Raw genomic sequence first — 72089 nt, 5'->3', positions numbered from 1 at the left:
AAGTTCACCAGGCTTTGCCACTCAGGAAAGTTCTGTAGGGTTTGCAGAGAGAGGTTTGTTGTTCCAGGATTTTCACAACTGCCATTGTTCCAGGATTTCCACCATTAGTCAGCTCAATGTGTCGCTGATAAAACTTGACCCATCAGGGTTCTCCAGATGATAACTTCTTTCTTTCAGGCTAGCACTGTGGTCCTTCCTGTTTCATTTATTCCGAGAGTAACATCAGGCAGCTAGCACTTCCAGCGAGCACCTAGGATTAGCTGGAGGTTAAACATGTGGCTCAAGGGGTGGAGTCAGAGTCTGGGTTTCAATTCTTGGACAACTGGGACCTATACCATAATGATGGGTGACATCTTAATCCCAGAGGGACCAGTCTCCTGGCGGGGGCATTTGCTAGGGCTGTCAGGAGGGGTTTAAACTACTATGGTTGGGGACAGGATTTCAAGTTAGGCAGGACGGTAGGGTGAGGGTTAGTAGGATAAGGAAAGAGACAAGTTTAAATAATTTGAGGGAGGAAAAGCAGGAAGTAGTAAACAGATGTTGCAGTGAAAATTGTGAGAATGGTTGAGAGGAGGATATGCAGAAGGTAAGATGTTGGAGATCCCTGAGTTGTATTTATTTTAATGCCAGGAGCGTAGTAAGGAAGCTGGATGAGCTAAAGGTGTGGATTGACATGTGGCATTATGATGTGTGGCCATTAGCGAGACATGGTTGAAAGAAGGTTGTGACTGGCAGTTGAATGTTCCACGATTTTGCTGCTTCAGATGTGACAGAGTTGGTGGATTAAGAGGGGGAGGTGTGGCATTACATGTCAGGGAGGATATTACAGCAGTGCTGAGGCAAGATAGACTGGAGGGCTCATCAAGAGAGGCAGTGTGGGTAGAGGTGAAAAATAAGATGGGTGAAGTTACTATTATGGGGTATATTATAGGTCTCCAAATGGGGAAAGGGAACTAGGAGAGCAAATGTGCAAATAGGTGAGGTATGCAGGTAAAATAGGGTGGTGTTGGTTGGGGATTTCAATTTTCCAAACATCGATTGGGAAACACAGTCAGTAAAAGGGCAGGATGGCTTAGTATTTATGCATTGTGTTCAGGATTGCTTTTTGCAGCAATATGTTGAGACGCCAACTAGAGTGGGAGCAGTGTTCGATCTGTTGTTTGGGAATGCAGATTTAGATCTAATTAACTGGTTTTCAATCGAAAATGTAAGTAACAAATTATATTCCATCTGCAGTTCAATTCTTTGTTTGTAAAGTTCTTCAGTAGGATCAGTCACATATTTCTTATCAATGTCTTTAATCTTCTCAACCAATAGATGAATCTTGTTTTTGATGCATTTCTTCAAAGCTACTGAGTAAGAAATAATTTGACCACGAATATAAGCCTTGAATGTATCCCACAATATTCCATAAGAAATTTCCGTAGTGTAATTTGTTGAAAAGAAAAAGTTAATTTGTTCTTTCATAAATTTAACAAAGTCTAAATCTTGCAATAATGTAACATCAAAACGCCAGTGCTTAATAGTACAAAACAGAGTCTTTGAATTTAAGAGAGAGTTGTAATGGAGAGTGATCCGAAATGGCTATAATGTCATACTTACAAGCAGTTACAAGTGGAATAAAACGTGAATCAATAAAAAAGTGATCAATTCTCAAGTATGAATGGTATACATGAGAAAAAAAGGAAAACTCTTTATCTGTCGGGTGAAGAAATCTCCAAATATCAACAGCTCCAGAGTTAGTAAGGAAAGAGTTAATATATGTAGCCGATTTATTCGGTAGGAGCTGTGAAGGTTTCGTCCTATCTAGCAGGGGATTCAGACAACAGTTAGAATCCCCACCCATTATTAAATGATATTCATTTAGATTGGGTAAAATAGTAAACAAAGATCTAAAAAACTCAGGGTGATCTACATTCGGGGCATAAACATTAACCATGACAACCTTAATATTGAATAATAACCCAGTAACTAATAAGAATCTGCCGTTAGGGTCCACAGTGATGTCATGTTGAACAAATGTAATAGAGGGATCAATAAAAATAGATACACCTCGAGTCTTAGAGCATGAGTTGGCATGAAATTGTGGGCCTTTCCAACATTTAAAAAAACGCAGATTATCCTCCTTCCTCACATGAGTCTCCTGTAAAAAAATAATCTGTGCTTTCTGTCTCTGGAATACTTTAAAGACCTTCCTCCTTTTAAACATGTTGTTTAGACCATTAGCATTCCAAGAGACAAAATTAATGTTTTGATCCATTACTTAGGTCAACCCTCCAGTATATAAAGGGTTAACCAAAGCAGGGACCCATGCGCCCGGAAGAAGAATTAAGATATAAGGAAGGACCGGAAATGACGACGTGTCAGCCATATCTGTAGTTCTAAAAGAAAAATCAAGAAAAAACGAAAGAAAATGAAACATAAAAACCCCTGAAAGAAAAACAAAACCCACCCCCCACCCACAAAGCCCCCCATCTGACCAGAGAGTGATCAGAGAAAAAAGAAGAGATAATACTAAACCTACCCCCATGTCTTCAGACGGCAGCTCCTAATATTAAGATAAGATCTAAATCTGATTTTTATGTGCATAGTGAGAAATCAGGTAAACTGTTGGCTAATCATCTGAAGAATATTTCAGTTAGACGCCAAATTGTGGAGATTCGCAAACAGAATGGAGAACTGACTGTTAACCAGGAAGAGATAAATCAATCTTTCCAAAATTTTTATACATCCTTATATAGTACAGAATCCCCTCAAGACCTTAGTAATATGTTTAATTTTTTTAGAACATTTGAAACTCCCAAAAGTATTACCTCAAGATAACTTAGAATTAAGTAAACCCATTACAGATTCAGAGATCAATAATACTATTTTCTCACTGAATTCAGGGAAAGCACCAGGTCCTGATGGATATTCTGTCGAATTTTATAAAGCTTTTTCTTCTACTCTCTCTCCCTGGCTGATTAAGATGTTTGATGAATCTATCACATTGGGTAAACTACCACAATCATTTTACAGAGCTACGATTTCTCTAATCTTGAAAAAAAATAAAGACCCGACCGAATGTTCTTCTTATAGACCTATTTCTTTGTTGAATGTTGATTCTAAGATCTTCTCTAAAATTTTAGCGACAAGGCTAGAGAAGATATTACCATATATTATCTCTGAAGACCAGACTGGATTCATTAAAAATCATTATTCTTCCTTTAATATTAGAAGATTGATGAATATTATTTACACTCCTACACATAAGTCTTCAGAATGTGTTATTTCACTAGATGCTGAGAAGGCTTTCGATAGAGTAGAATGGCCTTATTTATTTACAGTTCTTGAAAAATTTAATTTTAGTCCGATATTTATATCTTGGATTAAACTTCTTTATAATTCCCCAGTTGCCTCGGTTTTTACTAATACCCAAAGATCACCATATTTTCGATTATTTCGGGGCTCCAGGCAAGGGTGCCCCCTTAGCCCTTTATTATTTAACTTAGCTTTAGAACCTTTGGCAATTGCTATCAGAGAAGCACCCAATATTACTGTTATTATTCGTTGCAGGGATATTCATAAAGTATCACTATATGAAGATGATTTATTGTTATATATTTCCAATCCTGAAAATTCTATTCCTGCAGTTTTATCTTTATTAGCCAAATTTAGTAATTTTTCGGGATATAAACTGAACTTAAATAAAAGCGAATTATTCCCTTTTAATGGATGGGTTCCTATTTATGATAGTTTGCCTTTTAAAATAGCTAGAGACCATTTTATATATTTAGGGATTAAGATTACTAAAAAACATAAAGATTTGTTTAGGACTAATTTTTTCCCTCTATTGGACCTGATCGGCAGTTTACTTACTAATTGGTCACCATTATCCCTATCCATGATAGGCCGAATTAATGCTATTAAGATGATGATTTTACCTAAATTTTTATATATATTCCAAGCTATACCTATTTTTGTTCCTAAATCTTTTTTTGATAAGGTCGTTTCTAAATTGTCCTCATATATCTGGCAAAACAAGAATCCTAGATTGGGGAAAAAATATTTACAGAAATCTAAACTAGAGGGAGGGTTGGCATTACCCAACTTTAGAATTTATTACTGGGCAATTAATATTAGTTACTTAAGGTATTGGTTGAATTATTCAGAATTATCTCTAAATCCCCATTGGGTAAATTTAGAAATTAAACCGATACAAAATTTTTCAATTAGCTCTATTTTGGGAGCTGCTCTCCCTTTTACTCTTACTAAATTATATAAACAAATTGATAATCCAATGGCTAAACATACACTACGTATATGGTTTCAATTCCGGAGATTTTTTGGCCTAAGTCATTTTATCTTGGAAACTCCTATTGTACTAAATTTCCTTTTTCATCCCTCTCTAATTGATCAAGCTTATTTACTCTGGAAAGTTAAAGGTATAACATGCTTTTCGGATTTATTCTTGGATAACTCTTTCATGTCATTTGAACAATTATCCATGAAATATGATTTACCTCGATCTCATTTCTTTCGATATTTGCAGATTAGGAGTTTCTTAGTTTCGACTTTACCCTCTTTTCCCAATCGGGAGACTACGACTGTTTTAGAGGATATACTATATTCAAAATTCCCTCCAAAAGGTGTGATATCTAAATTATATAATATAATTACAAAAATAAATTCTGGGACTTTTGAAAAGTTTAAAAATGATTGGGAAAGAGAACTCAATCTTCATATTTCCAATGAAAATTGGAATAAAATTCTGCGACTGGTAAACTCTTCTTCTCTATGTGCAAAAAATTCACTAATACAGTTTAAAGTTGTTCATAGAGCTCATATGTCTAAAGATAAACTCCATCGCTTTTATTCTCATATCGATCCTATATGTGATAAATGTCAATTGGAAATAGCTTCCCTTACACATATGTTTTGGTCCTGTCCCTCTTTACAGAATTATTGGAAGGAAATTTTTTCCATTATATCTACAGTTTTGAATATTGATTTACAACCACATACCATTACTGCAATTTTTGGATTACCTATGATAAAGAGGTTAATCCTCCCACTGTTTTCCAATGGTTTACCCAAACTATACTATGTTTAAATTTAGAGAAAATTAGAAACTCTGTCTATGAATCCCCTTCTAAGTTTGAGTTAACCTGGCGACCATTTATTCAATATTTTCATTTGTGGTGAGTTGATCTGGCTCTGTTTTCTTTCTATGATTATGTATGATAATTAGGCTGTAAGATGAGATCGGAGTGATTGGCGTGGTTTAGCTATATCTGTAGGTTTTTTTTTAAAGTTTTTTTTAAAGTTTTTTTAATTCAGATTTGTTTTTTCTTCTTTTTTGGGTTTTTTTTTCTCTTTTTTCCTATATTGTTATTAATTATATCTTTTTTTTAGAGATAGTTCACACCCTAAACTGATCTAAAAATTTTTTTTAATGATATATTTTTATTCTGTAATATTATTGTTTAATATCTCTGTATTAATTCATTACTTACCATGTATTTTTTATATCTCTTTGAACTGTATGTGTTTATAAATTATAATAATAATAAAAAGATTGAAAAAGAAAGAAAAGGAATGCAATGGGGCAGGTGACGGAGGTGAGCGTAACGGAGAACTTCGGATCCAGTGATCATTTTGACATACTCTTAAGAACCTGAAGAGGGAAATTAGAAAGACAAAAAGAAGGGATGAGGTGTCCATAGCTAATAAGGCAAAGGTGAATCCTCAGGGTTTTTTCAGATATGTGAACAGTTAAAGGAAGGTTAAACATAGAATAGGTCGACTGGATGATGGGACCAGTGAACTATGTCAGGAATCGTATGAGATGGAGAAATATTGAACAATTTGTTCTCATCTGTATTCACGAGGGAAAGGGACATTGGGCTATATGAAATGAGAGAGGCAAAGGGCTTAGTTATGGAAAAGATAAGGATTAGTAAAGTGAGAGGTTTGGAGCTTCTTGTGTCAATTAAAGTGAATAAGTCTCCTGGTCCTGATTTGATTTTTCGCAGGACTTTAAGGGAGGTCAGGGAACAAATAGCGGGGGCACTGACAGTGATTTATCAAAGATCACTGGAGGAGGGTGTGGTGCCGTGGGATTGGACGGTTGCAAATGTAGTTCTGTTGTTCAAAAAAGGCAATAGGTGTAGGCCAAGTAATTATCAGCCAGTATTTTGACTTCCGAGTGGGGAAGATTATGGATGGTTTACTTCGAGATAGTATGTACAAATATCTGGATAGGCAGAGATAGATAAGGGCACCCAGCATGGTTAGTGAAGGGAAAGTCATGTTTGACGAATCTTGTTGATTTTTTTGAAGAGGTGACAAGAAAAGTGGATGAAGGTCGGGTGGGTGATGAGATCTATTGAATTTTAGTCAGGCTTTTGATAAGGTTCTGCTTGTAAGGTTATTTAGGAAGGTTCAGTCATTAGGGATTAATAGATAGTGAGATGGGTTCAGAAGTGGCTGGGAGATAGACAGCAGAGAGTCATGGTGGACAACTGTATGTCATGTTGGAAGCCTGTGACAAGTGGAGTGCCTCAGGGATCGATGCTGGGTCCCTTGTTGTTTATCATTAATATTAATGATTTAGAGGAGGGTGTGGTTAACTGGGTAAGCAAATATGCAGACGATATGAAAATAGGGGGAGTGGTGGATAGTGAGGTAGATTTTCTTGGAATAAAGGATTTGGTTTGTTTGGAAAAGATGGCAGATGGAATTTAATGTTGACAAGTGTGAGGTGCTGCATTCTGGAAAAAATAATATAAATAGAACATATGCAGTTAAGGGGAGGGGATCGAGGAATGAAGAGGAACAGAGGGATCTTGGGGTTATGGTACAGAGTTCACTGAAGGTGGGTTCCCAGGTAGACAGGGTAGTTAAGAAGGCATATGACATGCTGGCCTTCATAAATCATAGCATAGGCTAGAGTGCAGCTTTTTAAAGCATTGTGTTCCGTTCTGGTCTCCAAATTATAGGAAGAATATAGATAAGGTGGAGAAGGTGCAGAGAAGATTTATAAGAATGTTGCCTGGCTTACAGCATCTAGATTACAGGGAGAGATTAAGGAGACTGGGACTTTATTCATTGGGACATAGACGAATGAGAGAGGACAATACAGGTATTTAAAATTATGAAAGGAATAGATAGACGATACAGGGACAGACACTTTCCCGTGAGGGAAGGGAAGGTTGGAACAAGAGGCCATGAGTTAATGGTAAGGAGGAAAAACTTCTGGAGAAATTTTAGAGGATGCTTCTTCACTCAGAGAGTGGAGGCAGAATGGAATGATCTTCCAAATGAGCTAGTTGCGGCAGGGTCCCTCCTGTCATTTACGAGAAGGTTGGTTGTGTGCATGGAGGTGAGGGGGTTGGAGGGATATTGGCGGAAATCGGGAGGATTGAGCTAGTGGTCCCTCCTGTCATTTACGAGAAGGTTGGATGTGTACATGGAGGTGAGGGGGTTGGAGGGATATTGGCGGAAATCGGGAGGATTGAGCTAGTGGTCTCAAAAGGCCGACATGGCCTGTTTCCACTCTGTAAATGGTTATATGGTTACATGGTGACACAGTTTTAATTTCAATGTCCCATCTCTCGTTAAACAACTCTCTGCTCTCCACATTCATGCTGCACATTTCTTCACTGCTGTTATGGCTGGACTTAGAAAGTGTGTTTGATATTTATTCAACTTCAGTTTTGTATCTGCTTCATATCTCTGACCAAGCAGAAATATTCTCACATCCTTTTGTATTTTAATCTTCATAATTTGTCCTAATAATATACTGAAATTCTTCCACTTTTACACAGGTCCAAACCGAATGGAAAGAAAAGTCTCAATCACCTGATTACATTGAAAACATTTCTCGGAATAATTGGAGATAAGTCCATTTAATTTATATGTAGTATAGCAGAATTGATGTGGAGATTTTAATTTTTATATCTGGCATTAATCATATTTGTAACACTCTTGACACAATCCTGACCCTATTTCTTATTGAATTTGTATATTTCAATCTTCACACCACTCTGAACAGCTTCTTTCTGAAATCGTCACATCCAAGCCCGACTCCCATCTTTCTCCTGATCTCTGCTATCCTGGTTTTGGATTTTCTCTCTGGAGAGCATCGTACATTTCATTGATAACTTTGGGTGTATTTCCCATCCAACTCTTTGTTCCATTTCACTAATTTTAGGTGCAGTCAATGTTGGTCCCTATCTTTCTCTTAAGAATGATCTAAGCAGGAGAAAACAGAAGAAGGTCCCACTTGCCTCTCTGTATTTGTGTTTAATTGTTTGAAGAATTTCTTCCATGTAGCGACTTCAAAATACCTTATATTCTGTATAACATAAATGTAATATTTTATTGCCTCTGTTCATCGGCAATAACACATTTTGACATACTTTGCTTTCCCTCCTCCATTGTTGTCAGATTCGTGTGGGTCCCACAGATTAAGAACCAGACCAAAGTGGAGGTACAAAGCACACATTTATTTCGGGGATGGAAACAGGACAACAGGGTTGATATGTTAGGCAAGCCTCTACACTTCTAATTAGGAGGGAGAAACCGACAGAGACGGGGAAATTACATGAACATACACATTCAACATTCAGGATCAAGGTGATAAAAGGTGAGGAGGAATGCAGTGGTCATTGGGGAGTCCATTGTCAGAGGTACAGACAAGAGATTCTGTGAGCCAGATAAGTATACCCGCATGGCATGCTGCCTCCCTGGTGCAAGGGTACGGGACATCTCAAATCGGGTCCAGAGTATTCTGAAAGGAGAGGGTAAGCAGCCTGATGTCTTGGTACATGCCTCATTGGGTACCAATGACATAGATAAAAAGAGGGAGGAGGTACTAAAAAAGGATTACAGCAAGCTGGGACGGAACCTAAGAAAAAGGACCGCCAGGGTGGTGATCTCTGGATTGCTACCTGTGTCAAGTGCAACTGAGGACAAAAATGGAAGGTTAAGATAAATGAATGTGTGGCTGAGGGGCTGGTGTAAAAGACAGGGTTTTGGCTTCTTGGATCATTGGGATCTCTTTTGGGGAAGGCATGACCTTTACAAGAAGGATGGGCTACACCTAAACCCAAAAGGGGTCAATATATTGGCAGCTAGGTTTGGTACAGCCATCGGATGTGGTTTAAACTAATTTGGCAGGGGGATGGGAACCTGTATGATAGGGCAAAGGACAGGAACGATAAAATAGGAAAAGTTAGGTTGGGCAGTGAAAGTAAAAATATCAGAAAGAGCAGGGAAGGTAAAAAAAGTAAATTTGAAGGCTTTATTTCTTAATTCAAGAAGCATTCGGAACAAGGTAGATGAATTGGCTGTGGAAATTGAGACAAACAAATACGATTTGATTGGGATTACAGAAACATGGCTGCAAGGTGGGCAAGCCTGGGAACTTAACATCCCGGGGTATACAATATTTAGGAGGGATCGGCAAGAAAGAAAAGGGAGTGGGGTAGCATTGATGGTGAGAGAAGGGACCGACACGATTGACAGAAAGGATATTAACTCGGAAGATACCGAATCTATATGGGTAGAACTGAGGAATAGCAAGGGGCGGAAAACGTTGGTGAGGGTGGTATATAGGCCTCCAAATAGTAATGTAGAGGTGAGGGAAGGCATAAAAAGAGAAATTAGATAAGGGAACAGCTGTCGGAGACTTTAATTTACATATTGATTGGACTAGCCAAATTTGTAAAAATACTGAGGAGGAGGAGTTCCTTGAATGTTTACGGGACGGTTATCTAGACCAATATGTCAAGGAACCAACTCGGGAGCAGGCCATTTTAGACTGGGTATTATGCAATGAAAAGGGGCTAATCAGCAATCTTGTTGTACGAGGTCCTTTGGGTAGGAGCGATCACAATATGATCGAATTCACACTCGACATGGAGAGTGAAGAAATTAAAACCGAGACTAAGGTCCTGAATTGAAATAAAGGGGATTATGATGGTATGTGATGGGAGTTGAGTAAGATTGATTGGGTGGTGTTTATGGGGGGGGGTGGGGGTTGACGGTGGATAGACAATGGAAAGCATTCACAGATCTAATGGAAGAATTGCAGAAATCGTTTATACCAGTTTGGCATAAAAATATACCAAAAAAGGTGACTCAACCGTGTATAACAAGGGAAATTAGAGACAGCATTAGGTCCAAAGAGAGAGCATATCAATTGGCCAAAAAAGTACCAAATCCGAAGACTGGGAACAGTTCAAGATGCAGCAAAGGGGGACAAAGGGATTAATCAAGAGGGCAAAAATAAATTACGAGAGTAAGCTTGCGGCAAACATAAAAACCAACTGCAAAAGCTTTTATAGATATGTCAAGAGGAAAAGATTGGTGAAATCCAGAGTAGGTCCCTTGCAATCAGAATCAGGGGAATATATAATGGGGAATAAGGAAATGGCAGACCAATTAAATTCTTACTTTAGTTCTGTTTTCACAAGAGAGGATACAAATAACCTCCCAAGGATGTTGGGAAACATAGAGCTGAAGGAAGGGAGGAGCTGAAAGAAATCAGTATCTCTAAGGACATGTTCTTGGGGAAATTGAAGGGATTGAAGGCCGATAAATTCCAAGGGCCTGATAATCTACATCCTAGGGTTCTTAAGGAAGTGGACATTCAGATAGCAGATGCTTTAAGAATTATTTTACAGAACTCAGAAGACTCAGGATCAGTACCCATGGATTGGAGGGTAGCTAATGTTACCCCACTATTTAAAAAGAGGGGTAGAGAAAAAGCAGGGAATTATAGGCCGGTGAGGCTTACATCAGTAGTGGGCAAAATGATGGAATCCATTATTGAGGATGTAATAGCGGAGCATATGACTAGCAGAGAAGGGATCGGACAGAATCAACATGGATTTACAAAAGGTAAATCGCGCTTGACAAATCTATTGGAATTCTTTGAGATGGTGACAGGTAATATAGATGGGGGAGAGCCAGTGGATGTGGTGTACCTGGACTTCCAAAAGGCCTTCGATAAGGTCCCACATAAATGTCTGGCATGCAATATCAAGCCTCATGGGATTAGGGGAAAGGTATTGATGTGGAGTGAGAACTGGCTGGCAGATAGAAGACAGAGAGTTGGGATAAATGGCTCATTTTCTGAGTGGCAGGTGGTGACCAGTGGGGTGCCACAGGGATCTGTATTGGGACCCCAACTGTTCACAATTTACATTAATGATCTAGATGAGGGGATTGGATGTAATATCTCCAAATTTGCAGACGACTCCAAGCTAGTGTGCACTGAAGAGGGGGTCAGGAAGCTCCAGTGTGATTTGGATTAATTGGGGACTGGGCAGTTACATGGGAAATGCACTACAATGTGGATAAATGTGAGGTTATCCACTTTGGTAATACAAACCGGAGGGCAGATTACTATTTGAATGGCAATAGATTGGGAGATGGGGAAGTGCAGAGAGACCTAGGGGTTCTTGTGCACCAGTCACTGAAGGTGAGCATGCAGGTACAGCAGGTGGTTAAAAAGGCAAATGGTATGTTGGCCTTCCTATCAAGAGGGTTTGAGTATAGGAATAAGGATACCATACTGCAGCTGTACAGAGCCTTGGTGAGACAGCACCTGGAGTATTGTGTGCAGTTTTGGTCACCTTATCTAAGGAAGGATGTTCTTGCAATGGAGGGAGTGCAGAGGCGATTCACCAGGCTGATACCTGGAATGGCAGGAATAACTTATGAGGAAAGATTGCGCAATTTGGGATTGTACTCGCTGGAGTTTAGAAGATTGAGAGGGGATCTCATAGAGACATATAAAATTCTGGCAGGACTGGACAGAATGGATGCGGAAGGGATGTTTCAAATGGTGGGGGAGCCCAGAACCCGGGGCCATGGTTCGAGGATAATAGGCAAACCATTTATGACCGAGATGAGAAGGAATTTATTTACCAAGAGGGTGGTGAATCTGTGGAATTCATTGCCACAGAGGGCAGTAGAGGCAGGTTCATTGAATATATTTAAGAGGGAATTAGATATATTTCTTCAGTATAAGGGTATTAAAGGTTTCGGAGAGAATGCAGGGACGGGGTACTGAACTTTAAGATCAGCCATGATCTCGTTGAATGGCGGAGCAGGCTCGAAGGGCTGAATGACCCACTCCTGCTCCTATCTTCTATGTATCTATGTAAGCTATATGGGGAAAACACCACTGTCAACTCTTCCGCCTTAAAGGAGTAATTATATTCAAATGGGCAGTAGATCAAGAGATGGAAACAGTGAAATCAGACAGAGGTGAGTGGCTGCTTAAAATTAGAAACATTCGTGTTCATGCTATAGAGTTTAAGGCTGCCCAGGAGGAATATAATGTGTTTTCTATAAGTTTGTTTGCCCTCACCCTGGCGAAGGATGGGGCCAACAGACATGTTGCTGGAAGGGTTCGAGAATTGATATGGTAGGTCACAGGATGCTCAAGTTTAGATCCACAGAGCACATGTATTTAGCAAAATGGCCACCCAGTCTGTATTTGGTCTTGCTGATATTGAGGTCAACTGAGTCTACTAAATGTATTAGATTAGGTTGGATGGGGTGCACGTGAAGCTCTGCCTCACCTGGAAGGCCTGATTGTGGCCTTGGATGGAAGTGAGAGGAGATGTAGGAACAAGTTTGGCAATTTCTGCAGTTCCAATGGGGAGTGCGTTAGGTGGTGGTGGGTGGAGAGGGAAGTGCCGTTGAGGGAGTCACAGAAAGACGTGCACCTATGAAAAAAGGATATGAGTGGAGCGGGTTAGATGTAGCAGGTTAGAGGATGGTGCTGAAGTTGGAAGTGTCCAAGGATAACGTGTCAGATGTGGCAGCTGATGGGTGGTAAGTGAGAAACCTGAGGGATTCTGTCCGTGTTCTGCCGGAAAGGAGGTGGGTTAAAGGCAGAAAGAGAATTGGAGATATGGGTGCAGGTTTTATCAATGACAGTATGGGTGAATCAGCAATTATTGAAGAAATAAGACATTTTGGGTATCCTCGTATGAGGACCTAAACTTGGGGTTGTTACAGGCCCAGAGGACCCCAAAACCTAGCAGCAATAGAAAATCACCAAGACAAATGGATACTTCAACAAATGTCTTTTTAATTTCCTTGAAACAAAAAAACAGGATCAAACTTTAAACTATCACTATTAATGTAACTGCCTAACATTAACCCTTTCTAATTCTAAGCACAGGTGTATTTAATGTGTATAAAGTTCTTTGACACTCCTACAAGTTTACCGGTATCTATCAATTCTTATACTTTGCACAGAATTCAACATTTATGACTTTTCACCAAGCTCTGGTGCTTAAAAGTAAATGGTTACCCTCCAGGAAGGCTCTTGTTGGTTTCAGAGAGGGATTTCTTGCTCATTGGACAAGTAAAAACTGATTCCCTCTGATCAGCCACTTTGGTGTCTTGCCAAAGAAACTTTCACCATCAGAGTTTTCCAAATGATAACCTCTTCTGCAGGTCACCATTGAGTTCCTTTTGTTTCCCTTATTTCAGGTGAAACACCATTTCTAGCCAGCCATTTCCTCTTGTATGTAGAACAAGGTTTTTCAACAGGCTGAACTGAGAACTCACAACCCGTCTTCAAAATGGGGTTTCAACAAGATGCCAGCTTGCCATCTCTCTCTCTCTCTCTTTTAGCAAAAAGCCTATTTGGTGTCTCCTCTCTGCCTGCAAAAGCAGATGACCTTCTTAGAACAGTAAACTTCTGAGTACAATAATATGTTGTTTTAAAAACAATATTCCATTTTGCACCTGCTTTTGAAATTATTTAGCAAAACAGACTTTGCAAAGGCTCTCGACGGCTCTCGGCGCCTGCATGACTCACTCTTGGCAAAGCTCTTGCATTTTAAGTAAGAGCTGTTTTGCAAAGTGTTTGTATTTGTTTCTGACCTACACGACTCCTACAATCTATCCTTCAAAAACATATCTACATACAATATAACATATAGATAATCTGTCACAGGACAGATGCAGCAGAGGAGTTGTGATAAAATCAATGGTGTCCTTGCAAAAAAATAAGTGGGAAGCGGTATAATCCAGGTAGAACTGGTGAGTGGAGTTTGTAATAGTTAGAAACTTGAACCTCTCTCTCTATTTCAGGAGACAATTTACTGTCATGTATTTAAAATGAGTCAATTAAAAAATTGCTTTTTTCTTGCTGAAAGACAGACAGATTCGCCATTGGCAGAAATTGCCTGAAATGCCTCTTGCAGTCAGAGAAGGAAGGAAAAGAGAGTCACTCTCCCCCACCCCCACCATCCCGAATCCTGGGCCAAGTCACTGAGGGTCTGTGGATTCTCTTTCAATGCTCACAGACCAATCCAAGCCATTGGTAATGCGAGCTCCAGTTTTGAAACTCTGACACGATTAGGAACCCTTCAGCACTCATATCCCAGGTCTGACACCCTTTTAGCCAGTCTTGAACCAGTCTCTAGGAATCCACGGCCTGGTGTGAGTTCCTTGACTGCTTTATCCAGAAGCCCACAGCCTGCATGGGTTCCTCTCCTCAAGTCACCAACAGCCTGTCACCTGTGTGGGTCCTTCAGCTGCAGAACCCCTCATTGGTCTGATTCCATTGTCACTGACCTGTGGATTGACTCCTCTGCTTCTAAGATGTTGATGGGGTTTGGTCTTCTTGTTTTCTGGTGCCCTGCGCTAGTCCTGCGCTTCCCTAGAGTTTGCGGTGCCGAGGAAATTTAACACATCTAAATTAAAATTTTACAACTTAGAGGAGAATCTCCCATGTCTAGAGGGATGGAAAGGGCATTATTAGAAATTGAAGCCTAATATTTGAATATTCATGTGCCAAATTTTCAAAAGCATAGAGTATATATTTCTCAAGATATATGTAATTTTTTCCAAAAGAATACAACTTTGAATGTTTGCATGTCATCTTGGCATCCCTAAAAATATATCTGATTTCCAAGTAAGTGCAATACATTTCCTCATCACCACTAAGGCTAATTTAACAAATTTCAGTTGATATACTAATAGATTTAATTTGGGCCTTGTTCCTTCAATATTTTCTAATAAAAATAAAGTTTGATTTTGCAGAAAAACAACTCCTGTAGCTTGTTCCAAAAAATTTATAATTCTCCCTAAAAAGATCTTACATTAGGACAAAGATAAGTTGAATGCAAGAAAGTTGCTACATCTTCACCACACCTTAAACATTGATCTGATAATTCTGATTTTATTCTAATCAATTTCTCTAGTGTAAGAAGTAACTGTAGAAGAAAATCTAGTTGTGAATTCCTTCCTCACTGCTGCAGCGTGGAACTCTGGTCAATAGTTCCAGACTGCTGAGTTGAAGTGAATTAATACATCTCCCCTGGATCAGGTGATCTCTATTGCCAAATCAGCTTCCTAGAGTGCTTTTCATATCCAACTGCGTGAGTCACCTGATTCTAGGTGTAGCTTTCAGATAATATTCTTGGTGACATCTGCTCCATGACTGATGTAAAAACAACTATACTGAACTAATTTATATCATACATTACTACAACGTTCAAAACCATTTCCCACATTTGTCTAGACTTATGAACTCCTCATTTAAAAGTTCCTACTTGTAATAAAGAATACATTATCGAAGTAAACAATTTAACAATTCCTCTTTATAAGGAATTTCTATTTCAGTACAACATGGTTGGTCCTAACTTATCCTTCAAATATGTCCTTCGTTAGAAATAGCAAAAAAGATTGCGATGAGTTATACGATATTTATTTCTCAGTTGCTGAAATGACATTATTTGACCCCTTTCATAACAATCTTCAACATTTATAATCCCCTGACGAAACCAGCTATTCAGAAATTGACGATCCTTCGAAAAAGAGACGAGGATTTGTATATCCACTTACACCACTTTCATCATTCATTTTATTCCATATATTAATCAAATGTTTCAACAATGGTGTATCTTTATCACCAACCATTAATTTCAATTCCCACTTGGATATAAATTCTTCTGCTTTTCCTCTCTCCTTTTTTATTTGATTCAATTTTTTCCCTTTCAAAAAAAGAAGCAAGAAATCTCATTTGAGCTGCTCGATACTAATTTTTAAAATGTTGAAGCTGTAGTCCTGTCAATGTAGAATTTGCATTAAGAAAAACGCAGCTGTCGTTAGCTATCTTATTGAATTGGCTAAAATGGCATAACATGAGAACAAATGTCCCGGAGGAGTGTGGGTCACTTGTAACATGGGATTCAATCGGAAATGGTTTCACATGATATAAATTCATGACGCAGACTGTTTTCTAAGAATGGAATACAAGAGGAAGGTTGTCTAGGTCTCCAGCAGGATATAGATCACAAGATATAGGAGCAGAAGTAGGCCCTTTGAGTCTGTTCCACTATTCTTCCACTCAGCCCCACTGCCCAGCTCTCTCTCCATAACCCTTGATTTCTTAACTAATCAATTACCTGTCAATCTCTGCCTTAAATAAACCCAATTACCTCAGTTCCACGGATTCATGACCCACTGACAAAATAATTTGTACCACATCAGTTTTAAATTGACACCCTTTTATCCTGAAATTATGCTCGCTTGTCCTAGAATCTCCTACCATGGGAAACATCTTTGCCATATGTATTCTGTACAGGCCTTCCATTATTTGAAATGCCTCTGAGGTCCCCCTTATCCTTCTGTACCCCAACTAGTAAAGTCAAAGAGTCAACAATTGTTTCAGAGAGAGGTGTGTTGTTCAGTGAAGTATTAGGGTGTTTTTTACTCAACATACCAGCATCTGAAGTCTGTTATCTCTTCGGAAAAGCTCTAATAGCTTTAGCATGGAGCAGAGCTGAACCAGGACTTTGCAGGTAGTTAAGGGAGTGTGTGGGCAGGGTTTGTTCTGGACCAACAATCTCACCAAATGACTCTGCTTGAAATCAAGATTCAAACCATTTTGAGCAATACAACAGGAATTGTTCAACAAGAGCCTGGTGTTCCCTGAGGAGTTTTCTTTCAATAGTGGAAATGATTTTTTTAAAAACCCTGTTAATATTCCTGATACAGATCTTTGTATTTAACTTTCAGGTTGCTATCTGTTGTTAAATTTAATGGGGTGACTGGATGGCATCTTTGCTTTAACCAAGCAGTTTGCTTGCAATTTTCCAGCTGTTGGATGCGATTCAGTTGCTTGCAAGTTTAGCAAGTGGGATTATGATGTGAAATTGCAAGTCACAGCGTCATTTTTGTTTTTGAAAATGCAGATGTGAAAATTTCCTTAAGTTTACAGAGGAGACGTTGGGTCAAGCTGAGAAGACAGAGTTGGATGCCCATTTGGTGAATCGGCTGGGCAAAGCAGAAAGCACAAAACAAGGGACTGAAAAAATAATGAAGGAGGCTGAAGTGACATTGAACCCAAACCCAGGTAAAGAATTTAATTTTGTGCTGTGTACTTAAGAGATCAAATGATTTGGGCTTTTAGTGGTGACCTATTTAAATGAAAAAACTCTGATTAGAATTGAAGTTTATGGAATGTTTGGAAGTTACCACAAAAAAATGGAGCATATAAATTAGATGTTGTAATTTAGATAAATGAACAATACAATGAGCCTGGTGTCACAGTATCTGCCTCCCTCTACCGTACATCACCGTTAAACCTTCTCCCCAATATGAACCTGATGTCACAGTATAGGTCAGAGTTTATTGTACATCACTGTTAAACCTTCTCACTACAGTGAATCCGGTGTCAGCAGTATCTGTCAAAGTTAACTGTACATCACCTTCAGCATTCTTCCCACTCTGAACCCGGTGTCACAGTTTCTGTCCCAGTCTACTGTACATCACCATTAAACGTTCTTCGCACTGTGAACCTGGTGTCACAGTATCTGACGCAGTTTTTCATACATTACTGTTAAACATTCTCCTCAATGTGAACCTGGTGTCACAGTATCTGCTACAGTTTATTGTACATCATGTTAAATATTCTCCCCACTGTGAACCTGGTGTCACAGTATCTGACACAGTTTATCGTACATTACTGTTAAACATTCTCCTCAATGTGAACCTGGTGTCACAGTATCTGCTATAGTTTATCGTACATCTCGCTAAACATTCTCCCAACTGTGAACCTGGTGTCACAATATCTGACACAGTTTATCGTACATTACTGTTAAACCTTTTCACTGCTGTGAAGCCAATGTCACAGTAACGATCTCAGTCGTCCATACATCAGCATTAAACCTCTCTCCACTCTGAATCTGGTGTCACTTTGCCTGCCACTTTTTATTTTACATCACCGTTAAACCTTATTCCCATTGTGAACCTGGTATCACAGTATCTGCCACAGTTTATTTTACATCACCGTTAAATCTTATTCAAATTGTGAACCTGGTGTCACAGTATCTGCTACAGTTTATTGCACATTACTGTTAAGCATTCTCCCCAATGTGAACCTGGTATCACAGTATCTGCTACAGTTTATTGTACATAACTTTTAAACCTTCTCACTACTGAAAACCCGGAGTAACAGTATCTGACTCAGTCTACCGTACATCATCGTTAATCCTTATCCCCACTGTGCACCTGGCGTCACAGTATCTGACACAGTTTATAGTACATCACTGTTAAACTTCTCACAAATGTGAATCCTGTCTCACAGATTCTGCCTCAGTCTGTGAGACTGAGGCACTTGTGGACTTTACCACACCCAGATTTAAAACATTTTCCCCACTGTGAACCTGGTGTCACAGTATCTTCTGCGGTTTATTGTACATCAGTGATCAACCTCTCCCCATTGTGAACCATGTGTCAAAATATCTGCCACAGCCTTCCATACATCACTGTTAAACCTGATTCCCACTGTGAATCTGGTGTCTCGTTAACTGACACAGTTTATTGTACATCACAGTTAAACCTTCTTACTTCTGTAAACTCGGTGTCACAGTATCTGCCAAAGTCTACCTTACATCACCATAAAACCTCCTCCCCGCTGTGAACGTGCTGTCACTGTATCTGCCTCAGTCTACAGTACATCACCATTAAACCTTATCCCCACTGTGCACCTGGTGTCACATTATCTATCTCAACATACCATACATCACCATTAAACCCTATTCCCATGTGAACCTGGTGTCACAATATCTACCTCAGTCTACCGTACATGACCGTTAAACATTCTCCCCACTGTGAACCTAGTGCCACAGTATCTGACACAGTTTATCGGACATTACTATTCAACATTCTCACTGCTGTGAACCCAGTGTCACAGTATCTGTCTCAGTCTACCGTACATCATCGTTAAACCTTATCCCCACTGTGCACCTGGTGTCACATTATCTATCTCAACATACCATACATCATCGTTAAACCTTCTTCCCATGTGAACCTGGTGTCACAATATCTAACTCAGTCTACCGTACATGACCGTTAAACATTCTCCCCTCTGTGAACCTGGTGTCACAGTATCTTCCACGGTTTATCATACATCAGTGATCAACCTCTCCCCATTGTGAACCATGTGTCGAAGTTTCTGCCACAGCCTTCCATACATCACTGTTAAACCTGATTCCCACTGTGAATCTGGTGTCTCATTAACTGACACAGTTTATTGTACATCACAGTTAAACCTTTTTACTTCTGTAAACTCGGTGTCACAGTATCTGCCAAAGTCTACCTTACATCACCATAAAACCTCCTCCCCGCTGTGAACCTGCTGTCACTGTATCTGCCTCAGTCTACAGTACATCACCATTAAACCTTATCCCCACTGTGCACCTGGTGTCACATTATCTATCTCAACATACCATACATCACCGTTAAACCTTATTCCCATGTGAACCTGGTGTCACAATATCTACCTCAGTCTACTGTACATGACTGTTAAACTTTCTCCCCACTGTGAACCTAGTGTCACAGTATCTGACACAGTTTATCGACATTACTATTCAACATTCTCATTGCTGTGAATCCAGTGTCACAGTATCTGTCTCAGTCTACTGTACATCATCGTTAAACCCTCTACAATTCTGAACCTGGTGTCACTGTATCTGCATCAGACTACAGTACATCACCATTAAACCTTATCCTCACTGTGCACCTGGAGTCACATTATCTCCCTCAACATACCATACATCACCGTTAAATCTGATCCCCCTGTGAACCTGGTGTCACAATATCTGACACAGTTCATAGTATATCACTGTTAAACCTTCTCACGAATGTGAATCCTACTATAAAATAATGCTTCCCTTCTAAGTCTCGCTGTATTCGAATCCCCACCTATTTTAAAAATTCCAAAAAAAAAGAGAAAAATCAATCCCAAAACAAGCTTCTCAAAAGTAGTAGCCCCCTAAAAATCTGGGTGTGGTGAAGTCCACAAGTGATTAAAGGACTCAGTGTCACCCACCCCCAGTCAGACTTTCACAAAGTACTGAAACATTCAACCCAATGATTCCAGTCCCAATTATTGTTCCGGATCTTCAATATCGAGAAGACTTTGCATCAATTCAACTTTTTTCTCATTCTTTCTATATTTTCCAATCCCATTCCCATTGACCCTTCTCTTCGGTGACAATGGTGACGATCGCCCATTTCCTTGTACATCTGGCAATGAATTAGCAAATATTAAAGCATCATGGTCATTTTCAAAAAACTGAGATTAAAAATTCCCATAAAAATCTTTCAATACTGCCGCATAACGAAAAGCAAATTTATATCCCTTTTGCCACAATACTTCTTAGGCTGAATTAAATTCTTGGTCTCTTCTGATAATTTCTTGACTCAGATCTGCATTTTAAAAAACCCTATTATTTTGAACCATCAGTGGAGCCCGATTTTGCCATGTTTTCTGCACCACCAATCGGAGGATCATCTCTCTGTCTTGATATTTAAAACAGCGAATCAAACCTGCTCGTGGTAATTGGCCTGGAAACGGTTTCTTCCTTAACGCTCTGTTTGCTCGATCTAATTCCAGTCCATCTGGAATGAATTACCTGCCCAACACTTCTGGGAATCATTTCTTCAAAACCTTCACCGGATCCGAACCTTGCATATCTTCCGGAAGACCTACTATCTTAACATTATTTCTATGACTTTAGTTTTCTAATGAGTCAAACTTCTTCAATAATTCCTTCTTCTGAATCCCCCAATCTACAAAAGGATCATCCACTATTTCCATTTTTTCTCTATTACGCTCCACTTGACTCTTGCATTAAAGAAAGCCTCGTCAATCTTTTTAAAATGATCTTGCACAGTATCCACTGATCGTGTCCATCTCGTAACATCACTCTTAACGACATTAATATCTTCCTTCATAAAAGTTATTTCTTCACACACAGTGTTCATTTGAGTTTTCATTTCCAGAAATCCTTGAGTCATCTGATGAGTCATCTGCATTGATTTATTTGCCATATCTTCCATGAGCTGAGCAATCCCTTCCAGAATTGGAAACACAGAATCCAGTCCAGGATCCATCACCTCCCTTTGAGGCCGACCGACTTTTGCCTCAGTCCCCAGTTCTTCAAACTCTAATGAAGTTGAGCTCCCTTCTTCCTCCAAAGCCGTAGGTCCTCTTCCAGTGCGGCTGTGGGTCTGGACACCCGACAACAGCATGCCTACCTCGTCAACTGGCCATCGTTCGGGTTCCCCCATAGCCCACACCTTCTCCAAAGGTTCGTGGACCTTCGACGCATGGCGCATGCCTGGTCGGGCCACCCACCGCGCAGGTGCATCTTCCGACGCTACACTGCGCACCCCCGGACCACCAGGCAAAGCTGCAGGCACGCAGGCCTGTCCTCACTCAGCTGGCCCGCCCTCGTGCCCGAGTTAACGAGTGTTGAAACCGGCCAAAGTCATCGCTGAGCCTGCACCATCTTGCGATTTCACAAGATGGCGGTGCTGTAATACTAAGCCGGGCAGGAGTCTTCTGTGGTTTGGGGACTCCAGTCAACGACTCCATTGCTTCAACTTGAACTTGGCCTCGATTCTTCAACACTTTTGTAAGGTAATTTCTTCTGTAACTGAGTTTTCACTTTTTTTCACATTTGCAGCTATTTCAATCCTCCACTATTCAAAAGTCTATAAACAGTATTTTTAATCACTTTTACAACTTTTTAAATTGAGCATTTAATAGTCTAACTGGGGAAGGGTCGAACCACACGTCTACCCTCTGCGCCATCTTGTCACAGTATCTGACACAGTTTATAGTATATCACTGTTAAACCTTCACATTACTGTGAATGCTGTCTCTCAGTTTCTGCCTCAGTCTACCTTTAATCAACATTAAACATTCTCCCCCTGTTAACTTGGTGTTAAAGTATCAGCCTAAGTTTACGACACATCACCATTAAACCTTCTCCCCAGTGTGAGACCGTTTTAACTGTATCTGCCATAGTTTATCGTAAATAACTATTATACCTTCTCACTACTGTGAACTTGGTGTTACAGAGTCTGCCAAAGTCTACTGTACATCATCAGTAAACCTTCTTCCCAATGTGAGCCTGGTGTTATTGTATCTGCCACAATTTATTGTACATCACCGTTAAGCATTTTCCCCCATGTGAACCTGGTGTCACTGTGTTTGCCAAAGGTTATCGTACAGCTCTGTTAAACAATTTCCCCACTATGAACCCAGTGTCACAGTAACTGCCTCAGTTTCCCATACATCACCAATAAACCTTCTTTTCCCACTCTGAGCCCAGTATCAACGTATCTATGTAGTCTCCCGTACATCACCATTAACCCCCTCCCCATTGTGAACCAGATTTCACAGTATCTGCCACAGTTTATTGTACATCATTTTAAAACCTTCTCACCACTGTAAACCAGGAGTTATATTATCTGCCTTATTCTACCACACATCTCTGTTAACCCTTCTCAATACTGTGAACACGGTGTCACAGTATCTGCCAATGTCGATTGTACATCACCGTTAAACATTCTCCCCATGTTGACCAATTTTTCACTGTTTTTCCCACCATTTATCGTACATCAGAGTTCAACCTTCTCCCCACTGTAAACTTGGAGTCACAGTATATTCCACAGTTTTTTGTACATCACTGATATACCTTCTCCTCATTGTTAATGTGGTGTCACCGTATCTGCGTCAGTCTTCCATACATCACCATAAACTTCTCCCCAATGTGAACCTGGTGTCACTTTATCTGCCACAGTTAATATTTCATCACCTTAAAACCTTCTTCTAACTGTGTACCTGGTATCACGGTATCTACCACAGCTTATTGTGCATTACTGTTACACCTTCTTACTACTGTGAACTTGATGTCACAGTATCTGCCAAAGTCTATCACTGTTAAATATTCTCCCCATTGTGAACCTCGTGTCATAATATCTGATACAGCTTATTGTACATTACTGTTAAACCTGCCGGATAAGCTCCAGATAGCGAAAGAGGAGTTCTCGCATCTACAGGAACTGGGGCCTCGCCACTCCACCTGGTCCAGAGCCTCTGGTGGCTGGTGCCTTTACAGAGATTATCGATGGCTTAATGACATGACAGTACCTGACCATTACCCCATCCTTCTCATTCAGGATTTTACGGCCAATCTGCATGGCGCGAGCGTATTCTCCAAGGTCGATCTGGTGCGCATGTTTCATCAAATCCCATCGTAGCCTGAGGACATCCCCCTTCAGCTAGTTCAAATTTCTACGCATGCCTTTCGAGCTCAAGAACATCACCCAGACCTTCCAGCACGTCATGAATACGGTGCGCAGGGATTTGAATTTCATGTATATTTATCTGGATGACATTCTTGTCACCAGCAGAGACTGGGCACAAATCAAGTCTCACCTGCACACCCTCTTCTCCCGACTGGCCGAATCTGGCCTAACAATCAACCTGGCCAAATGCCAGTTCCGGAAACAGTCCATGCAGTTTCAGGCCCACATCATCATGGCCGAAGGAGCTACACCAACTGCTATGAAGGTCACTGCAATCAGTGATTGTCCTTGCCCGGACAACCTCAAGGGGCTACAAGAGTTCGCAGGTATGGTCAACTTCTATAACCGATTCATTCCAGGAGCTGCACACATCATGCAGCCACTCTTCGCCAAGGACATGATACTCGCCTGGACTCCAGGGCATTCAAAGCCACGAAGGTTGCCCTCGTGAAGGCTACCCTGCTCCTCCACCCACGTACCGACCTTCCTATGGTGCTCTCCATCGATGCCTCTGCCACTGCCATTGGTACTGTCTTGGAGCAGCAGGTTAATGGACAGTGGAAACCACTGGAATTCTTTAGCCAACTTCTTCATCCGCCAGACCGCATGTATAGTGCTTTCAACCGTGAGTTGCTGGGCATGTACCTTGCTGTGCCTCATTTCCCCTCCCAGAAAGCCTTTCACCATTTAAACCGACCACAAACCCCTCACTCAGGCTCTCGCTATAGCTAGAGATCCCTGGTCGGCCCACTTACACCATCACCTGTCCTTTGTATCGGAGTTCACCACCCACATTCAGCACAAGGCAGGGAAAGACAATGTGGTCACTGAAGCCGTCTCCCAACCGGCCATTTGCTCGCTGATACCCAGCCTAGACTACGACCTGCTTGGCCCAGATCAGAAGTCCGACGAGGAGATGCAGGCCTTCAGGACTGCCATCTTGGGCCTGCGGTTCCAGATCCTCCCGAATCCTCTCAGTGATGAGTACCCTGCGTCCAGTGGTTCCCCAGCAGTGGCGCAGGCAAATCTTCTCCATATCCATGACCTTTTCCAGCCTTCCATCAGCTCCAAGGTTCATATGGTGGCAGAATACTTCGTTTGGCACGGGCTTCGAAAGAAGATTGTGGACTGGGCCAGAACCTGCACCCATTGCCAGCTTTCCAAGGCACACAGCCACACCAGAATGCCCGTGCAGGATTTTGAACACGTCCGAGAACGTTTCAGCCACATACATGTGGACATTGCCAGCCCCTTACCCGTTTCCTGAAGTAACTGTTACCTTTTCACAGTGGTAGACTGCACCACTCGTTGGCCTGAGGTGATCTTGATGCCAGATGCCTCTACGGACTCCTACTCCCAAGCAGTTTTGGTCGGTTGGGTTACCTGGTTCGGCGTCCTGGCCCACCTCACCAGCGAATGTGGCACGCAGTTCACCCCTGCACTCTGGGCACAGCTCACCAACAGACTGGGAATTGGGCTGCATCACACAACGGCCTATCACCCACTTGCCAATGGACTGGTCGAACGATTGCATTGCCACCTTAAGTCGGCACTTATGGCCTGCCTCACCGGCCCCAACTCGGTGGATGAGCTGCCTTGTGTACTCCTGGGAATCTGCTCGACACCCAAAGAAGACCTGCAGATGTCATCTGCTGATCTGGTCTACGGTAAACCACTAGCCCTGCCTGGTGAGTTTATCAATGAACCTAACAACCTGCAACAGTCACTGCACAGTTTACTTCTCCGCCTCTGGGCCCAGTTGGACTCCTTCACACCTTCATCACCGCCCAGACATGGCACACACGCCTCTTACATCCTCAGTGAGCTGTATTCCGCAGAGGATGTATTTATCAGATGAGGCCCTTCCATAGCACTCCTTCAAAGACCATATGAAGGGCCGTACAGAGTCATCTAGCATTCCGGATCCACCTTCACACCAGACATCAGTGGTAAGAGGGAACTGTTTACTGTGAACAGATTAAAGACAGCACACCTCGACCCAACGAGCCAGTGGTCACGGCTCAACCCAAGAAGCGAGGCCGCCCGGCAAAAAAGGCCATTGGCGCCGGTTCTGGAGGGGCTGTGTGGCGGCAAGCCATGAAGCAGGCGATCTAGCCCCTCATGTCACGCACATGGCGGGGCAGCCAGCCAAAATGGCACTGTCAGGGGATTCTCCCCGACCTCGGCACCAGACTCAGAAGCCCGCAACCTGCGGCCCACATGACCCCCCAACGAAGTCAGGGCCCCCGGTGTGCTTCTCAGCCAGGTCCAGGATGGGAGCATAAGACCAGCCAGGCAGACCTGAATAAAGGAGTTTTTGCTCACTGAACTCAACCCGTCTGGTTGTGAGGTCATTCAGAAACAGAGTAGCCACAACGACAGTCGTATCTTAGTTTCTTTTCCTTTCTTTTCTTTTTTATATGTTATCAACATATATTTGTAAACACTGTAACATTGTGATTTGATATTAATTGTTATAATATTTGATTTAAAGAAGGCTGGTCCAAAAAAGGCATATAAAACATTTTAATATGGGGACAGGAATAAAAGAAAAACAGAGGCTACTCGTGTGAGGGAGGGAAGGGTAATATTGTTGTGGGGTTGGTTCAGATGGGTCAGCTGAAGGGACTCGACTGATCCATCCATGATTTGTCCAGCATCTTGCTGCCATGTAGTGGTGAACCAGGGTGTTGCCTGATGGGGACACGGTGCTCTGAGCTCTGCACAGATAGATTGTGCTTTTCTCAAAAACACACTTCCTCAGGTAAAGCAGAGGAAGTGGAAAGGCCCTAGTGTGTAGGGGTAGGGAGGGTGGTGATGTGGGAAGAGTTGGGACCCTCCAAAATCATTATGATCAGGCCTCGGAGACAGCATCTCTATCACTCGTATTTCTCTTCCCAGAAGGAGTGATCTCAGAGACAAGACACAAGTACTGAAGAACCTCGCATCCCAGCTGAACAGAGGATGGACAACATCATGATGGCCTGAATCTCTCCCCTTCTTCTCCCTCTGGCCCTGCCAACCCAATTCCCTGCATCTTCCATGCCCCCTTTCTCTCCCACACCTCCTCCATCCCAACCCCCTTACCTCACACCTATGCCCTAACCCCAACCCTCCTCCCTTCACCTCCCCTTCCCCCTCCCCCTTTCCCCTTCCTACCCTAACCTAGGGGAAGGAGTGGTAGGGGAAGGGGGATAGGAGAAAGGGGGTAATGGAAGCGGGGTGAGTAAGGGGTAGGCTTGGGGGTGTGGGTATGGGATAGGGGTAAGGGGTATGGTTTCGGGAAGGGGATATGTGTAGGGGATAGGGGTAGGGTTTAGGCTTGGGTTGGGTGAGAGTAAGGGTTAGGGCGGGGATAGCGATAACATCAAGGTTAGGGTTAGGAGACATGGGCTAGAATTAGGTCTAGGTTAGGGTTAGGTTTAGAGTTTGGGGAAGTGGGTTTGTATTAGGTTTAGTGGAAGGGGGTAGGAGTAGGAGATAGGGTTTGTTAGGGTTAGGTTGGGGAGGGGAGCGGGGGAGGCGAGCGGGGCACGGGAAATGGGGAGGTGATGGGGGAGGGGAATGGGCAGGGGAATTAGGAGGGGTACAGTGTAGAGGAAATGGGAGGTGAACGGAGGCAGGCATCTCTACCCCCTCCCTTCCCCACCCATTCCCCTACATTATCCCTGCTTCTCCTCTCCTCCTTCTAGCAGAAGTCGGGCCTCATTCCGGCCAGAACCTCCCTGTGGTTTCAGAGCCTCGGTTTCAGGAAGTGCCTTCGATGCTCGCTGCTGGACAGACATCTTGTCTCTTGATTCATTCTGTACCGTTATTATTAAATTTAAAAATGGTTGGGTTTTTTAAGCTTGAACTCAAAAGGCTGGTCCAGATAGACAACACAGAAACTGGCCCTTTGGCCCCTCTCTCCTGCAGGCTGAGCTGTTGTAATCAGTCCATATTCCTCTCCCCCTTTTCATTCTTTGCTCCCAGCCAGCTCATGTTGCCTTGTCAATCTCATGGCCTGTGGGAAGAAGCTGTCTGGCTTTTATACCTCCATATCTCCTTCCTGATGGCAGGGGGACAAAGATGCTCTGTGCTGGATATCTATGAGTCTATTTACAAATCCCATCCCTGCAAACAATCAGGGGTCCCTTACCTTGAGGTTCCACCCATGTTGCCTCTCCCTCAGCACTCTCTCGTCAGAACACTACTGCACCCTCCCCTCCTCTCCCAAGTCTCAGTATCCCGCTGACAATTCCAGTCAGCTGCCATGTCTATACCCTGCCCCACCTAAACCGATGGATCGATCAGCACCTTCTCCCCTCAAGAGTTCGAGGAATCCACTCTCTCGCAATGTCCTGCTAATGAATGTCCTGCATCCTCCTTCCCCCTTGGTTTCCTCCTGTTATCAGGCACCTGGATGGACCCCTACCCGTGTTCTCACTGATCTCTCTGCACCTCTGCCCTCCATCCAAAGGTCTTGGTTGTCTTGTGGGGCTGGTGGAGAACAAAGCACCAACTCAAGGAGATGGGGAGCAGTACCGAATCCCCCAGATCCAGGAGACAGGGAGAAACTCAGAGATGCAATCAGGGGTCAATCGGATAAAACCTGATCATCAGTTGAAAGGTGCAAGGAACTCTCAGTACTGCTGCACGTGGGGCAGGTGTGGCCCATCCCCACACCTCCACCCTGGCAATTCCCAAAACAGTTTCCCTATTCATGCAGGGGTCCAAAATGGATAGAGTCTGGAGAAGGACCACGTACGTGGTCAATCACTGGGGGCAAGGGTGTAACCAGCATGGCCATCATTGTGTGTGGCTGTGCGTGAAACCAAAGTGCAAGGGCACCAAATGGTGCTATGTGCTGAGATTCTACCTGGCTCAGGTATTGCAAAAGATTGGTCTGGCTGTGGTGCCTCTCAATGACCCAGTCAGCAGGACTTTGCCCCATTACCTTCCTGGGAATGGTTTCATAGACAAATACTTTTGACCACAAGGCTGTCAGGCAGTGGTCAGCAGAGCATTGCTGACACAGAGACTCCAGGACTTGATGGGATACTGCGGGGTGGTCCACGGAGCAGAGCATCCAGACACAGACATCCAGAACTGCTGGAAGGCCAGAAACTCAGTGAAAGATGTCCTTCGGTCTGCCTGAAACCCAAATGGGAGTTGCAAACACTAGAAGGCATCTGACAAAAGCAAAGGGAGGAAGGATTAGGGCAATATGAGAGGTACTTGTTTTTACACAGAGTTGTGGGTGCCAGGAATGCCTTGCCAGGAGTGAAGGCCAAAACATTAAGGGCATTTAAGGGGCTCTTAGTCACATTGACCAAGAAATATATTCTCCAACAGCAGAGGGTAGCAGTAACCACAAGATATCAAGCTGGTGGCAATGAAGCTAAACAGAGACCACCTAAGGCAACTGTGCGCCCGGCTGCAGGAATTTGGACTTACTATAAACCTTACTTAGTGCCAGTTCAGTCTGGAAATGTTTGATTTCCTGGGGCATCAAATCAACCGGCACGGAACTAAGCCCCTGCTTGAAAAGGTAGAGGCTGTTCAGTGCTTACCCAAACACACCATAAATTCACCAGTACAATTAATTTTTATAACCAATTCATACCAGTAGTGGCCCACATCATGCGGAGAAAGGTAAAGACATTACCTGGGACAATGAGGATTTGGAGGTGTTCCAGAGGGCCAAAGATGCACTGGCCAACACAATCCTTCTGGTAGACACCAGGCCAGAGACACCCACCACTCTCACAGTAGGTGCTTCCAGCACAGCAGTAGGGGGCGCAATGGAGCAATTCATTGAAGGGCAATGGCAGCCCCTGGCCTTCTTGAGCAGACACCTCTGGCCACACGGACTCAACTACAGCACCTTTGGCTGAGAGCAATTGGTGCTGTATCTGGCAGTCTGAGGCAGGTAAACTGACCCCAGCTTCACAGTGGGGAGAATGTTTCACAGAGATGTACGAAAAACTGTCACAAACACTGTGACACTGGGTTAACAGCAGTGAGAAGGTTTAACACTAATGTATGATAAACTGTGTCAGATAAAGTGACAGCAAGTTCACAGTCGGGAGAAGGTTTAATGATAATGAGATAGATACTGAGACAATGGGTTCACAGCAGTGAAAAGGTTTAACTGTAATGTACGATAAACTATGGCAGAAGCAGTGACAAATGGTTCACATTGGGGAGAACGTTTAACTTAATGTATGGTAGATATGGCAGATATTGTGACAATGAGTTCACAGTTGTGAGAAGGTTTAACGGCGATGTACGGTGGACTGTGATGGATACTGTGAAACCGGGTACACATTAGTGAGACAGTTTAATAGTGAGGTTCAATGAACTATGGTAGGTACTGTGACACCGGGTTCACAGGGGGGAGAAGATTTAACTTAATGTACGATAAACTGTGTCAGATACTGTGACACCAGGTTCACATTGGTGAGAATGTTTAACAGTAATATACGATAAACTGTGTCAAATACTGTGACACCAGGTTCACAGTGGGGAGAATGTTTAACGGTGATGAACAGTTGACTTAGGTAGGTACTGTAACACCAGTGTCACAGTGTCACAGTATCTGCCTCAGTCTACTGTACATCACTATTAAACCTTATTCCCCACTGTGCACCAGATGTCACAGTATCTATCTCAATTTACCGTACATCATCGTTAAATCATCTTTACTATCTTCTTCAGCATGATGCTGAAAGAAGCCATGAAAGACTTCAACAATGAAGACGCTGTTTACATCCGGTACCGCACGGATGGCAGTCTCTTCAATCTGAGGCGCCTGAAAGCTCACACCAAGACACAAAAGCAACTTGTCCGTGAACTACTCTTTGCAGATAATGCTGCTTTAGTTGCCCATTCAGAGCCAGCTCTTCAGCGCTTGACGTCCTGTTTTGCGGAAACTGCCAAAATGTTTGGCCTGGAAGTCAGCCTGAAGAAAACTGAGGTCCTCCATCAGCCAGATCCCCACCATGGCTACCAGTCCCCCACCCCCCCCCACATCTCCATCGGGCATACAGAACTCAAAACGTTCAACCAGTTTACCTACCTCGGCTGCACCATTTCATCTGATGCAAGGATCGACAACGAGATAGACAACAGACTTGCCAAGGCAAATAGCACCTTTGGAAGACCACACAAAAGAGTCTGGAAAAACAACCATCTGAAGAAGCACACAAAGATCAGTGTGTACAGAGCCGTTGTCATACACATGCTCCTGTTCGGCTCCAATTCATGGGTACTACACCGGCATCACCCACAGCTCCTAGAACGCTTCCATCAGTGCTGTCTCCGCTCCATCCTCAACATTCATTGGAGTGACTTCATCACCAATATCGAATTACTCGAGCTGGCAGAGTCTGCAAGCATCGAATCCACGCTGCTGAAGACCCAACTGCACTGGGAGGGTCACGTCTCCAGAATGGAGGACCATCGCCTTCCCAAGATCGTGTTATATGGCGAGCTCTCCACTGGCCACCGTGACAGAGGTGCACCAAAGAAAAGGTACAAGGACTGCCTAAAGAAATCTCTTGGTGCCTGCGACATTGACCACCGCCAGTGGGCTGATATCGCCTCAAACCGTGCATCTTGGTGCCTCACAGTTCGGCGGGCAGCAACCTCCTTTGAAGAAGACCGCAGAGTCCACCTCACTGACAAAAAACAAAGGAGGAAAAACCCAACACCCAACCCCAACCAACCAATTTTCCCTTGCAACCGCTGCAACCATGCCTGCCTGTCCCGCATCGGACTTGTCAATCACCAACGAGCTTGCAGCTGACGTGGACATTTACCCCTCCATAAATCTTCATCTGCGAAGCCAAGCCAAAGAAAGAAAGTAACACCAGGTTCACAGGGAAGAGAAAGTTTAATGTTTTTTTTAATTTTTTTTTAAATTTTTTATTTTTCACACCATAAATCACATTAGCCATGATACACACTTTTTCCTTTTCACACATACACAGTGACATTTTCTCCCCCCCCCCCTCCCTCCTCCCAACCCATCCCCCCACCCCCCCCCTCCCAACCATTTAAGGTATACAATCTAGGTTACATTAAACCAGTCAGACAATGTCATTCAACAAAAATACACCAGAAATTCTACTGAGTCCATTCTTTTCTTTCCTTCTCCTTCCATCAACTTAGGTAATGATTGTCCCCGGTAGGTTTTCGCTATTTTATTTAATGTAATGCTCCCATATTTGTTCGAATATTTCAATATTATTTCTTAAACTATATGTAATTTTTTCTAATGGAATACATTTATTCATTTCTATATACCATTGTTGTATTTTCAGATTATCTTCCAATTTCCAGGTTGACATAATACATTTTTTTGCTACGGCTAGAGCTATCTTAACAAATCTTTTTTGTGCATCCTCCAAATCAATTCCAAATTCTTTGTTCTTTATGTTACTTAGGAGAAAGATCTCTGGATTCTTTGGTATATTGTTTTCTGTTATTTTATTTAATATCTGATTGAGATCTTCCCAAACTTTTTCTACTTTCTCACATGTCCAGCTTGCATGAATTGTTGTTCCCATTTCTTTTTTACATCGAAAACATCTATCAGATACTGTTGGGTCCCATTTATTTAACTTTTGAGGTATAATGTATAGTCTGTGTAACCAGTTATATTGTATCAAACGTAGCCTCGTATTTATTGTATTTCTCATCGTTCCAGAACATAATTTCTCCCATGTTTCCTTTTTTATCTTTATATTTAAATCTTGTTCCCATTTTTGTTTAGTTTTACCATTTGTTTCCTCATTTTCCTTTTCTTGCAGTTTAATATACATATTTGTTATAAATCTTTTGATTAACATTGTATCTGTAATCACATATTCAAGGTTACTTCCCTCTGGCAAACTCAAACTGCTTCCTAATTTATCCTTCAAGTAGGATCTCAATTGGTAATATGCCAGCGCTGTATCTCCAGTTATATTGTACTTATCTCTCATTTGTTCAAAGGATAAGAATCTACTTCCTGAAAAACAATTTTCTATTCTTTTAATCCCTTTTTTTTCCCATTCTCTAAAGGAAAGGTTATCTATTGTAAAAGGGAGTAACTTATTTTGCGTCAATTAGTTTTGGTAATTGATACACTTGAGTGAGGCAGAAACTGTGAGACAGGATTCACAGTCATGAGAAGGTTTAACAGTGATGTTCTATAAACTGTGTCAGATACTGTGAAAACCACTTTCACATTGGGAGAAGGTTTAACGGTGGTATACGGTAAACTGTTGGAGATAAAGTAAAACCGAGTTCACAGTCGGGAGAAGGTTTAACTGTGATGTACGATAAACTGTGGCAGAAACAGAAACAAATGGTTCACATTGGGGAGAATGTTTAACGTGATGTACACTCGACTGAGGCAGAAACTGTGAGACAAGATTCACAGTCGTCAGAAGGTTTAACAGTAATGTACAATAAACTGTGTCAGATGCTGTGACACCAGGTTCATAGTGGGGAGAATGTTTAACAGTAATGTACGATAAACTGTGTCAGATACTGTGACTCCAGGTTCACAGTGGGGAGAATGTTTAACATGATGTACAATAAACTGTAGCAGATACTGTGACACCAGGTTCACATTGGGGAGAATGTTTAACAGTAATGTCCGATAAACTGTGTCAGATACTCTGACACCAGGTTCACAATTTGAATAAGATTTAACGGTGATGTAAAATAAACTGTGGCAGATACTGTGACACCAGGTTCACAATGGGAATAAGGTTTAACGGTGATGTAAAATAAAATGTGGCAGGCAAAGTGACACCAGATTCACAGTGGAGAGTGTTTTAATGCTGATGTATGGACGACTGAGATCGTTACTGTGACATTGGCTTCACAGCAGTGAGAAGGTTTAACAGTAATGTACGATAAACTGTGTCAGATATTGTGACACCAGGTTCACAGTGGGGAGAATGTTTAACGTGATGTACAATAAACTGTGGCAGATACTTTGACACCAGGTTCACAGTGGGGAGAATGTTTAACGAGATGTACATTAAACTGTGTCAGATGCTGTGACACCAGGTTCATAGTGGGGAGAATGTTTAACAGTAATGTACGATAAACTGTGTCAGATACTGTGACACGAGGTTCACAGTAGGGAGAATGTTTAACATGATGTACAATAAACTGTAGCAGATACTGTGACACCAGGTTCACATTGTGGAGAATGTTCAACAGTAATGTTCGATAAACTGTGTCAGATGGAGGAGTCACGTGATGGTGTAGTGGCCAGTCGGGGAACTCCAGCCCTCTCCGGAAAAGTTTAAAAAAAAACAGAAAACACAAAGGCACAAACACGAAAATTAAAATAAAGTGAAAGTAAAGGTGTGAAGAAAATGGCAGCGAAGAGAGAAAAGTCAAAAGCAACAGGAAGAAGAGAAGAAGAAAAGACATTGGAAGAAGAAGGTGAAGGCCTTACCTGTCCAAGGAAGCCCGCTGTGGAGAGAGAAGCCCACTCTCTCAGGTCAGTCGAAGTCCCAAGCTCGGGAGTACAAAAATGGCTCGTGGAGCCAAGCAAAAGTGCGCAAGTCAAAAAAAACACTGACGGGAGGGGGGACCAGCTGAGGAGTCAATCTCCACAGCTGAGAATGACAGCTGCAACACAGCAACAGGAAGAGAACACAGAAAACAATGAGAACAAGAAAGAAGAGAGTAAAAAGAAAACAAGGGAACAACAGATGACCAACCCAGAGGAAGAAGAAGAAGAAGAACATAGAGAAATGGAAGAAGAAGGGAAAGGCAAGACAATGGATATATATTTTTTTAAAGAATATATGGAATCAGTAAAAGAATGGCAATTACAAGAATTTAGTGAAATAAAAAGAAGAATTAAAAGTACAGAAGAAAAAATGAATAGATTAGAGATGGTCATGTCAGATATAGGAAAAAGAGTGGACAAGGTGGAAGAACGAGAAACAGCCGTGGAAATGGAAGTAGATGACTTAAAAAATAAATTAGAAGAATCTAATAAAAAAGTTAAAGAGACACAAGAGCTGTTAGCTCAGAAGATAGATATAATGGAAAATTATAATAGAAGAAATAATATAAAGATAGTGGGCCTTAAGGAAGATGAAGAAGGCAAGAATATGAGAGAATTTATAAAAGATTGGATCCCCAGGGTCCTAGGAAGACCAGAATTACAGGAAGAAATGGAAATAGAAAGGGCACATAGAACATTAGCCCCTAAACCACAGCCACAACAAAAACCAAGATCCATTTTATTAAAATTCCTAAGATATACAAGAGAAAATATATTGGAGAAACCAATGAAGAAAATAAGAGAAGACAAAAAGCCATTGGAATACAAATGTCAATTTTTTTTTTTCTATCCAGACATAAGTTTTGAACTCCTGAAGAAGAGAAAGGAGTTTAATACAGCAAAAGCGATCCTATGGAAAAAAGGATATAAATTTATGCTAAAGTACCCAGCGGTACTTAAAATAGTTATTCCAGGGCAGCAAAACAGAGTATTCTCGGATCCGGAGGAAGCACAAAAATTTGCAGAACAACTACAAAATAGACAGAGAGATGAAGACATGTAACGAGAGCAAAAATGACCACAAACTATATGTATGCGTGTATGTGGGTAATATATATATATATATATATATATAATATGTATATATAAATATATGTGTGTGTGAGTGTGTGTGTACATGAGTGTATGTGTATTTAAAAGAAAATATATAGAGTATAGATAAGAATTAATAAGGGAAAGAAAGGGAAGAGAGGAAGTAAAGAGGGAATTAAAAGAGTGACCTTTGCTGTAAATGAAAATTGAAGTCTTTTCTGGGGGGGGCTGGGTGGGGAGGAGTTACAGTCACTGCGAAATCAGTTGACGCTTGCGATTGAATTCGCAAATCCAAATGGAGAGGGGAGATGTGTTTGCCCGACAAGGGATAAAGGGCAACTCAAGAAGGGGAGGGGATAGTGGGGTTGAAGAAATTTTAGATAGGAGAATAAGGGAAATGTTTGATGTTTTAGAAATGTTGTCTTATAAAGTGTTCAAAAAAAGAAAGCAGAAATGGATAAGAAGGAAAGGTGATGATGAGGAAACGGAAAGGGAAGATAAACAAAGTAGGAAATGGCTATGTTGAACTATATGACTTTAAATATTAACGGAAAACATAACCAAATCAAAAGGAAGAAACTACTAAATTTACTGAAAAAAGAAAAAAATTGATATAGCATTCGTGCAAGAAACACACTTAACTGAAATGGAGCACAAGAAATTAAAGAGAGATTGGGTAGGACATGTAACAGCAATGTCATATAATTCAAAAGCTAGAGGAGTAGCTATATTAATCAGTAAAAATGTACCAATTAAAATAGAAGAGGAAAAAATAGATCCAGCAGGGAGATATGTAATGATAAAATGTCGGATATATTCGGAGTTTTGGAATTTACTCAATGTATATTCACCTAACGAAGAAGATCAAAAATTTATGCAAGATATTTTTTTGAAGATAGCAGACACGCAAGGGAACATACTAATAGAAGGGGATTTCAACCTTAATTTGGATTCAAACATGGATAAAACTGGGAAAAAAATTAACAGAAAGAACAAAGTAACCAAATTTATAATTAAATCGATGCAAGAAATGCAACTTTTGGATATATGGAGGAAACAACACCCAAAGGAAAAGGAATATTCATATTATTCGGGTAGACATAAAACATACTCAAGAATAGACCTATTCCTGTTATCAGTTCACATGCAAGACAGAGTTAGAAAAACAGAATATAAAGCTAGAATATTATCGGACCACTACCCCTGATATTGACAATAGAGTTAGATGACATCCCTGCAAGAATGTATAGATGGAGATTAAACTCCATGCTACTTAAAAGGCAGGATTTTAGAGAATTCATTGAAAGACAAATTAAAATGTACTTTGGAATAAATACGGAATCAGTGAAAGAAAAGTTTATACTATGGGACACAAAGAAATCGTTCATCAGAGGGCAAATAATAAGTTATGTAACCAAGATGAAGAAGGACTACAATCAGGAAACAGAGCAGTTGGAAAGGGAAATAGTAAATATAGAAAAAGAATTAGCAATGAAGGAAGACACAACTAAAAGAAAAGAATTGGCAGATAAAAAAATAAAACATGAAACACTACAAACATATAAGGTGGAGAAGAACATAATGAAGACCAAACAGAAATATTATGAACTAGGGGAAAAAACGCACAAAATTCTAGCATGGCAGCTTAAGACAGAACAAGCTAAGAGAATAGTATTGGCATCAAGGAAAAAAGACAAACAAATCACATATAATCCAACAGAGATTAATGAAAACTTCAAAGAATTCTACGAACAATTATACCAAACTGAAAACGAAGGGAAAGAAGACAAAATAGATGAATTTTTAACTAAAATTGAACTACCGAAATTACAAATACAGGAACAAAGTAAATTAACAGAACCATTTGAAATAGTAGAAATACAAGAGATAATAAAAAAACTACCAAATAATAAAACACCAGGAGAGGATGGATTCCCAATAGAATTCTAAAAAACATTTGAAGATTTATTAATTCCTCCCCTCCTGGAAGTAATCAACCAAATTTATAAAAAACAAAGCTTACCAGATTCATGCAAAACTGCTATAATTACAGTAATACCAAAGACAGGGAAAGATCCACTCGCACCAGCGTCATATAGACCAATATCTTTACTTAACACAGATTATAAGATAATAGCTAAACTATTAGCAAACATATTAGCCGACTATGTACCAAAAATAGTAAATCTAGACCAAACTGGATCTATTAAAAAAAGACGAACAACAGACAATATTTGTAAATTTATTAACTTAATTCATGCAGTCGAAAGAAATAAAACTCCAACAGTAGCGGTTGCTTTAGACGCAGAGAAGGCCTTTGACAGAGTAGAATAAAATTATTTATTCAAAATATTACAAAAATTCAGTTTACCAGAGAAATATATTAATTGGATTAAAGCATTATATAAAGGACCATTGGCGAAAGTGACAGTAAATGGATATATATCAAAGCAATTTTACTTAAGCAGATCAACAAGGCAGGGATGCCCACTATCACCCTTATTGTTCGCGTTAGCTATAGAACCACTAGCAGAATTGATAAGAACAGAAAATAAAATAAAAGGGATAAAAATAAAAGACAAGGAATATAAAATCAGTTTATTTGCAGATGACGTTATAGTATACATAACAGAACCAGAAATATCAATAAAAGAATTACAGAAGAAATTGAAGGAATATGGAGAAGTGTCGGGATACAAGATTAACGCAAATAAAAGTGAAGCAATGCCAATGAATAATGTGGATTTCTCAAAATTTAAGAAAGAATCACCATTCAGATGGCAAAAGCAAGCAATACGATACCTAGGTATACAAATAAATAAAAACCTCGGCCATCTATATAAACTCAATTATTATCCACTAATGAAAAAATTACAGGACAACTCAGAGCATTGGAAAGACTTGCCACTAACACTAATTGGAAGGATAAACTGTATTAAAATGAACATTTTCCCAAGGGTACAATACCTATTTCAGGCATTGCCAATACACTTGATGGAGAAATTCTTCAAGGAGTTAAAGAAAATAATAAGGAATTTTTTATGGAAAGGGGGGAAACCGAGGATAGCACTAGATAAATTAACAGAATGGTATAAACAAGGAGGCTTACAACTGCCAAACTTTAAAAATTATTATAGAGCCACACAATTAAGATACCTATCAGATTTTTATCAAACAAGGTAAAAGCCAGATTGGACTAGATTAGAACTAGATAAAATAGGGGAGAAGATACCCGAACATATATTATATAAATGGGAATAAAAATTGGTACAACTTAGGAATTCTCCAGTATTACATCATCTACTCAATATTTGGAAGAAGATTCATGTAGAAAGGAATAAAACAAATTACCAACTACCAAAACTAATACTGACGCAAAATCAGCTAATCCCTTTTACAATAGATAACCTTTCCTTTAGAGAATGGGAGAAAAAAGGGATCAAAAGAATAGAAAATTGCTTTTCAGGAAATAAATTATTATCCTTTGAACAAATGAAGGATAAATATAATATAACTCATGATACAGTGTTGGCATACTACCAACTGAAATCCTACTTGAAGGACAAATTGGGAAGCAGTCTGAAGTTACCAGAGGGAAGTAATTTTGAATATGTGATTACAGACACAATGATAATCAAAAAAATTATAACAAACATGTATATTAAATTACAAGAAAAGGAGAATGAGGAAACAAATGGTAAAACTAAACAAAAATGGGAACAAGATCTAAACATAAAGATAAAGAAGGAAACATGGGAGAAGTTATGCTTAGGAATTATGAGAAATACAATAAATACGAGGTTACGTATGATACAATATAACTGGATACACAGGCTATACATTACACCTCAAAAGTTAAATAAAGGGGACCCAACAGTATCTGACAGATATTTTCGTTGTAAAAAGGAAATGGGAAAAACAATTCATGCAATCTGGACATGTGAAAAAGTGAAAACATTTTGGGAAGATCTAAACCAGATATTAAATAAAATCACAAAAAGCAATATACCAAAAAACCCAGAGATCTTCCTCCTAAGTAACATAAAAAAACAAAGAATTTGGACTTGATTTGGATGGTGCACAAAAAAGATTTGTTAGGATAGCCCTAGCTGTAGCAAAAAAATGTATTATGTCAGCCTGGAAATTAGAAGATAACTTGAGAATACAACAATGGTATATAGAAATTAATAAATGTATTCCATTAGAAAAAATAACATATAATTTAAGAAATAATATTACAATATTTGAACAAATATGGGAGCTATACATGAAACATAATAGAGAAAACATACAGGAGACAGAAGGAGAAGAGAATGAAAAGAATTGACTGAGTGGAAGTTCTTGTTTATTTTTATTGAGTGACAACATTGTTTGACGGGTTTAATGTATCTTAGATTCTGAACTTTAAATGAATGGGAGGGGAGGTAGGGAGGGTGGGATGGAAAGAGGGAGGAGGGGGAGAAAACGACACTATATATTTGAAAAGGAAAATGTATGTATCTTGATCAATGTGGTTTATAGTGTGAAAAATAAAAAATTCAAAAAAAAACTCTGTCAGATACTGTGACACCAGGTTCACAGTGGGGAGAATGTTTAACATGATGTACAATAAACTGTAGCAGATACTGTGATACCAGGTTCACATTAGGGAGAATGCTTAACAGTAATGTGCAATAAACTGTAGCAGATACTGTGACACCAGGTTCACAATTTGAATAAGGTTTAACGGTGATGTAAAATAAAAAGTGGCAGGCAAAGTGACACCAGATTCAGAGTGGAGAGAGGTTTAATGCTGATGTATGGACGACTGAGATCGTTACTGTGACATTGGCTTCACAGCAGTGAAAAGGTTTAACAGTAATGTACGATAAACTGTGTCAGATATTGTGACACCAGGTTCACAGTTGGGAGAATGTTTAGCGAGATGTACGATAAACTATAGCAGATACTGTGACACCAGGTTCACATTGAGGAGAATGTTTAACAGTAATGTACAATAAACTGTGTCAGATACTGTGACACCAGGCTCATTGTATTGTTCATTTATCTTAATTACAACATCTAATTTATATGCTCCATTTTTTTGTGGTAACTTCCAAACATTCCATAAACTTCAATTCTAATCAGAGTTTTTTCATTTAAATAGGTCACCACTAAAAGCCCAAATCATTTGATCTCTTAAGTACACAGCACAAAATTAAATTCTTTACCTGGGTTTGGGTTCAATGTCACTTCAGTCTGCTTCATTATTTTTTCAGTCCCTCGTTTTGTGCTTTCTGCTTTGCCCAGCCGATTCGCCAAATGGGCATCCAACTCTGTCTTCTCAGCTTGACCCAACGTCTCCTCTGTAAACTTAAGGAAATTTTCACATCTGCATTTTCAAAAACAAAAATGACGCTGTGACTTGCAATTTCACATCATAATCCCACTTGCTAAACTTGCAAGCAACTGCAACACATTCTACAGCTGGAAAATTGCAAGAGAACTGCTTGGTTCAAGCAAAGATTCCACTCAGTCTCCCCATTAAAGGCCTCCAAGTTAACAACAGATAGCAACCTGCAAGTTAAATACAAAGATCTGTATCAGGAATATTATCGGGGTTTTTAAAAAAAAAATCATTTCAAGTATTGAAAGAAAACACCTCAGGGAACACCAGGCTCTTGTTGAACAATTCTTGTTGTATTCCTCAAAATGGTTTGAATCTTGATTTCAAGCAGTGTCATTTGGTGAGATTGTTGGTCCAGAACAAACTCTGCCCACACACTCCCTTAACTACCTGCAAAGTCCTGGTTCAGGTCTGCTCCATGCTAAAGCTATCAGAACTTTTTTGAAGAGATAATGGAATTCAGATGCAGGTACGTTGAGTCAAAAACACCGTAATACTTCCCTGAACAACACACCTCTCTCCGAAAACCAACAAGAACCTTCCTGAGTGGTAATCATTTACCTTTCGAGCACCAAAGCCTGGTAAACTATATACATGTTCAATTCTGTCCACAGTATAAGAAAGGCCTGCAACAAGTGGACTTGGAGGAATGAGAAGTGAGATTGGACTATGAACCAAAGAACTTTTCTGAACTTAAACACACGTGCACTTAGAATTATAAGTGGGGTAAGTTAAGTAAATTAAGTTAAAGTAGTAAAACAATGATAAGTTAAAATGTAAATCCGTGTTCACGTTTAAAGATAATTAAAATCAATTTTTGTTTCAGTAACCATTTGTCTTGGTGAATATCTATTGCTGGTTAGTTTTAGGATCCTCTGGTCTCGTAACACAGCACCAAGCTTCCGGTTATGATAATAGTCCAAAAAAGGACCCGGCATCTTTTACAAATTATTAATTGACTCTTCAATAATTTTTTCTAAATATCAACAAAACATAATATCATTTAACTGTTGTGTTTGTGTCGTTGGAGAATTCCCCTTCCATTCAATCGGAATTAGAGTTTTGGGTGCTGTATTTGAGAAAAGATGTGTTGGTGTTGGAGAAGGTCAGAGATGATTTATTGGAATGATATCAGGAATGAAAGGGTGAGTGTATGAGGAACAATTGTCGACTCTTTGACTGTACTAGTTGGAGTACAGAAGGATAAGGGGGACCTCAGAGGCATTTCAAATGCTGGAAGGCCTGGACAATTAAAAACAACATTTGTTAAAGTATCGCTTTGTCTTGGTGATTTCCTATTGCTGCTAGGTTTTGGGGTCCTCTGGGCCTGTAACAGTCCCAAGATGAGGTCTTCTACTCCAGGACACCCAAAATGTCTTATTTCTTCAATAAATGCAGTTTCCCCCATACTGTCTTTGATAAAATCTGCACCCGTACCTCCAATTCTCTTTCTGCCCTTACCCCGCCTCCTCTCCAGCCAAACAAGGACAGAATCCCTCAGGTTTCTCACTTACCACCCATCAGCTGCCACATCTGACACGTTAACCTTGAACACTTCCAACTTCAGCACCATCCTCTAACCTGCTCCACTCAGATCCTCTTTTCACAGGGGCACATCTTTCTGTGACTCCCTCGACGGCACTTTCCTCTCCACCCACCACCACCTGATGCACTTCCCATTGAAACCGCAGAAATTGCCAAACTTGTCCCTTCCTATCCTCTCACCTCCATCCAAGGCCACAATCAGACCTTCCAGTTGAGGCAGTGTTTCACATGCACCCCATCCAACTTAATCTCCTACATTTGGTTGACTCAGTTGACCTCGATATCAGCAAGACCAAATACAGACTGGGTGGCCATTTTGCTAAATACATGTGCTCTGTGGATCTAAACTTGAGATTCCTGTGACCTACCATATCAATTCTCAAACCCTTCCAGCAACATGTCTGTTGGCCCCATCCTTCGCCAGGGTGAGGGTAAAAAATCTTATAGAAAACACATTATATTCCTCCTGGGCAGCCTTAAACTCTATAGCATGAACACGAATGTTTCTAATTTTAAGCAGCGACTCACCTCTGACTGATTTCATTGTTTCCACTGCCCATTTGAATATAATCACTCCTTTAAGGTAGAAGAGTCGACATGGTGTTTTCCCCATATAGCTTGCCATTGAACAACTGGCAAAATTAAGCGGCAGTTATTGCAGAATGAATGGGGTTATTGATTAAAATCTGCCTGTGATTGAAAGTATTCTTGGACTGAATAGACATCTGGTACAAATGGCTATTTAAAGATAATCTGTACATGATTGTACATCCTAAAGTACAATGACTACTTCTATCCACTAAAGATTGTTAAAGAGCAAGAATAGACAATACAATCACGTAAAATTCCCATCCATACAGCACACGTATTAATACACAAAACAATCACACCTCCTTATTTGTCAGGAAGTGCCTACACTTCCCAAGGAGACTGAGGAAGTCTAGGCCAACAGCTCTCATCTTGAGATTTTACAGGAGCACAGTTGAGTCTCCTGTCTGGCTGCATCATTGGATGGTCCAGTAGCTGTAAAGCATCAGACAGGAATGATGCAAAGAGTTCTGAGGATTACTGGGGTATCCTTTTCTTCTGACGATGACATTAGTGGGAGTGTTGTTCAAATAGGGCTCACGGAATTGTGCAAAGACCATGACCATGCAGTGCACAGCATCTTTAACGATGTCCATCATCAAAATCAGGACTGCCAGGCTGGGGAATAGCTTCTTCCCACAGGGTGTGAGACGGGTATCTTGTAAGTGGGATAATCATCCAAAATATTTATATATGTAGCAGCTACTTTGATAGAGCTACTAAAGGAACACACATACACCAGATTAGTCAACACAAGACTGCTTTATACAGACTTTACAGGCTTCTTTTATTTACAGCTTGTCCCGGGCTCCATGGGTCAAGGTGGGACATCATTATGAGTTTGCTGCCGATCCACGGGACCCTGTGAATGTTCTGCGCCTTCCGGCAGGAGAATCCACAGATCAGCATTCCATTCTTTGGCACGCAGCACCACGCGAGGTTTGTCAATTAAATGGATGTGTACCCAGCTCTCTGCCTTATGATTTCACGCACCCGCCAAAGAACCTTGCCCACTCGGCCCACTAGTAGACAGCTGCTACACCAACCCCCCATCCTCACCCAGAACCGTCGCCAGAAACTAAACCACCAGCTGCATGCACCTTAGGTGGACCCCCTCGCCGTCTGGGCTGGGGGCACTGAAGAGGTGAAGCAGGCTTGAGTCTGTCCACACTAAACAGCTGTGAATGCCCACCAATGTCCAAAGTATAAAGAACCCATCTATCTTCACCACGTGGAAAGGGCCCTCATACGGTCATTGTAACGGGACTCCTGGGATAAAAACAAAATCAGTATCCAGGAGTGGTGGGGGAACATTCTGTTTAGGGGATCCAAGCCAGTGGTTAGGAAAAGGTTTGCTGATCGCGACACCATGTCGGATCTGCTGAAGGATGTTCAGATCAGAGTTGGTTGTGAAAGTCCAATGAAACTGTAAGGACCGTACCATAAACCATCTCTTCAGACAAGGCAGATCTATCTTCCTTTTGGAGCCGTGCGCACTCCCAATAGAACCCAGGGCAACTCATCAACCTAATTGAGACCGGTGAGTTGGGCCTTAAGTGCGGACTTCAGTTGCCGGTGGAAACATTCTACAAAGCCGTTGGACCGTGGGTGAATTGTGTTCCGCGATCTGAAGAAATGTGGGTCGGGAAACCAAATCTAGCCATCCAATTGACGATGAATGCTCTGGCCTTTGTCTCAGTGTCACTGGATGTCAAAGGGACGGCCACTGGCCAGCGTGCGAAACGTTCTACGACTGTTAGAATGTTTCTCATGTTGTGAGATACTGGCAATGGTCCAAGCAGGTGCACATGCACGTGTTCCAACCGCCTGCGTACCGCCAGGAAAGGTTGAAGAGGTGCCTTAGTGTGCCGCTGAATTTTGGCAGTCTGGCAGGAGATACATGTGCAGACCCATTGTGTGACACCTTTTTTCAGACCGTGCCATACATATTTATTTGACATGAGCTTGAAAGATGTTCTGATGGATGGATGAGACAAGCTGTGTATCTGGTCAAAAAGACGTTGACTCAAAGATGGTGGAATCACTGGTCGAGTGTAGCCCAAAGACATGTCACAAAGTAAGGTTGGCCACCCAGCTGTGTCGCCCCCTGCTGTATGTCCAGGTTAGTAATGGCCGTACTGTATTCCTGTTCACTCTGTGAACAGAGTGAAATGCCGACCCTCCAAAACTAATCAGAAGTGCCATGTGGCTTGATATAATGCACGATATTTCATCTCCAATGGCCAAAGATGTCAGGAAAAGAATACGAGGAGTTGGCAATGGCCATCGACGTACTACTCAAGAACCACACCCAGGGCCGTACTCGAGGCATCAGGACTAAATGTCAAGGAAGTGTTGGGGTTAGGATGGGGGAAGCATTGCTGCATTGACTAAAGCGTCTTTGGCATTGCAAACTCAACCTCTGCCTCTTTTGTCCAGGGATCATCCCTGTGCTTTGTGGTGAGGATTGGAAACCATGGTCGAAGAATGTCAGCAGCTGCTGGAATGAATCGGTGACAGAAGTTTTTCATGCCCAAGAATTTCTGCAGGCCCTGAACCGTGGTAGGTGTTGGAAAAGCACAGACTGCCTCTACCTTGATGGTTAAGGGAATGACACCATTGACCATGATCTTGTGTCCCAGGAAGTCGATGGTGGACTTGCCAAATTGACATTTGCTATGGTTGATTGGAATTCCTGCAGCCATTGGAACAGACAGCCTAAATGCAGTTGGTTATATCCTGTTCAGTTTGACTGGATTTGAGGACGTCATCCAAGTAGATGGAAGTGAACTCTGCCCAAAGCATCTATAAGATGTTGGAAAGTTTGAGCGGCATTCTTCAGCCCAAATGGTATCTTTAAGAAATTCAAAAAGCCTGAAAGGGGTAACAATGTCATCCTTATAGACCAGGATCTGACGGTATCCCTTGACAAGATCAACTTTGGAGAAAACATGGAAAATGTGCAGATGGGCAGCGAAATCTTGCATATGAGGGAGAGGGTAATGGGACACACCCTTGTCTGTTTTGGAGGTGTTGAAATTAGGAGATAATGATGGGAAATTCATTGAGCAGGACAGAATACGCATCTTTGTGCGGGGTATGCATCCCGAGGTAGGAAATTCTCCCTTTGCTGCATACCAGTGGGTATGGTTTCAAAGTGGTGGAAAGACCAATTTCCTCCACTTCACGTCTACTGGCAAATCATAGGACCTTCAAAAATTTGCACCCAAAATGACATGTGCAACGGAAGACAATACGCAATTCCAACGGAATGTCACACCTCCTTTCCAAATCGTGACCTGTCCTTTGCTAAAGCAGGGAATTGTAGCCCCATTTGCTGCTTGAAGAGCCAGGTGTTGTTATTTATGTTTTTTTTTCAAAATAGGTTGGTTGGATATTTGCACTTACTAGCGTCGTCTTGAAGATACAATAGGCCGGTCAGTACTTGTGCCAGATGCTGAGGCCCCGACTGGCAGCCGGCCTTTTCATTTCCTGCCTTTTTTCTCTAATAGGTAAATGGCTTTTTATGGGCTTTTTTCCCCATTGGAGATGGTAAAAACACCATTCTTGGTGCCCATCAGTAGGTTGATCCTTCTTTGACGGAATTGCAGATATAGGAGACTCGTAGGACACGGTAGATGGATCTACTGATCAAAGAGGCTGTTTGTGAGCAGACACTTGCGTTGGAGAATGATCGAGCCTGTCAGCCTCCCATGCTACATCATGGGGATGGCAGAAATCCATGTTAACGATTGGTATTGCGACACGACCTGGGAGTTTGGACAGGAATAGAGTCTCAAAAAGTAAACAATCAGAATGACCATCTGCTAATACGAGCATCTCATTCATTAGATCAGATGGATCCCTGTCACTCAGGCCCTCCATATTTAAAAGCTCATGTCTAGTCAATTCCAGGAGAAATAGGCAGAACCTGGTTTAACTGCAGCCGTGGTGGCGGCATCTGCTGTCGTTGTGTCCATGATCACTGGAGATTCAAGCTTCGGCTGAATCTTGCATTCGGGGGGTCACCATTTCTGGCGGCAACTTTGGTACAGCTACTAAAGTCATATACATACCCACGTTAGTCAACACAAGACTGCTTTATTCAAACTTTACAGACTTCTTTTATAAACCGCATTACTTGTCAGGGAAGATATTACAGCGGTGCTCAGGCAAGAGACTGGAGGTCTCATCGAGGGAGGCAGTGTGGGTAAAACTAAAAAATAAGAAGGGTGAAGTTACTATTATAGGGGTATATTATGGGCCGCCAAATGGGAAGGGAGAACTTGAAGAGCAAATGTGCAAGGAATTAGCTGGAATGTGCAGTAGGAATAGGGTGGTGTTGGTTGGGGATTTCAATTCTCATAACATCAATTGGGAAACACAGTCAGTTGGAGGGCAGGATGGCTTAGAGTTCATACAACGTGTTCAGGACTGCTTTTTGCAGCAGTATGTGGAGATGCCCATAAGAGGGGGGGCAATGTTCGATCTGTGGTTGGGGAATGAAATGGGGCAGGTGGCTGAGTGAGTGTTGGGGAGAACTTCAGATCTTGTGATCATGGGTCCATTAGCTTTAGTTTAATTATAGAAGGGGATAGGTCAGGTTCAAAGTCGAAGGTCTTCGAGTGGGGGAAGGCCGTATTTGAAGAAATGAGATGAGATTTGCAGAGAGTTGTGTGGGCTGATTTTTTTGCCGGAAAGGATGTAGAGGAAAATTGGAGGGTATTAAAAGGTGAGACTTTGAGAGTACAGGATCATTATGTTCCAGTCTGGCCGAAAGGCAAGACCAAAAGTTCAAGGGTTTTCTTCGAGATAGTATGTACAAATATCTGGATAGGCAGGGATTGATCAGTAGCACCCAGCATGGGTTTGTGAAAGGAAATTCACGTTTGACAAACCTTGAGTTTTTTGAAGAGGTGACAAGAAAAATGGATAAAGGTAGGGCGGTTGACGTGATCTCTTTGGATCTTAGTTAGGCTTTTGATAAAGTTCCGCACGCAAGGTTAGTTAGAAAGGTTCAGTCACTAGGGATTAATACAGTGATAGTGAGATGGGTTGAGAGGTGGCTGTAAGATAGAGAGCAGAGAGTCAGGATAGAAGCCTGTGATGAGAGGTGTGCCTCAGGGATCGGTGCTGGGTCTCGTTGTTTATCATTTATATTCATGATTTGGATGAGGGGATGGTTAATTGGGTAAGCAAATATGCAGATGATACAAAAATAGGGGGAGAGATGGTTAGTGAGGAAGGTTTTCTTGGATTACAGGATTTGGTTTGTTTGGAAAAGTGGACTGAAAGATGGCAGATGAAATTTAATGTCGACAAGTGTGAGCTGCTGCATTCTGGAAAAAAATAACCAAAATAAGACATATGCAGTTTAGGGGAGGGCGTTGAGGAATGCAGAGGAACAGAGGGATCTTGGAGTTATGGTACAGAGTTCATTGAAGGTGGATTCCCAGGTAGACAGGGTGGTTAAGAAGGCATATGGCAAACTGGCCTTCATCCATGTGTACATGGATATGAGAGGGTTGGAGGGATATGGATGGAGAGTGGTGGGGGGGAACTAGTGAGTTGTTCAAGTGAACCAGCGCGAACTCAAAGGGCCGATATGGCCTGTTTCCATGCTGTAAACTGTTAAATGGTTAAATGTGCCTGGTTCCATGAGACATGGTGAGACATCATTAAGAGTTTGCTATCGATCCATGGGACCAGCAGGTTTAAATTAAGCCCTGTGAATGTCCTGTACCTACCTGCAGGCAACTCCACAGATCAACATGCCATTCCTCGGCATGCAGCACCATGTGCATGTGATCCATTAAGTGGGTGAGTACCCAGCTGTCTGTTTTATGGTTTTGCGCGACGTCGGAGAACCGTGTCAGCGACGGTTCACAATGTGGGCTGTGCGCCCTCTTGGCCCACTACATTTATTTATTTAGATTATTCATGTGGTCATTACGTGCTGCATATTGTGTGTTTTTGTGCAGACACCATGGTAGTTTTGTCGGGTTGCAGATGTACGACCAAGTGCATCACTCCATAGATTCACAGAACATTACAGCACCGATACAGGCCCTTTAGCTTTTCTAGTCTGTGCCAAACTCTTATTCTGCCTCGTCCCACTGACAAGCATCCAGTTCATCGCCCTCCATCCCCCTTGTATCCCAAATTCTTCAATGCTAACATTGAGCTCACATTTCCTGATGCAGCTGGCAGCTTGTACCACTCTCCCACCACCTTGCGTAGAGAAGTTCCCACTCCTGTTTCCCCTAAACTTTTCCCCATTCATCCTTTGCCCATGTATTAATGATTTCTCCAAGAGGTGGAGTCTCAAGAAAACAACCTCTACCCTCAAGGACCCTCACCACCCAGGCCAGGCATTCTTCACCCTGCTATCACTAGGGAAACAGGTCCAGGAGCCTCAAGATGAACGCCCAATTGTACAAACGCAGCTTCTCTCCTTCTGCCATCAGATTTCTGAATGGACAAGGAACCACAGATACTCCCTCACTTACTCTTCATTTTGCACAAATGGATTTCTTTTTTTAAAATGTAATTTAGAACAATATTTGCCCCTATATTGCTGCCACAAAACTACAAATATTGTGACATATTCATCACAATAAATTTTTAATTCTGAACACTGCGCGTACATCAGATAACAATCATAGCTCAAAAAACAATTTCAAAAGATGAATTAACTATTTCCATGCACCCTTCCCTTTTATGTCTATTTTTCTCAACCCACTCCATGATCGAGACATCTCCACTTAACCCAACCCACATTTCTTCTCCTATTCAAAGAACTCAGTAATACACCAAGGCAATAAAATAAAAACTCAATGCTGAAAATACTCAGCAGGTCATCTACTGTAAAAATAATTGGAGTTAAAACCTTCAGGTCGATAACCTTTCACTGGGATTCAGAAAGATGATCAAATAAACCTGATTCTCTTTGCTGAGAAAAAGAAGAGGGGAAATAACAAAATGAATACGTGGGATTAAAAGCCCGAGCAGCAGAAATGGCAGTGGTGCTGGATGAGTGGATTCGACTCGTTGATCAACACATCTGTCTGGATGGAGGGGTAAAGGATAAACAAGACGAACATGATGTCGTCACTGGGAGGTACAATACGACAGCTGCAGAGAATCTGAAATGAAGGAATGGTGAAAATACTTGTTTTTGGATCAATGTGACAAAATTTCACCTGACAAAAGAAAACAAAATTGTTTTGCTCTGCCAGAATTCTCTAGATCAAGGGGCACAATAAAATAGTTCAGAAGCCAACATTACGAAATTGAACAGTGAAGTTAAAGAAATCGGCAGCAAGGGATAAAGCAGAGTTACATAATTCCCTGAAAATGGTAATAAATATGAAGGAAAGTTTGATAATAAATAGTCTCCCTTGCAGTTGGGGTACAATGTGTTTCTTGAGATCAGAGGAATCCTGGAGCCAGGACAAAGAGATCTTATGAAACCCAAGGATTTGATTGAGTTGTTGGGCTAGTTGGATGTGGAAGGGCTGAAGGGTCTCCTGCTCCTTCCACTGCCTCTGTTTTCTGTATTGCGATGCTGATTGGGTGCGCCTGTGTGTTTGCTCGCTCGCTGATTGGTTGCTTCAGTTGCGCAAGCCAATGGGTTGATTCGGTGTGTCCGCGATTGGATTGGATGCTGAAATCCATTGATGGGCGGATTCATGGGCTGATTGGCTCTTGCTGTGAGGAGGCGGGATGTTGGCGGCGGCGTCGTCTGATCGGAAGGAAGACAGGGTTCTAAAGACATCTTTTGGCATCTTGGCCTTTATTAATTAACATACTGAAAATAGGAGTTGGGAAGTTATGGTGAGGTTGTATAAGATGTTGGTGAGGCCACATTTGGAGTATTGTGTGCGGTTCTGGTCGCCTAGCTACAGGAAGGGTATTAGTAAGATTGAAAGAGTGCAGAGAAGATTTACTAAGACGCTGCCAGATCTTCAGGAGTTGAGCTACAGGGAAAGGTTGAACAGGTTGGGACTTTATTCCTTGGAGTGTCGAAAAATGAGTAAGAAATTGCTTAAAGTGGAATATGATTGGGAAAAAGGCTGAGAAAGACTGCAGTGGACACAATTGTGAAGGAAATATTTTGCTTGAGAAAAATTGTCATTGGCCCATTTCCTCGGGAGTTATGAAACCATGCACAGAACAAGTCAATGAGGTACGATTAAAAAAGTGGTTTTCAAACTTTCTTTCCACTCACATCCCACTTTAAGTAATCCTCTACTAACAGAGCACTTCTGGCATAGGGATTAAGTAAAATATGAGCTGGGGAGGGGGGGGGGGAGTTTGAAAATCACTTCTCTCGATGAAAAGGTTTCTCCATCTCCGTATTAAGCAGACATCCTTTTATTATGAGGTTGTGCCCACTGGTCCTAAACTCTCCCACTCCTGGCAAAATCCTCTCTATCCAGCCCTTTCACTATTCATAAGATTTCAATGAGGTCCTGCCTAATCCTTCTAAACTCAGGCGAGTCTAGGCCCAGAGCCATCAAATGCTCCTCAAACATTATTCCTCTAATCCACAGGATCCTTCTTGTAAACCACCTCTGGGCCATCACATCCTCTCTTAGAAATGGGGCCTAAAATTGCTAACAACACTTACAAGATCAGGACAACCAGAAGGTGGTCACGGGAGGGGAAGCTAGCTGCAGGACTGCCTAGAGTCCCTGGATTGGATCGTGTTCAAGAACATACCTGAGAAACTGAATCACTGTACCAGGACCATAGCGAAATTTATCAAAACAGCTGTGGACAAGGGTGTCCCCACCAAATTGTTCAGGGGATTTTCTCAACCAGAAATCCTGGATGAACAACAATATCCAGAAATTGCTGAGAGCCAAATCACAGTTTGGAGATACAGATACACAAGGAGCCAAAACGAACCATGGAAACCCATCTCGCAGAGGGTGGAGATTCACACGAGAATGGAAACAACAAAGGATACCCGTCAGCTGTGACAGGGGCCTAAATGACATAAAGTGCTGCATAAACAAATCTGGTGCAGTGGGAGGCGGCAAAGCCTCACTCCACATGAACTCAATGCCTTCTACACCTGATATGACCACTAGTACAGGGAAGAACCACTGCACACCCCACCCCCCCTACATCTCTTGATGATCCGCTGCTATCAGTAACCAAAGATGACAACATGGGCTGCCTTCAGGAGAGTGAATCAAAGGAAAGGATCAAGCCTGGATGGAGAACCCAGCAGAGGACTGATAACCTGTGTTGACCAACTGGCCATGGATATCTTCAACATCTCACTCTGACAGGGTGTGGCACCCACCTGTTTCAAATAGGCATCAAACATACCAGTTCCAAAGAGTGGGGTAACCTGCCTAAATGATGATTGACAAGTGACACTCACATCCAGTGATGAGGTGGATTGAGGGGCTGGTGTTGAAGTACATCAGCTCCTGTCCAAGGGGCGACATGGATCGATTCCAATTTGGTTAAAGCAGTACCAGACCTATGGCAGATGCCATCTTCACTGGCTCTGCCAAAACCCTGAAATACCCAGACGACAAAGGTGCATCCATCAGAATGCTCTTTATTGACTAGAGTCTGGCATTCCAAACCATCCTCCCATCAAAGCTGATGAGCAAATTCCAAAGTCCTGGGACTCCATAACATACTGTGCAATTGGATCCAGAATTTCTTCATCTCCAGGCCCCAATTAGTGTGGATTGGCAAGAACAACTCTTCCAAAATCTCCATTAGCTCCCAAACACCAGAGGGTTGCATATTTCACCCCTGCTCGACTCGCTTTACATCTACAGCTGCATGGCTTGGTATGACGACACCATCTACAAATTCACTGACGATAGCACAGTCATGAGCTGCATGAGGAGGGCAACGAGTCAGCATTCAGGAGGGAGATTGAAAGCAGGGTTCAATCATGGACCAACAACAACCTCGCACTCAATGCCACCAAAACCAAGGAGATGATTGTCGACTGTAGGAAGAAAAAAAGATGGACACTGCCTGAATTGGAATGGTTTTGGTTTTGACACACACACACACACACACACACACACACACACACACACACACACATATATTTGTGCAGAGTGGAGTTAGAGTGAAGTAAAAAGTGTTGTTATTAATCTTTACCAATTAAAATTATTGTTTGAAGATGCCATTGTCCTGTGAATTATCATGGACCGTTTTGTGCGAATATTAATCTTTAAAGTTACAATAGTTTATATATATTATCAAGTTATTTTGTGGGTTGGATTCAGGGTCACACACACAATCCTTTGAGATGCCAGAAGGCAAGCCATGAACGGAGATGAAACGTCTGCTCATTCTGCTTCTGAAACCGAAAGAGGAAAACCTTCATGATGGTCCTTGAGATACTGGAGTGTTTGCTTTATTAAAAACGGAAGAATTTGTGTCGTCAGGGAAGACTGCTGATCAAATCGAGAGACCATCTGTTGATTATCTGTGTTCTTAAAATTGAAACTAAGTCAATAGAGTGCTGAGAGATGGCAGCTGTTCGAATAAGCGAGTTCTTGATTCAAGGCTGGAGTCCATTGGCTCATGATTCATACTTTTGAAGAGGCTGAATGGACTTCAAAGGCAGAAATGACGGCACGTGTCATGGGATGAGCCATTCTGGAGAAACATTACAAATGAGAGGCAGAAGATGTTGTCCATGCTGTGGGGAAGAGAGGATTGAAGATACAGTCGTCAGAGAAGGTACAGTTACATCGTCTTCTCCTTTGACCAGGAGTAACAAGTGGATTTTGAAAGAGGAAGACCATTTCTAACCGTATCTTTGAGATCAAGAGAGCAGCCTCGTTGAGACCGTGAAAATGGCCACTTTTGATGAATAAAGCCAAAGTAATCTTGCATTTGCAACATAACCATTTTTAAATGGAGACTTAGTTCAGCCCTTGACTGAGTTGATGAAATCTTGGTGGAAGAAAATAGCCACTCCACTGTCTCTTTGAAAAGACAACAGATTCATCATGTGGAACAGATTCTGAAATCTCCCTGCAAGAGAGGAAAATAACTCTCGCAGAGTAAGTTTCAGAACAATGATTTTTCATCCAAGAAATTCAGACGAGTTTGAAAGAGGACCGATGACGAGGTTTTGAAATCCTTCAGTTGCTTTTGCCACAATTTAAAGAAATCGACATGGTGTCAAACGACTCAAATCAGATACAACCCTTCACAAATTGAGCTCTTCCAGCTCCATTGGGTTCAACCAGCGAAAGATGAGGGGGTAAAGCCACCGCGTTAGAGAGAGTCAGCAGGTCAAACAGACATAGAGCAAAGAGAAAGAGACATCAAACACATTGTGGGTTTGTCCCTTCATCAAGGAAAGATGAGGAAGAGAAGGTCAGAAATGGGACCATTAAATTGTGGGGGTGGAGGGCAGGAGGAAGCCAACACACACACTCCTCCCCCCGCCCTCCTCCCCCCCGCCCTCCTCCCCCCGCCCTCCTCCCCCCCGCCCTCCTCCCCCCGCCCTCCTCCCCCGCCCTCCTCCCCCGCCTCCTCCCCCCCGCCCTCCTCCCCCCGCCCTCCTCCCCCGCCTCCTCCCTCCCCCCGCCCTCCTCCCCCCGCCCTCCTCCCCCCGCCCTCCTCCCCCCGCCCTCCTCCCCCCGCCCTCCCTCCCCCCGCCCTCCTCCCCCCGCCCTCCTCCCCCCGCCCTCCTCCCCCGCCCTCCTCCCCCGCCCTCCTCCCCCCGCCCTCCTCCCCCGCCCTCCTCCCCCCGCCCTCCTCCCCCCGCCCCCTCCTCCCCCCCGCCCTCCTCCCCCCGCCCTCCTCCCCCCGCCCTCCTCCCCCCCGCCCTCCTCCCCCCGCCCTCCTCCCCCCGCCCTCCTCCCCCCGCCCTCCTCCCCCCGCCCTCCTCCCCCTCCCCTCCTCCCCCTCCCCTTCTCCCCTCCCCTTCTCCCCTCCCCTCCCCTCCTTGCCCAGCCTCCCCCTCGCCCTCCAACTCCCCATTCACCCTCCCCTGGCCCCGTCCCTCCCCTCCTTGACTTGCCCCGCCCCCTCCGGGCTCCCGCCCCTCCCATCCCCCTCCCTCTCCCTCATCCCCATCCCCTCCCCGCCCCCTGCACCGACCCCTCGGCTCCACCCAAACACCCCGCCGGTACCGGCCACTCCCGGGTGGGGCCCGGCGGGCTGCGGGTCGCCCGCTTTCCCTGGACCGCGCGGCTGAGGAATGTCCCGGCGCTGCCGCCAACTTCATCCCTTTAGGCCCGTGGCGACGGACCCCGAGCAGACGACGCCGCCGCCAACGTCCCGCCTCCTCACAGCAAGAGCCAATCAGCCCGCGAACCCGCCCATCAATCCAACCTGACTTCAGCGTCCAATCCAATAGCGGCCTCACCGAATCAACCCATTGGCTCGCGCAACTGAAGCAACCAATCAGCGAGCGAGCGAACACACAGGAGAACCCAATCAGCATCGCAAGACAGAAAACAAAGCAGTGGAAGGAGCAGGAGACCTTTCGGCCCTTCCACTTACAACTACCCCAACAACTCAATCAAATCCTTGGGAAACACAGGATCACTTTGTCTTGGCTCCAGGATTCCTCTGATCTCAAGAAATACATTGTACCCCAACTGCAAGGGAGACTATTTATTATCAAACTTTCCTTTATATTTATTACCACTTCCAATTTAATGGAGGACACAAGTGGTAGTGTCAGCCAGCTGGACCGCCTCGGGGAACCTCATGGAGCAGGCAATCATGGTGAGACGGTAACTCATCCGTGGGAGGCCGGTAGTGACCCTACAATGTCATTGTAGATATGGCTGAACCTATGTGGTGCTGGCTCGAATGTCTGGGGTGGCGCCTTCACGTATGTCTGCATTTTGGTCATCTGGCAGAGTGTTCAGGCCTTGGCCCACTGACAACCTGTTTCTGGAGGCTCAGCAAGACCAACCAATTGACCACCATTTTGACAGTACTGATGGCCGGGTGCGTCAGATTGTGCACCTCATCATAAAACTGCCATCTCAATGCTATCGGCACGATGAGGTGGGGTTTGCCATTGGAATGTCGCAGAGGAGCGTCTACTTACCAGGATCGATGTTAACATCCTCCAGCCTGAGCCTGGACATTGCTGTCTTGCTTGCAAGGATCTCAGGGTCATCCTGCTGTCCCCTGCCGAGGGCTAAGTAGTCTATTCACTGGGACAGGGCCTGGATAGACTTGATTGCGGGGATGGGGCAGTGTGTCACCCACGATGTGTTGAATGTCTGTAGTGAACTCAGACTCATATGAGAGGAGTCGCTGCTGCTTGGCCGACCACAGGTCTAACACTTTATGGAAGGCAAATATTAATGGCTTCTGGTCCATGAAGACACTGAATTGTCTACCTTCCAAAAATACCTTAAGTGCCTGACTGCCAGGTACAGCACCAATTGTTCTCAGTCAAAGACGCTGTATTTGAGTTCAGGTGGCCAGAGGTGTCTGCTAAAAAAGGACAGGGGCTGCCATTCCCCTTTGATGAATTGCTCCAGTGCACCCCCTACTGCTGTGCAGGAAGCATCTACTGTGAGAGTGGTGGGTGTCTCTGGCCTGGCGTGTACCACAAGGGTTGTGTTGGCCAGTGCGTCCTTGGCCTTCTGGACGCCTCCAAATCCTATTGTCCCAGGTAATGTCTTTACCTTTCTCCGCATGATGAGGGCCACGGGGGGGCGTGGCAAGATGGCGTAAGGATCAGACGTGCCTTCCAGTCCGCTCCTGACTCTATCTTAATGTTTTGTCTAGAAATGCCCGTTAAAATTCTTTAAAAGTTTAGATAACTTCAGTGCTGTTAATTTAACTTATAATGGTAAAATTGGTGGAAAAGAGCAAAAAAAAACGACAACAGATTATCAAAAACTACATTTTCCAAAAGTTCAAGTTTTGGAGCCTACCTACAGGAAAAACATCGAGACTCAGCCTGAAATGGATCCCAGGAGAAAGGTACAGCTTTCGGATGTAGAGTTCAATATTACATCGGTAGAGCCCACTAAAGAGGGCGCCAAACAGCCTTTAGTAAAAGAGTTACTCAGGTTCGCACATGTGCAGTAACATCTGACGGCAATGTTATGAATGAACCACTTGTAGTAACATCAGTTGAAGTACCGGCTGGGGAAAGGCATTTGTCAACTGTAGCGGTGCACTGCAAACTGCACCTTTTGAGATAAAAGAACCTATACAACTTGATGGATGGGAAAACCCCGGCCAGCGTCCTCCAGTCATTGCTGGAGAGGCTGTGGCAGGGGTTTCCACACGCAGCTATACTACAAGGAAGGCAACCAGAATGAAGGAAGCAAAAGAAGACCCTTTGGTTATGCAGAAGAAGCAGGAATCTGTTGAGCCAGAATCTCTTCCAATTGAAAAGATTCTTGTGAATCTTGAATCTAAATGATCTTATACAATGCAGGGATTATCCAAGATTATGACTGAACTTGGTACTAGGTTTAATACTCTGTGGTGAAAATACATTCTCAACAGATGGCTGAGTTTGGAGCTTTTAAGCCTGAAGTGAGAGATAAATTTAATTCGTGTGAAGAAGATATATACGAAATACGAGATCATGTTTCAGATGTGACCAAAATGGTCAAAGACTTACAAACTCAAAATAAAGATTTGGTGAAAAAGATTGATTATTTGGAAAACCAATCCAGACGGAACAATATAAAGATTATTGGTTTGCCGGAAGGAATGGAGGGACCAGACCCAAGAAAATGTTTTACTGAATGGATTCCGCAGGTGCTGGGTCAAGAACATTTCCCGGAAGATATAATACTGGAACGTGCTCACAGAGCCTTGCGTAGAAGACCTATTTCAGGTCAAAGTCCAAGACCTGTTTTGGTTTGTTGGTTGAATTATTACGACAGAGAAATAATTTTACGAGTGGCAATTAGAAATGCACAACAGAGAAAATCACCCTTGATGATTCAAAATAATCGAGTTTTCTTCTATGCAGATTTGAGTCAAGAAGTTATGTTCCAATGACGGGAATTCAATTCTGCTAAAGAGTTGTTGTGGAAGAAAGGTTATAAGGCAACCTTTAGATATCCAGCTGTTTTGAAGGTTTTTCAAGATGGTTGCCAACCAAATTTCTTTGATTCTCCAAAGGAAGCTATAGCATTTGCTCAAGAGCTGCCAATTACTCGGTTTCAACAGAGACGTAGTCGCCGCGATCTCTAAGGAGACAAGAGATGGAAGAAAAGAGCCGTGCTCCAAGAAGGAATTGACTCGGCAGTTGGAGCTGATTAAAAGAAGAGTTGTACTTTTTTTTTAATTTTTTTTTAAAAAAGGAATATTAAATAATGATGATGTTAGTTTAAGATGAAGTGAGAGTTGGGGGAGAGAACTGGATGGGCACTATTTCCTGAAAGTCATCTGCTACGTGTGAGTTATCTCACACCCATTTTTTTTGGGAGTTACCTGCATTGCGTGGTTTAGACGGGAGGGGGTATTTTTAACCTCCTACCTGTTATTTTTCCTTTTTTTTGTATTATTAGATTAAAGAGTTAAGGGTTTTCTTTTGTGTTTATAAAAAAAAGCATAAGAAAGTATTTGATTGTTTAATAAAACTAAAAATTCATGTGGTTTTTTTTGTAAAGTTTATTCAGTAGATCAGGAATATTTGAAATTTAAATTAATGTGAATGGGATGGATATTAGTTTTTTTAAAATATTTTTTCTTTAACTTTAAGGTGAAAGGAGTGGTAATTCAGGTGCATATTATTTTGCTATTTTAGTTATAGAACGAAGGGAATAATGGTGAAAGTTATAAATTGAATTGTACAATTCTTAATGAGGCTTGAATTTTGTTTGTGGCTTATGCTCTATTTGTTGAAGATATAGATTTCGTTGTAGATGTATTTTTATTATTTGGATATCTGAATTTTAACGTAATGATTGGGGATATTTAAATGTGGTATTGGAGCTTTTATTGGGTAATTATTCAAGGTTAAAAGGAAAAAATGGTGGAAGAGTACCAAATTTGAATTGTACAAATGTTTAATGAGGTTGGAATTTTGTTTTAAGATGGCAGTTTATGTGACTAATATGATGTTAGATGTGAAGTTAGTTGATATTTGGTGAAGGTTTATCTCTATAGAGAAAGTTTTATTTTTCATCTTTTTTTTTCTCATGCTACAATTTTTTTTAAAGAATTGATTATTGTTTAAGAATTTTTGATAGACAATGTTACTAATTTTACTAATTTTTTATTTTAAGTTTGTTAATTATATGTTTCATCTTAACTCTGTTAAATATATGCATTTAAGTTTGATTTAAATATGTTTTTTAAGTCTGATATCTTAGTATTAATTACTTTTCTTTTTGTTAGTATTTTAATCGGTTATGTTTTTGGTTTTTTTTGTAAGTGGGTTTTTTTCTCACATATATTATTAACTTTATTAATTCTTCACTCTTTATATTGGGGGGAAGGGGGGGTTGGACTAATTTGAGTTGGGTTATTAATGTGTAATAATTATTGGGGAGGGTATACTTTATTTAGATTACTGATACTGTATTGTAATTTTATTATTTTGTTCTTAATTTTTAAATGTAATTCTATATGTTATTCATGTTATAAAATCTTAAATAAAGTTTAAAAACAAAAAAAATGATGTTGGCCACTACCGGTATGAATCGGTGATAAAAATTAATCGTACCAGTGAATTCTTGCAGCCCCTTCATTATGTGGGGTTTGAGGAAGCACTTAACAAACTCTATCTTTTCAAGCAGGGTTTAGTTCCGTGCCTGTTGATTTGACCCCCAAGGAAGTCGAACGTTTCCAACCTGAACTAGCACTTAGCAAGGTTTATATAGTAAGTCCAAATTCCCGCAGCCAGGCGCACAGTCACATTAGATGGTCTCTGTTTAGCTTCATTGCCACCACTTTGACATATTGTGGTTACTGCCACCCTCTGCTGTTGGAGAATATCCTCCTTGGTCTCAGCCCCTCAATGTAACTAAGAACCCCTAAAATGCCCCTAATCCTTTGGCCTTCATCACTACTCCTGGCAAGGCATTCTTGACACCCACAACTCTGGGTAAAAGAAAATACCCCTGATATCTCCCCTAAATCTTCCTCCCTTTGCTTTAGACAGATGTCTTCTAGTGTTTGCTACTCCGATCTGGGTTTCAGGCAAACTGAAGGGCATCTTTCACTGAGTTTCTGGTTTTCCAGCAGTTCTGGATGTCTGTCTCTGGATGCTCTGCTCCGTGGACCACCCCGCAGTATCCCATCTAGTCCTAGAGTCTCTGTGTCAGACATTCTCTGCTGACCACTGCCTGATGGCTTTGTGGTCAAATGTGTTTGTCTATGAAACCGTTCCCAGGAAGGTAAAGGGGCAAAGTCTTGCTGACTGGAACATTGTGCAGCACCAGGGACAGGCCAATCTTTCGCAACACCTAAGTCAGGTAGAACCTCAGCACATAGCAGCATTGGGTGCCCTTGCACTTTGGTTGCAAGCACAGCCACACACAATTATGGCCATGCTGGTTACACCCTTGTCCCCATTGATTGACGATGTACACGGTCCTTCTCCAGACTCTATCCATTTTGGACCCTCACATGAATAGGAAATTTGTTTTGGGATTTGACAGGGTGGTGGTGTGGGGATGGGCCAAACCTGGCTCACGTGCAGCAGGACCGAAAGTTCCTTGCACATTGCACCTGATAATCAGGTTTTACCCGAATGACAGAGATGGGTATCTCTGTGGTTCTCCCTGTCTCCTGGACCTGGGGGTCTTTGTACTGCTCCCCATCTCCTTAAGTTGGTGCTTTGTTCTCCACCACCCCCACAAGAAATCCAAGACCCCTGGATGGAGGGCAGAGGCGCAGAGAGATCAGTGAGAACACGGGTAGTTTCAACAGGGTGGGGTCCATCCAGGCGCCTGATAACAGGAGGAACCAAGTGGGAAGGAGGATGCAGGGCATTCGATAGCAGGACATTGCGAGAGAGTGGATTCCTCGAACTCTTGAGGGGAGAAGGCGCTGGTCGATCCAGCGGTTTAGGTGGGGCAGGGTATAGACATGGCAGCTGACTGGAATTGTCAGCGGGTTACTGAGACCTGGGAAAGGAGGGGAAGGAGGGTGCAGTAGTATCTGAGAGTGCTGAGGGAGAGGCAACATGGGTGCCACCTCAAGGCAATGGTCCCCTGATTGATTGCAGGGATGGGCTCTGTAAATAGACTCATAGATATCCAGCACAGAGCATCTTTGTCGCCCTGCCATCAGGAAGGAGATATGGAGGAATAAAAGCAGAGCAGCCAGGGAGGGAAATAGCTTCTTCCCACAGGCCGTGCGATTGACAAGGCAACATGAGCTGGATGGGAGCTAAGAATGAAAAGGGTGAGAGGAATATGGACTGATTACAACAGCTCAGCTAGCAGGAGAGAGGGGCTGAAGGGCCTGTTTCTGTTTTGTCTATCTGGACCAGCTTTTGAGTTCAAGCTTTAAAAAACCCAATCATTTTTAAATTTAATATCAACGGTACAGAATGAATCAAGAGACAAGATGTCTGTCCAGCAGCAAGCGTCGAAGGCACTTCCTGAAACGGAGGCTCTGAAACCACAGGGAGGTTCTGGACGGAAAGAGGCCCAGCTTCTTCTGGAAGGAGGAGAGGAGAGGCAGGGGAAATGCGGGGGAAGGGAAGGGGAGGGGAGGGGCTAGGGATGCCGTCCACCGTTCACCTCCCCTTTCCTCTACCCCATTCCCCTCCCCTTTCCACTGCCCGTTCCCCTCCCACATCGCCTCCCCCTTCCAGTCCCCAGTTCCCGTCCCCCGCTCGCCTCCCCCATTCCCCTCCCCCTTCCCTTCCTCCTACTCCTAACCCTAACCCCTAACAAAATTCTAAACCTAACCTTAACACTACCGATACCCCCTACCACCACTCCACGTCCCCTAACTCTACCCCCACCCCATCCACTAACCCTAACTTTATTCCTACGCCTATGCCACCCCCTAACCCCAACCCTAATGCTACCCACCATCCCCTAACCCCAAACCTCACTCCTCCTCTACCCCACTGCTCCTACCCCCTTCCCCTATACCTAACACAAGCCCACTTCCCTGAACTATAGACCTAACCATAAACCAAGATATAGCCCTACCCCATGTCTCCTAACACTAACCCTAACTCTACCCAACTTCCCCAACCCTAAACTAAACCCTATCCCTATCCCTTACAACCTACCTCCTTCCCCTAACCCTACCTCCTACCCCTTCCCATACCCGCACCCCCTACAACTATCCCCTTCCCCTAACCATACCTCCTACACCTTCCCCATACCCACACCCCCTACAACTACCACCTACCCTATCCCTTACAACCTACCCCCTTCCCCTAACCCTACCCCTTCCCCATACCTGCACCCCCTACCACTATCCCTACCCTATCCCTTACAACCTACCCACTTCACCTAACCCTACCTCCTACCCCTTCCCCATCCCCGCACCCACTACCACTACCCCCTACCCTACCCCTTACCACAACCCCTACCCTTACCCCCTTCCACTACCCCCTTTCTCCTACCCCCTTCCCCTCCCCCTCCTTCCCCTAGGTTAGGGGTAGGAAGGGGAAAGGGAAGGGGGAGGGGAAGGGGAGGAGGAGAAAGGGAGGGGAAGGGGGAGGGTTAGGGGAGGGGATGGGGGAGAGGAAGGGGAGGGGGAAAGGGGAAGGGGAAGGGAAGGGCGGAGGGGAAGGGGGAGGTGAAGAGTGGAGGGCTGGGGTTAGGGCATAGGTGTGAGGGCAGGAGAAGGGGAAGGTGAGTGGGAGGGGGTTGGGATGGAGGAGGGGTAGAGGAGAAGAGGGGAAGTGTGTGAAGGGACATGGAAGAGGCAGGGAATGGGGTTGGCAGGGCCAGAGGGATACGACGGGGAGGGGTTCAGGCCATCATGATGTTGTCCGTCCTCTGTTCAGCTGGGATGCGAGGTTCTCTGGACTCGTGTCTTGTCTCTGAGATCGCTCCTTCTCCTGGGAAGAGAAATACGAGTGATAGAGATACTGCCTCTGAGGCCTGATCACAATGACTTTGGAGGGTCCCAACTCCTTCCCCATCATCCCCCCTACCCCTGAACACTGGAGCCTTTCCCCTTCCTCTGCTTTACCTGAGGAAGTCTGTTTTGGCGAAAACCACGATCTCTCTCTGCAGAGCTCAGAGCAACGTGTGTCCATCAGGCAACACCCTGGTTCTCCACGATATGGCAGCAAGATGTTAGACAATCATGGATGGATCAGTCGAGACCATTCAGCTGATCCATCTGAACCTACCCCACAACAATGTTACCCTCCCCTCCCTCACACCAGTACTCTCCATTTTTCTTGAATTCCTGTCCATATTAAAATCCTTTTCATGCCTTTTTTGGACCAGCCTCCGCTACTACCCCAACAATGCATTCCAGCCACCCACTACATTCTGTGTGAATAAAATGTACCCCTCACGTCTTGCCTAAATTTCCCTCAGCTCACCTTATTTAGACGTCCTCTGGTATTCTCGCCCCAGGAATGCACACAATATTCCAAGTGTTGTCTGACGAGAATTTTATACATCTGCAACGATACCTCTTGGTTTTTGAACTCAATCCACTGACTCCTGAAGGCCAGCACACAATACACCATCTTAAACTCCCTCTCAATTTGCACAGCAACTTTGAGCGATTTATGGCGCAGGATCTAAATATATCTCAGTCCTGCACACTGTTCATAATCCTGCCATTAACCAAGTGCTCTGCCCACACATTCTTGTAATCCGCATTCAATGAAGATATTGGTGTATATGAAGCTACTTTTAATGGGTCTCCAACCATCTTTGGAATAACTGTTATTCGTGCCCTTGAAAATTACTCTGGAAATAAACCTGGACCAGTTGCTTATTTAAGTACATCTGATTTACAGGATTGAACTCCATCTGTCACTTCTCTGCAAACTGGATGACCTATGACAACCTTCTACACTGTCTACAACATCTCTACCTCTGTGTGATCCCCTGACGTACCCACCCTTCCACTCCCATCATCATTCATAAAAATCACAAAGAGCAGGGGTCCCAGAGCAGATCCCTTTGGAGCGCCACTAGTCATTGTTCCATCTACTACTACCCTCTGTTTTTTGCAGACAAGCCAATTCTGAATCCACACAGCCAAGGGTCCATGGATCCCATGCCTCCAGACTTTCTGAATGAGGCCTCCGTGGGGACCTTGTCAAGCACCTTACTAAAATCCTCGTGCAGCACATACAGACTTTGACCTTCATCTATTTCCGTTGACACGTCCTCGAAAAACTCAATTTGACTCGTGAAGCAGGACCTGCTCCTCACAAAACTATCCATGAGTTTCCCCAGCATGTTTGGGCATTGCCCTCGGCCCCAGCATCTGCAGACTTCCTGGCCAGTCCCTCCCTTACCCCTTCCCAGAGCTTCCGCATCCATTAGAACATCAAGCATTGCTGCCCAGTACAGGCCCTTTGGCCCATAAAGGCTGTACTGACCTTTGTAAATGTTCTCCACAACCTTTACCTGTACCACACCCATAGGAACATAGGAAGTGGGAACAGGAGTAGGACAAAAATGGCCTATCGAGCCTGCTCCGCCATTCAATACGATCATGGCTGATCTAATTTATGACCTAACTCGACCTACCCTGCCTTCTTGCCATATCCCCAAATTCCTCTATCATGTAAAAATTCTGTTCCCTTACATCCACATGCTCGTCTCAGAGACTTTTATATGTACCTATTCTACCAACCACTCCCACTTTCTCCGGTGATGCATTCAAAGCTCTCACAACTTTCTGCATAAAAAAAATCTCCCCTCACCTGAAGCGGATGCTCTCTGAGATTTGCACCTGACACTTTAGGGAAGGTTTCTGGCTGTTCATTCCATCAAAGCCCCCCACAATCTTATTTAGAATAAGTTATTAAGCTGTGGAAGGGGCAAGTTGGGAGAGGGAGGAGGGTAGAGAGCTGGTGGGGGAGGGGTGAGAGCTGGTGGGGAGGGGACAAGGCCGTGTTGTGGAGAGGGATCAGGACTGCGTTGAGGTGGTGAACGGGCAGACACGGGTAGATCTACCTGCCGAAATAAAGGAGCAATAAGAAGGCCATCTCGGGATCTACCAGCATCGTCTGGGGCTTGATGTCTCAATGGAAAACCCCCTGAGGATGGTAGTAGGCCATGCTCTGCTACAGCTGGTACATGAACATCTGGCAACACAACGATATAACATGACCCACTCTGCCTCCACACTGGCCGGGTCTGGATCCTGAGGGTAAGGGGAGGTGGGTGAAGGGCCCCTCCCTGCCAATCAACATCCATCCTCATCATCCTCTCCACCCCTCTCCCCTCACTACCCTTTCTCTCCTCACCAATACCCATTGAGACCCTCATGCACCCTTCATCGATATCCAGTCCCCAGCGAGACTTAGCCAGTAAACTCCTTCATATCCTCCAACCCCACCATCCAAGCTTGCCCCAGTGGACAACTTGACCACCCAGACCCACAACCACCTGATGTAGATCATGGGAATGGGCTGCTTGGCCTTGTTGAAGTGCTGGGCCATGTAGTGAACCGTCTCGGGAACATAGTCCAGATCCAGATTCAAATAAACCTCCTCTTTCTCTTGGACACAATACACACATGTCAGCTGGATTTACCCTCCAACACCCCGTGCCTCTCCCAACTGGAGTGCCAGCCCCTCCTGCTCTCTGTTGGCCTGATGCCCCCACTGCTCAACACAACATGGCATGAATCCAAGGGCTCAGCGAGCAGAGCGTCAACAGGCCGTAGTGGACCCGTCCGCTGCCCCATCATTCGGCTTCTGGTGAGGCTGCACAAAATGTGCAGCTCTGACCGCCCTCCCTAGTGAGGCAAGGATTCACCGGGAGAGAAAAACCATTGACGTTTCAAGATGAGACATGTTTGCAGCCGGGTGTTGGCTGGGGTCGAACATGTGGAGGCTGAGTTGTTGGGACGATTCAGAGCAGGCGTTGATTTGGAAGGGCACCAAAAGGTTCTGTGGAAGTGAGTTATGGGGGAAAATACATTCGTGAAATGAATTGGGGAAACAGACTGGAGGGGCTGAGTGGCCGAATTTGGCGACTTTGTCTTGTGGTCTTGGCTGCTGCTGTCTGGAATTGAAATGGCAAGAGGTCATGAGTTAATGGGTGAGGAGCAGGGCAGCCAGCGTCAAAGAGTCGGCACTGGTCAGAGGGGCAGGATGGAGGCAACAGAGAGGCTGCACCGAGACAGATCGATTGAAGGAAAGGGGAAGGTAGCAGCAAATGAAATGCATCAGAGTGGGGGTGGGGTGGGTGCAGGTGGATCTTACCTTGACTACAGAGGAGTAGAAGTTGAGAAGAGCGACGATGATGGTGTGATCCAACTTTCGCACGATCTGCAGTTTGCGGTTCTATGGCGAGAGAGGAACATCAGCAAGGCTGGGCGATGGGTCGGGGCCCTGAGGGGCGACTTGTCCAAGTTGAGGGGGGAGGCGGGGAGGAGATTCGTCAAGAGGTCAGAGGTGGGGAACTCCTAGGGAGGCCGAAGTGGGGGACTTTTCGAGAGTCAGTGGGGGGGACTTTTCGTGTCGCTGGAGTGGGGACTCATCAGGGGGTTCAGTGAAGTATCATTTCAGTTTTTATGATTATTTTCCCAGCTTCTACTAAACAATTAATTTGCAGAAAATCTCTGATATTTGCCAGCTGTGTGTGTGTGTGTGTGTGTGTGTGTGTGTGTGTGTGTGTGTGTGTGTGTGGGGTGGGGGGTTGTGTGTGGGGAGGGGGGTGCTGTTGTAGGTTTGTGTGACTTTCGCTGTTTCCAAACCCCATGGCTGCCTTGGTCTCTGTCAGATGCTCCTCTTTCCACCCACCCTTCAAAAATGTGTTTGGGGTGTTTGTCAATTGGGTGTAATTGTGTGAAACAGGCTCATGTGTCGCAAGGGCCTGTGAACGTGCTGTAGGCCTAAAGTTAAATATCAGGGATTTCCATTTCCACACAACTGCTCCTCCCCCTCACCTTGAATCTCTTGTCCTGCAAGATCTTCTTGATGGCAATCAGCTCTCCGGAGTCCACCAGCCTTGCCTGGTACACCCCACCGAAAGATCCATTGTCGATGATTTTATCATCTGTGCAGGACACCACCTTGGGGACGTTGGGTCCATGACACGGTGTGGCCACCTCTGTTGTGACCTTATTGCCATGTCCTCTGGGGCAGAAGCAGCAGCATTTACACACCCAGAGGGTACACAACAGGTCATTTATCCCAACCCAGCCTTGCTGTCCAAGTTAGTCTCTACCCCTCCCTCTAACTCCCTTCCAAGGATCACCTAAATGTCAGAATTGATCCTCTGGTGGTTCTTTCCAGCCTCTCAGTAGAAATATTGCCACCCCAGGTCCCTCTTTGATCACTCTCCTCAGACTGAGGCCAGTTCCGCAGCCGTTCACTTTGTCTACAACCCTCCCTCCATGAGAGCACGTCCCGGGGAGATGAAGCACTCTGAACCCCACCACGGGTTTAGCAGAAGCCCTCCACATTCCCAGAAGCTCAGCAACACCGTGATCTTCCATGATGCAAGCGAGACCTCGTCGCATGAGGGAGCAGGTGGTGCGGAGATAGACCCATGCTTCGTCACTCAACTCTGTTGGGTCCGCCGCAGCAGAAACACTTTCTAGCACCTTGATCCAGGTCCACTGGGGGAAAGAATCCTATCCCGGTTTGGGGGGTGTGGGGGTGTATGCAAGGGTGGAAGGGATCTTGTAACCCTGGGGGGGTGGGGGTGGGTGGAGGAGCGGTCCTGTCTCTCAGTGGACAGATCCCATTCCAGGTGGAGGGGGAGCTCTGTCCCATTTCTGTTGAAAGGTCTACTTTCCATCTCCCTCGCAACTTCTCTTCTCCCTCAGACACCTCACACTCTCCCCTGCCCCGATTCCTCTACCACACTCTGATCCCCCACCCAACACCACCCCCATGGTTTCCCCAGTGCCGTCCGTCCCCTCGCACCCCATCCCCCCAGCTCAACCCTATGTCCCATACCTCTGATCCAATCACCCTTGACATTAGCCCCTGATGAAATCCCATTCCTTCGTTCTCCCCTCCACTCCGATAGACCCCATCCCTGTATCCCCTCACATGCCATTGTTCTCCCCTCCCCAGTCCCCTCCAGCTGCCTCATAAAGTGCCCTGCACTCAGGATGGGGAGAGGGGATTAAATGCAGCCTCCATTCTCTCCGCCCACACTGGGTGAAGGATGGTGCCAGAGGAGGCTCTGTCCCAGTAGGGGAGCCTGTAACAGGCTCTTTATCTCACCCATTGGTGCAGGGTGCTTCCAAACACAACTCTGTTGATCAGAGGGTCTCTGGGATGAGACAGAGTCCTACTCCGACATGCAGGCCAGAATCCCCTTCCAGGAGAGGCATCTTTCGCATATTGCTGTGCCATGGCACGACTCAGCTATGGCTGCCCCATGCAGTGACATCATCACCCCCTCTGTGTCATCATCTCCCCCCTCTGTGACACCTCCCCTCTCTGTGACACCACTAGTGTAATGGGCAGGGACATCCAACCATTTAAATCCTCCTCAATTTCCCCAAGCAAGGGGAGAATAATTCAGTTGGTCTAAATTACTCGTTGTTATCTATTCTAACTCCTAGATATTTGATTCCATTTTTCCTCCACATTTGTTGACTATTTTCTTGACATTGGCTCTTATCCCCCTTCCTAAGTGACATGATTTTGCACATATCCCAAAAGAACTTACACCCAGAGATCTCCCCATAGTCCTCCAGGGTGGAGCACAACTTGGGCAATGAGTGTGTCGGGTCTGTCAGATATATCAGAACAACTTCTGCAAATAAATTGATTTCATGCTCTTCCTGGCCTGTTCTGAAACCTTTAATGCCTGAATCCTGGCAAATGGCCTCGGCTAATCGCTCCATGGCCAGTACAAACTCACTCACTGGGGGTGTGGGGGGTGGGGAGTCTGACCTTGATCGGCATGCCTGTTGGCTACCTCTGTCCCTCTCATCTCGACATCAGTGGCTCAGGTTGGGGGAGTCTGTGCTGCCTCCTGCAGTGCACAGCAGCACTGCTGGACCACCTTTATCTCCTTATTTTCCTGGGCCCTCTCCAAATCTTTCCTTTCTATGATCTCACATTGGTTTCTCAGGAGAAACACTGGCAGTCAAAAGGCACCCTCTGATTCCCCTTAAATTTTGGGAACCCTGACTTCTTGAAGTGGGACAACACGTGGTGACCTATTTTCTCAAGATGTGGATCCAGGAGCTTGGACCAGTCTACCAGTTTGCCGTGGTCCGCCAGCATGCTTGCCAAGCTCCCAAACCCTGCACCCATGTCAGTCCACCCGCAGTTCTTGTTCTCCCTGCCTGCACTAGATTTCCTGTCCCGATTCCAAAGCATCTCCACTGCAGCTGTGTTCAGTCAGAACTCAAAGGACCCTGCTCACTGCACCAATTATTATGTGTGTGAAACTGATTCGAGGGGTCCCAAGGGTGGAGAATTTGAACACAGTTGTCTTTTATTGACATGTAGTGAAGTCGCATGAGGAGTAAAAGACACACACAGACACAAACTCGCTGGATTAATCGATACACTTGCAACCACTCGTGGAGAGAAGACTTGACAATCAACTTGTCACATACGATACCTTGAACAGGTCATTCATTCACTCATTGATCTTGGATGCCTGTGGGTGGTAGGGGATATGCAGGTGGCCCCAAATACTTGGCGTCACCACCCATTGCTGGTCGGACGTTACCCGATAGGGTATTCCACATATGGAGCATGCTTAAATGGTGCTTGATTGGCCCGCTGGCAAGATATCCGAGTATGTGCTGACCATCGTGAGAACATATCACTTTTTATTTTGGCAGGGGAGAGGCCTGATATGGTCAATTTATCAGACTTGGCCAGCTCCCGAACCCCAGCGAATGTGGCCCTTGGTTTTAATTGCTGACAAATAGGGCATATGGCCATCACAGTTCTTGCAACATCATGAGACCCCCAGATCCTCTGTCCATCATAGTTCCCCCATATGCCCACATTTATGATGCACCAATGCTGCCAAGGCTCCGGGGTCACTCTGCTTGGGGAAAATAGTGGCAGAGCATATTTGAGCAGCTCAGTCCACAGTGGCATCGCGTCAGCTTCAGCGGTTTTCCTAGACGTGTGTCCATCCACGTGATGGACCCTGACTATTCTTTTGTTGTTCCACCTCTCAGAAGATCTGCCAGTGCTGTTGTCCTCAGAGCAGGCATCCATGGATCTGCCTCCCTGTTTCCTGCCGCCGACCCATCCACACTGACGTGCTGTTTGGCACAGCCCAGAAATCCTGTGGCACTAATCGGAAAAGAGGCTCCTGGGCCCGCCTGGTTGTCCCTTTTCGGATCAGTGCCACAGTTGCCAGCTTGGACAGTTGGCTCTCCCCTCCACCTCACCCTCTTGTGTCAGTACTTTATCTGTGGTGGGCTGGAGCGCTCCCACCTTACACCGCTGTTTTTCGCACCTCCATCAGCCGGAGCCCTCAGTAAACCAAGCTTTTTCCTGCTGTCCAGCATTGAGGATGTTGAACGGTTTGCCCCAGGCCATGGTGCCAAGCTCTTCTCGGGGTCATTCAGGTGGGAGGCTGTAACTTTCGGGCAGGACATGATCTGTTCTTGCAAGTGGCTCAGCCCTTCGGGCCCGGCCTCTGTGCGGTCTGCCATGTACCACTTCTTTGGTCCGCTGTGAGTGGCATCCGCAGATTTAACCCATCACATGTTGGGGAAGTGTGGCTGGAGTGTGACTGTCTCTGCTGCCATCTGGTTCTCTGTGGTGAGCAGGCGAGCATCTGACACTCAGATGGGGAGTCGCGGGAGGCAGCTTCCAGGAGGGAATTGAACCAGAAGCTGTGTGGGACTCGGCGACCTTGCCTCTTTTGCTCGAGGCTCCACTAGGCCATTGTCTTCATGGCAGAGACAAGTCATTCAAAGGGTCTTCCAGTTTTGAGGGGTTGGGGGGTGCTTGTGGTCAGTGGCAGTGGTGTTCAACAGTGTGTTTTGCCATTTAAGAAGCCATTTGTTGTTCAGGTCTTCAATGAAGCGGAGAGTTTTTTTTCTGGGCAACATTGTACAGTAGATGGAGGGGCAGGGTGAAATGGGGAATATGTTGGCACCAGTAACCCAAAAGACCCACAAACCTTTGTGCCTCAACTTGTTGGTGGGCACCGCAATGAGGATTTTGCTTTGAGCAACCATTGATATTTCTCTGCTGCCTGGATGCTCAGGAAAAAGACTGTTGGACAAGGACCCTGGACCTTTTCCAGGTGGTGCCTCCCTGGTTCCAGTGTCTGTGGTGTTGCTACTGGTGTTCAAGACATCCTAAAGTGGGCCAGAGTTTGTGGTACATGGAGATACCAATGACATAGGGAGGAAGAGGGAAAAGTTCCTGAAAAGTGGGTCCAGGGCATTTGGTGAGAGCTGAAAAGAAATAGAACAAAGGGAGTCATGTTGGGATGACTGTCTGGGCCATGTGACAGTGAGAGCAGGAACAGAATGAGGTGGAGGATGAAGGCGTGGGCTGAAGGTGCGGGTTAAGAGCTCCTTGAGGGCATCCTATTTGCCTTGCTCGGGAGGCTGATGTCGGAAGTCGATGAGCCTTGCTGCCATGTCCTGATGAGCAAGAACATCATGGAGGAGTAATGGATGTCATCAGCGGTGATCTCCTGGAGGTGGAACTGGTCCTTGGCCTGTTTGAACCCCACGTGTGGCTGCGACATCCAGAACGTTGACAGCTTCAACCAAACCATCTGAAGAGCCGCCTGGACCGTGATCTTCACGTCCAACTGAAGGGCTGGGTCCTGCTGAGGTCACCACTGTAGCAGGCGCGCTCCCGCGAAGTCTGGAAAGACTGACATGCACCCAAGAAGTGGAAGTGGAAGATAAGTTGCTTGAACAGGCAGCTTCAGCCTCGGGTTGGAAGGCGATCCTCCCGTTGCTCATTGTTTCCCACCATGTGGGTCGTCCCCTGGGATGAAGGGCATTGGCCCCAACGGGGTCTGCGCTGTCAGCGTGTTTGTCGGCTCTCTAGTGTAGTGGCTCGTGTCTCGGTTAACAGGCCACTCCAACTTGATATGTCAGAAGAATATGGAGCCCATATTTACCAAGGGTGGGTGTGGATATTTACATGAAACCCTGACACACCCCTTCACCTGAAGGCCTCCGTTTATTCAATGAAACTTTAAAGTAACAGACACTTCTGTTGAGGCGAGAAGGGGAGGGGTTAGGATATTGGGGATGGGGGTGGGGTGTGGTGTCTTTATTCTTTCTTTTATAGATGCCACACATTAGATGAAC

At 43.7% G+C, this 72089-nt stretch overlaps 1 protein-coding gene and 2 long non-coding RNA genes across 4 annotated transcripts; 1 reads left to right on the top strand and 2 right to left on the bottom strand.

Annotated features, from left to right (window-relative positions):
* Positions 1–20413: 20413 nt before the first annotated feature.
* Positions 20414–42770, bottom strand: LOC138745442 (endophilin-B2-like). Its single transcript, XM_069902489.1, has 3 exons — positions 42684–42770; positions 40435–40595; positions 20414–20553 (listed from the first exon to the last, which is right to left on the bottom strand). The coding sequence occupies exons 1-3, from the start codon at positions 42713–42715 to the stop codon at positions 20414–20416; spliced, it is 333 nt and encodes a 110-aa protein (XP_069758590.1). The 5' UTR covers positions 42716–42770.
* Positions 42771–43545: 775 nt separating this feature from the next.
* LOC138745441 (uncharacterized) lies at positions 43546–57812 on the top strand. Its single transcript, XR_011346266.1, has 3 exons — positions 43546–43682; positions 48497–48563; positions 57712–57812. It is a non-coding gene; the product is annotated as an uncharacterized lncRNA (long non-coding RNA).
* Positions 57813–62214: 4402 nt separating this feature from the next.
* On the bottom strand, positions 62215–68189 carry LOC138745446 (uncharacterized). 2 transcript variants are annotated; one of them, XR_011346269.1, is made up of 4 exons: positions 68047–68189; positions 66756–66945; positions 66070–66150; positions 62215–62721 (listed from the first exon to the last, which is right to left on the bottom strand). It is a non-coding gene; the product is annotated as an uncharacterized lncRNA (long non-coding RNA). The 2 variants fall into 2 exon arrangements; XR_011346268.1 differs by lacking the exon at positions 62215–62721 and having other exon boundaries at positions 65097–66150.
* Between the last annotated feature and the right edge of the window lie 3900 nt (positions 68190–72089).

This window comes from Narcine bancroftii, chromosome 11 (genome assembly GCF_036971445.1).
Source record: "Narcine bancroftii isolate sNarBan1 chromosome 11, sNarBan1.hap1, whole genome shotgun sequence".
NCBI classification, from domain to species: domain Eukaryota; kingdom Metazoa; phylum Chordata; class Chondrichthyes; order Torpediniformes; family Narcinidae; genus Narcine; species Narcine bancroftii.
Note: the sequence above shows the minus strand (reverse complement) of the source record. Positions and strands in the feature narration are given on the sequence as shown.

What these genes read in the sequence shown, in the direction of transcription:
- LOC138745442 (XM_069902489.1), bottom strand. Translation starts at nt 42,715, where the DNA reads ATGGGCAGTGGAAACAATGAAATCAGTCAGAG. An exon ending in AACAATGAAATCAGTCAGAG is followed by an intron (nt 40,596 to 42,683) that starts GTGAGTCGCTGC and finishes TTGAAAATGCAG; the next exon opens with ATGTGAAAATTTCCTTAAGT. An exon ending in GACATTGAACCCAAACCCAG is followed by an intron (nt 20,554 to 40,434) that starts GTAAAGAATTTA and finishes ATTCATTGCCAG; the next exon opens with ATGTACAAGGAAATGGGCGA.